The sequence below is a fragment of the Tachyglossus aculeatus genome, chromosome 15, assembly GCF_015852505.1.
Source record: "Tachyglossus aculeatus isolate mTacAcu1 chromosome 15, mTacAcu1.pri, whole genome shotgun sequence".
NCBI classification, from domain to species: Eukaryota; Metazoa; Chordata; class Mammalia; order Monotremata; family Tachyglossidae; genus Tachyglossus; species Tachyglossus aculeatus.
Window position 1 is genome coordinate 27,101,783 of NC_052080.1, and position 70,138 is coordinate 27,171,920.

Here is a 70,138-nt window from a genome sequence, read left to right on the forward strand (position 1 = left end):
CAAATGTTCTCTCTGATTTTGAGTACACAGGCCGTGAAGACCTGATGGGGAGAATTACACAGGCCATGAAGACCTGAAAGGAGATCCTTAAGTGAAAGAATTTAACAAGCCTTGAAGACCTGTCATAGAAATTCAAATGGGATGAGTGGCATGAAGCCCATCTTTCCTTTTCCCCCTCAAATATTCTTTGTCTTTGAGTATGGAGACGGGGAAGATCTGCAGTGGAAGTAAAAACAGGCCTTGAAGACCTGAAGGACAGTGGGAGAATTCAACCGGCCTTGAAGACCTGCAGTGGGAATTCACAAAGGATACATGGCATATTAGGACAGTCTCTCCTTTGCCCTTCCTAGATCCTCTCCGTTCTCCGGAGAATACAAGTCATAAAGACCTGACGGAGATGATTAAAGAGGCCATGAAGACCTGCAGGGGAGAATTAAATTGAAGAATGAAACGAGCCATGAAGACCTGAAAGAGAGAATTAAATGGGAGAATTAAACAGGCAGCATAGACCTGTAGTGATAATTCAGAGAGGATAAAAATGGCATGAAGCCAGTCTCTCCTTTTCCCCCTCAGGTGTTCTCTCTGCTTTTGACTACATAGGCCGTGAAAATCTGAAGGAGAGAATGAATTAAATGGGACCGCTGAACAGGCCGTGAAGACCCAAACAGGAAATAATTAAATGGGACAATTAAACAGGGCTTGGAGATTTGCAGTAGAGATTCCCTTGAACGCCCGGGCCACAGATGAAGAAGTGAGCAACACACGTTTCTGGAAAGAATCAATTGGGTTTGAGTACGGGGCCTTACCAAAATCTTCCTAGATAACAATGGGAATTCCTTTTCCAATAATGCTGCAACATAGAACGAGAGGTCTAAGAAATTTTGCAGCTCTCTCTTAAAGCTTATCATTTTCCTCACTCAAAATCTTATCCAGTTCCAGTAGTAAGTGGAGAAAACCGTATCATTCACAATGATTTTAATGAGGAATTCATTTGGTTTTAAGGAGATTTCAAGTAAATTTCCTGAGGATATTTATAATCAAATTCTTTTTTACCTACCCTCAAAATTTCCTACTAGGTTTTTCCTGGGTAACCTCACTTTACTTTCTTTTTAACTTTGCATGATTACCTCAAGGTTTTACTATACCACCTATCTATCCCTGACTGAAATGCCATGGTATAAAACCCAGAACCTTGAGTCTCCTCCCCTGAAAACAGGTCGGAGAAAAGTACTGTGAGGATGACATTAAAAAATTTCTCCCGTTAATGTTTGAGACATATTTCGAGGTTAAAGACAGTGGCAGCAAACACCTTTGACAAGGTAAATTTGGAAAATGTAGAAATAAAATCTTATCTCCAATATCAGAAATTAATTGAGGTACTTATTCTCAGAGACAGGCAGTGTTTCTGCTTCTTAAGTTGGAGGCGAGTGTCCTGGTCTGCTGGATCAGAGGCAGCTCTCCTCTTCATCATCATCATCAATCGTATTTATTGAGCGCTTACTATGTGCAGAGCACTGTACTAAGCGCTTGGGAAGTAAAAATTGGCAACAACCAATTTCTTCCTCCTCTTTTGGCCTGGCCGCTCAGGATATTTCCTCAGGCATGGAAGTGACACAACAGCGCAGAACAAACACCCAGAAATCCTCACACCCTTTTCCTTTTCTCCTCCCAGCAGGTTTAATTCCTTCCTAATTTCTTCACCCGAAATCAAAAATACACCAAAAATGCCCTTTAGAAAATCGCTACTCCTAATCTTAAGAATCACACTGAATTTCTCTTTCCCTACCTTTCTTCCCTGTAGTTGCTGCCAGCATGTCAGTGCCTGGTGGGCAAACCTGATTCTCCCGGTTGAGTACCTGGATCAGAGGCAGGGGCAGGAAGTAGGAATTGGCACCTTGGGCTTCCTGTCCTGAGGCGTTCCCTGAAGTCCGAAGATCCTGGTGACTTGGGCAGGCAGGACATGTTCCTGAAAAGAATCAACCAGGTTTGAGCACAAACCCTCACCAAAATCTTCCTAGATAAAAATGAGGATCCCTCCTCCAATTAAGCTCCATAGAGCTATGGGACTGTGGCATTTCTGTGCTCTTTTTTAAAGTTTATCAATTTCCTCACTTAGAGCATTACCCAGTGCCAGTAATCAGTGGAAAAAACTGAATCTAATACAGGGATTTCTAGTGAGAAGTGTATTTGGATTTAAAGGGATTTTAAGTAAATTTGCTGAGGAAATTTACAATCAGGTTCTTTTTTAACCTACCTTTAAAATGTCAGGCTTATGTTTCTCCTAGTTAACCCCAGTTTAAATTCTATGTAATTATTGGTAATTGCCTAAGTGCTGCCTGTGCCTCCTTTCTCTCCCTGCCAGAACTATAAACCTATAAAACCCAGTACCTCAAGTTTCATCCACTGAAAACAGATCGGGGAAAAGTACAGTGAGGATAATATTAACAAATTTCCTTCTTTTTATTGGGGATATAAAGTTTAAGAGAAATATCTCCGAGGTAAAAACAGTGACAACAAACAGCTTTTTCAAAGGTAAATCTGAAAAGGAATAGAAAGATAATTTCATCTCCAATATCAGAAATTAACTGAGGTACTTATTCTTTTAAGTCAGGCAGCCAAGTCCGTATCTCCTCTGCCAACATCCCGGGCTCTCTGAATCGGCTTGATCGGAGGTAGCTCTCCCTCCTCCTGTGGGCCTTCGACTGTCCACCCTGAATCCATCGGGATATTTCCTCAGGCACCCGAGTGACACAGATGTGCAGAACAAACTCCCAAAGACACCCCTGCCCTCCCCCACCCCTTTTCCTTTTTTTTTTTCACAGCAGGCTAAATTTCTTCCCAATTTCTTCAGAGAAAACCTAGAAAATTAAAGATCTTGAAAGAATTTGTCCAGAAATAGCCTTCCCTCGGCCCACAAATTCATCTACAGACTGGCTGTAGCATGAATCTATTCATCCTTCAGTAGTAGGGTTCCCTTCGCATCTAATCTTTAGAACCACACGGAATTTCCCTTTTCCCCTCTCCCCTTTTTCCCAAGCTATAGCTGCTGCTGGTGGGCAAACCTGACTTTCCTAGAGGAGACTTTGGCTGGGCAGAGGGAGCTTTGAACTGGAATTGGCACCTTGGACTTCCGGGCCTGAGGCAGCCCCTCGACTCTGATGAAACAGGTGACTTGAACAAGTTCCTGAAACAAATCAACCGGGTTAGAGCAAAATTCCTCACCAAAATCTTCCCAGACAATAACAGAGATTCCTTCTTCAGTAATGCTTCTACACCGAACTAAAGGCCTAGGAAATTTCACTGCTCTTTTTCAAAGTTTCTCCATTTCCTCACTTAGAACCTTTACTCAATGTCAGTAATCAGTGGAGAAAACTACATCTATCAGTGAATTCTAATTGGAAATTTATTCTGTTTTACAAAGATTTTAAGTCAATTTTCTCAGGGAAAGAGAAAACTACATCTATCAGTGAATTCTAATTGGAAATTTATTCTGTTTTACAAAGATTTTAAGTAAATTTTCTCGGGGAAGGAGAAAACCACATCTACCAGTGAATTCTAATTGGAAATTTATTCTGTTTTACAAAGATTTTAAGTAAATTTTCTCAGGGAAGGAGAAAACCACATCTATCAGTGAATTCTAATTGGAAATTTATTCTGTTTTACAAAGATTTTAAGTAAATTTTCTCAGGGAAGGAGAAAACCACATCTATCAGTGGATTCTAATTGGAAATTTATTCTGTTTTACAAAGATTTTAAGTAAATTTTCTCAGGGAAGGAGAAAACTACATATATCAGTGAATTCTAATCGGAAATTTATTCTGTTTCACAAAGATTTTAAGTAAATTTTCTCAGGGAAGGAGAAAACTACATCTATCAGTGAATTCTAATTGGAAATTTATTCTGTTTTTACAAAGATTTTAAGTAAATTTTCTCAGGGAAGGAGAAAACTACATGTATCAGTGAATTCTAATTGGAAATTTATTCTGTCTTTACAAAGATTTTAAGTAAATTTTCTCAGGGAAGGAGAAAACCACATCTATCAGTGAATTCTAATTGGAAATTTATTCTGTTTTACAAAGATTTTAAGTCAATTTTCTCAGGGAAGGAGAAAACTACATCTCTCAGTGAATTCTAATTGGAAATTTATTCTGTTTTACAAAGATTTTAAGTAAATTTTCTCAGGGAAGGAGAAAACTACATCTATCAGTGAATTCTAATTGGAAATTTGTTCTGTTTTACAAAGATTTTAAGTAACTTTTCTCAGGGAAGGAGAAAACCACATCTATCAGTGAATTCTAATTGGAAATTTATTCTGTTTTACAAAGATTTTAAGTAAATTTTCTCAGGGAAGGAGAAAACTACATCTATCAGTGAGTTCTAATTGGAAATTTATTCTGTTTCACAAAGATTTTAAGTAAATTTTCTCAGGGAAGGCGAAAACTACATCTATCAGTGAATTCTAATTGGAAATCTATTCTGTTTTTACAAAGATTTTAAGTAAGTTTTCTCAGGGAAGGAGAAAACTACATCTATCAGTGAATTCTAATTGGAAATTTATTCTGTTTTACAAAAATTTTAAGTAAATTTTCTCAGGGAAGGAGAAAAACTACATATATCAGTGAATTCTAATTGGAAATTTATTCTGTTTTACAAAGATTTTAAGTAAATTTTCTCAGGGAATTAACAAATCAGATTTCTTTTTAACCTACTTTTAAATTTCTCCTTGAGTTTTCTGAGTAAATTTCACTTAGTCTATTTAACTTTGCGTTGTCTCAAGCCTTAATTCAACCACCTTTTGCTCCCTGACTGAAATACAAATGTATAAAACATATAACATATGCTTTCTTCCACTGAAAACATTAGGGATTAGGGAAAGACTCTAAGGGAAAATGTCAACCAGTTTTTCATTTTTATAAATAAAGTCTAGGATAAATATCCAACGGGTAAAAACAGATTTTTTAAAGATTTATTTGTAGAGTACAACATTAGAATTTCCTCTCCCACTGCAGAAATAATTTAAGGTACTTATTTTTTTTTTTCCCTACCAGTAGTCAGCTCCTCTCTCCTCTCTCCTCTTCTAGACTGTGAGCCCACTGTTGGGGAGGGACCGTCCCTATATGTTGCCAACTTGGACTTCCCAAGCGCTTAGTACAGTGCTCTGCATCATCATCAATCATATTTATTGAGCGCTTACTATGTGCAGAACACTGTACTAAGCGCTTGTAATAGAGTAATAAATCTGTACAAACATATAGACAGGTGCCGCGGGGAGGGGAAGGAGGTAGGGCGGGGGGGATGGAGAGGGAGAGGAAGGAGGGGGCTCACAGTCCGAATCCCCATTTTACAGATGAGGTAACTGAGGCCCAGAGAAGTTGTGACTTGCCCAAGGTCACACAGCTAACAAGTGGTGGAGCCGGGATTCGAACCCATGACCTCCGACTCCCAAGCCCACGCTCTTCCCACTGTAAGCGCTCAATAAATACGATTGATGATGATGATATTTGAGCACACACCTTCACTCAAGCTGTCCTACAACACAAGTACCAATTACTTCTTCTGAATTGTTCCATAGTAATGTTGGGTCTCAATTGCATGACAAAAGTAATTTTTCCCTTGTAAATATTGAAGAAAATATGTATCAAATTAATGAAAATCTTTCCTTAGAGAATGCCCACCGCTGTTTCAGACCGACTACATCGTTTTAACTCCGGCTGAAAATATCAGGTACCCGTGGTTAGGGAGAAAGGTCGGGGGAAACTAGTTCATTCATTTTTATGTTCATTCATTAGGGAAGCAGCGTGGCTCCGTGGAAAAGAGCATGGGCTTTGGAGCCCGAAGTCATGGGTTCGAATCCCAGCTCTGCCACATGTCTGCTGGGTGACCTTGGGCGAGTCACGTAACTTCTCGGAGTCTCAGTTCCCTCATCTGTAAAATGGGGATTAAGACTGTGGGACAACGTAATCACCTTGTATCCCCCCCCCCAAGCGCTTAGAACAGTGTTTTGCACATAGTAAGCGCTTAACAAATGCCATTATTATTATTATTTTAGTTATCATCAATCGCATTTATTGAGCGCTTACTGTGTGCAGAGCACTGTACTAAGCGCTCAATAAATTCTAAATTCTAATAAATTTTAGTTCTCTTCTGGACTAAAATGCAAATAGTAGGTAAACTGAAATCTTAAAAGTTTGTTTAGGGTCAACCATCCTTCATTGGTGGCCTGGCTCGAGGGGCCCCCAGGATTCTGGTCGGGTAAATTCAACCCTTATTCTCTATGAAGAAAGGCTGAATTCTCTCCTCCTTCAGTGAAAGCCCGGAGTCCTCTTGGCTGACTTTGGGCCGGGGGAGATGTTCTGTGAGGAAGACGTAGAAATGGACATAGTAAGCGCTCAATAAATACGATTGACGATTGATGAAATGGCCCCATCCTGACTGATAGATAAAAGATGAGAAGAACAGGTCCGTTCTGAGCGCCCTTTATAGAAAATGGTGACAAAACGATTAGAAGTAACGTAGGCCGTCCTCGGCTCCCCTCAGCCTCGCCGCCACCCTCAGCCCCTCGGCTCCCCTCATCCCCTCGGTTCCCCTCACCCGCTCCGCTCCCCTCAGCCCCTCGGCTCCCCTCACCCGCTCCGCTCCCCTCAGCCCCTCGGCTCCCCTCAGCCCTTCCGCTCCCGTCCCCCGCTCCCCTCAGCTCCCCTCAGCCCTTCCGCTCCCGTCCCCCGCTCCCCTCAGCTCCCCTCAGCCCTTCCGCTCCCGTCCCCCGCTCCCCTCGGCTCCCCTCAGCCGCTCCCCTCGACCCTTCGGCTCCCCCCAACTCTTCCGCTCCGGCCCCCGCTCCCCTCAGCCCTCGGCTCCCCTCAGTCCCTCGTTTTTTCCTCAGCCCCTCTGCTCCCCTCAGCCCCCCGCTCCCCTCAGCCCCTCGGTTCCCCTCAGCCCCTCCGCTCTCCTCGGCCCCTGCGCTCCCCTCGGCCCCTCCGTTCCCCTCAGCCCCTCGGCTCCCCTCAGTCCCTCGTTTTTTCCTCAGCCCCCCTCGGCTCCCCTCAGTCCCCCGCTCCCCTCAGCCCCCCGCTCCCCTCAGCCCCTCGGTTCCCCTCAGCCCCTCCGCTCCCCTCGGCCCCTCCGCTCCCCTCGGCCCCTCCGCTCTCCTCAGCCCCTCGGCTCCCCTCAGTCCCTCGTTTTTTCCTCAGCCCCTCTGCTCCCCTCAGCCCCCCGCTCCCCTCAGTCCCCCGCTCCCCTCAGCCCCCCGCTCCCCTCAGCCCCTCGGTTCCCCTCAGCCCCTCCGCTCCCCTCGGCCCCTCCGCTCCCCTCGGCCCCTCCGCTCTCCTCAGCCCCTCCGCTCCCCCCAGCCTGTCGCCTCCCATCCTCCCCTCGACCCCCCTCAGCCCCGTGGCTCTCCTCCGCCGCTCCACTCCCCTCTGTTCCCCTCAGCCCCCCTCGGCTCCCCTCAGCCCCCCTCGGCTCCCCTCAGCCCCCCTCCGCTCCCCTCCGCCGCTCCCCTCCCCTCTGTTCCCCTCAGCCCCTCCGCTCTCCGCAGCCTCTGGTCTCCCACCGTCCCCTCGGCTCCCCTCAGCCCCTCCGCTCCCCTCAGCCCCTTGGCTCCCCTTACCCGCCCCGCTGCCCTCAGCCCCGTGGCTCCCCTCAGCCCCTCCGCTCCCCTCAGCCCCTCGACTCCCCTCAGCCCTTCCGCTCCCCTCAGCCCTTCCGCTCCACTCCCCTCTGTTCCCCTCAGCCCCTCCGCTCTTCCCAGCCTCTCGCCTCCCCTCGTCCCCTCGGCTCCCCCCTCACCCACTCCGCTCCCCTCTGTTCCCCTCATCCGCTCCACTCCCCTCTGTTCCCCTCAGCCCCTCCGCTCTCTGCAGCCTCTCGTCTCCCCTCGTCCCCTCGGCTCTCCTCAGCTCCCCTCAGCCCCTCCGCTCGCCTCAGCCCCGCGCCTCATTCATTCATTCATTCATTCATTCAATCGTATTGATTGAGCGCTTCCTGTGTGCAGAGCACTGGACTAAGCGCTTGGGAAGTCCAAGTTGGCAACATCTAGAGACGGTCCCTACCCAACCACGGGGCCTCTCCGCAGCCCCCTCGGCTCCGCGGTTCCCCTCACCCTCTCCGTTCCCCTTCGGCCGAGGCTCGGCGCCCCTCACCGCAGCCCGCTCCCTTCACTCCTCCGGTTGTCCTGAGCCAGCCCCTCCGCGGTCTTCACCGGCTCCGCTGTCCCCAGCCGGAGGCTCCGCTCCGCTGCCCTCAGCCCCGGGGCTCCCCGCGGCTCCCCCTCGGCTCCCCCTCGGCTCCCCCTCGGCTCCCCCTCGGCTCCCCCTCGGCTCCCCCTCGGCCCCTCCGCTCTCCTCCCCCGTCGGTTCTCCTCCTCGGCTCTCCTCATCCTCTCCGCTCCGCCCCTCCCCGCTCCCCTCAGTCCCACCCCGCTCCCCGGAGCCCCGCGGCTCCCCTCGGCCCCACCGCTCCCCTCACCATCTCCGCTCCCCTCCCCTGCCCCTCGGCTCCCCTCAGCCCTCCCGTTCTCCTCAGCCCTCCGCTCTCAATCAATCAATCAATCAATCAATCAATCAATCGTATTTATTGAGCGCTTACTGTGTGCAGAGCACTGTGCTAAGCTCTTGGGAAGTACAAGTTGGCAACATATAGAGACGGTCCCTACCGCTCTCCTCAGCCCCTCGACTCCCCTCAGCCCCATGGCTCCCCACAGCCCCTCGGCTCCCCTCACCCGCTCCTCTCCGCTCCGCTCCCCTCAGCCGCCTCGTTTTTCCTCAGCCCCATGGCTCCTCTCACTCGCTCTCCTCAGGTCCTCGGCTCCCCTCAGGCCCTCGTTTTTCCTCAGCCCCTCGGCTCCCCTCAGCTCCCCTCAGGCCCTCGTTTTTCCTCAGCCCCTCGGCTCCCCTCAGCTCCCCTCAGGCCCTCGTTTTTCCTCAGCCCCTCGGCTCCCCTCAGCTCCCCTCAGGCCCTCGTTTTTCCTCAGCCCCTCGACTCCCCTCACCCGCTCTCCTCAGCCCCTCCGCTCCCCTCAGCCCCTCGTTTCCCCTCAGCTCCCCTCAGCCCCTCTGGTCCCCTCAGCCCCTCTGGTCCCCTCAGCCCCTCGTTTTCCCTCACCCGCTCCCCTCAGCCCCTCGTTTTTCCTCAGCCCCCCTCCGCTCCCCTCAGCCCCTCGTTTCCCCTCAGCTCCCCTCAGCCCCTCTGGTCCCCTCAGCCCCTCGTTTTCCCTCACCCGCTCCCCTCAGCCCCTCGTTTTTCCTCAGCCCCCCTCGGCTCCCCTCAGCCCCCCTGGTCCCCTCAGCCCCTCGTTTTCCCTCAGCCCCTCGGCTCCCCTCACCCGCTCCCCTCAGCCCCTCGTTTTTCCTCAGCCCCCTTCAGCTCCCCTCAGTCCCCCTCCGCTCTCCTCAGCCCCATGGCTCCCCTCACTCGCTCCCCTCAGGCCCTCGGCTCCCCTCAGCCCCTCGGCTCCCCTCAGCTCCCCTCAGGCCCTCGTTTTTCCTCAGCCCCTCGGCTCCCCTCAGCCCCTCGGTTCCCCTCAGCTCCCCTCAGCTCCGCTCCTCTCCCCGCGGCCCCCCTCGTTTTTCCTCAGCCCCATGGCTCCCCTCACTCGCTCTCCTCAGTCCCTCGGTTCCTCTCAGCCCCTCGTTTTTCCTCAGCCCCTTGACTCCCCTCACCCGCTCTCCTCCTCAGCCCCGCTCCTCTCCCCTCAGCCCCCTCGTTTTTCTTCAGCCCCCCCCGGCTCCCCTCAGCCCCGCTCCTCTCCCCTCAGCCCCCTCATTTTTCCTCAGCCCCTCGGCTCCCCTCACCCGCTCCCCTCAGCCCCTCCGCTCCCCTCAGCCCCTCGTTTTTCCTCAGCCCCTCAGCTCCCCTCAGTCCCCCTCTGCTCCCCTCAACTCCTCCGCTCTCCTCAGCCCCTCTCGGCTTCCTTCAGTCCCCCTCAGCCCCCTCGTTTTTCCTCAGCCCCCTCGTTTTTCCTCAGCCCCATGGCTCCCCTCACTCGCCCTCCTCAGGCCCTCTGCTCCCCTCAGGCCCTCGTTTTTCCTCAGCCCCTCGTTTTTCCTCAGCCCCTCGGTTCCCCTCAATCAATCAATCAATCAATCGTATTTATTGAGCGCTTACTGTGTGCAGAGCACCGTACTAAGCGCTTGGGAAGCACAAGTTGGCATCATATAGAGACGGTCCCTACCCAACAGTGGGCTCACAGTCTGGGCTCCCCGGCTCCCCTCAGCCCCTCGTTTTTCCTCAGCCCCTCGGCTCCCCTCAGCCTGTGGGTTCTGCTCAGCCGCTGCTCTAGGCGGGGCAAATAATAATAATACTAATAATAATGATGGTATTTGTTAAGCGCTTACTACGTGCAAAGCACTGTTCTAAGCGCTGGGGAGGTTACAAGGTGATCAGGTTGTCCCACCGGGGGGGCTCGCACAATTTTAATCCCCATTTTCCAGATGAGGTCACTGAGGCCCAGAGAAGTTACGTGACTTGCCCAAAGTCACACAGCTAACAGTTGGCGGAGCAGGGATTTGAACCCATGATCTCTGACTCCAAAGCCCGGGCTCTTTCCACCGAGCCACGCTGCTTCTCTGGATAATGGGTGGATTTGGAAAGGCATTTGGGAAAGGCAAATGGATACCTTTCCTTTTTTACGGCATTTGTTTAGCGCTTACTACGTGCTAGGCCCTGTACTAAGCGATGGGGTCGATGCAAGCCACTGAAAACGCACTTGTCAAAGGCATGGTGTCGTTATTCACCGGTTTTTCCATGTTTCTGTGGAATTCTTTTAATCCTGCCTAACTGTTAGCGATTATTTTGATGTTTCCCATGTCGTTGAAGTCATTGCAACATTTTCATGTCTTCCACTGAAAGTCTGTGAGAAAATTTGTGTGGAAAAATTGATCTTTTTTTAACATAGCATAAAAATACCGTTTGGCAGGGCTTTTTTTCTGGAATAAGATAGTTATACAGTTATCCGAGAAAGGAAAATTTCAATAAATTGTCTCTACTAGTCAGTTCTACAAGGAAGGACACGTGTGTGTATGTGTTTTGGGGGCGGGACGGGGTGGGTGGATTTCTAAACTTCCAAATGACAGGTTCTCCTGGGAGAATGAATTCACAAATTTTTCTGTGAGCGCATGATCTACCCTGATGACACTTTTCCTGTTTCTTCCATTGAGGGATAACTGTCTTTGCCTTAGTACCTGAGGTTTTTATGGCTATGGCAATATTTCCAACAGACCTGCCCCAAATATAGTATAGGGAATTTTCAGTAAGAGAAATGCCGTTTTTTCTAGGAAATAACAGAAAGAAATAAAAAAAAACCCAGCTCTGCTTAATATTGAGGGAGATTCTACCGTTTTCTATTCAGATAATCTCTACAGATGCCACTCTCTGACCGGAAAATGGTAGAGTCTCCCTCAATACTACCAAGACTAGGGGACCCCCAATGTTTTGGCCAGTCAGAAAACTACTTTTCTCCTCGTGTATTTTATTTTCAAATTTGCAGGACTCTCATCAGGGTTCTCTAATTTTTTTCCCACAGTGCTTCAGAATTTTACTACATGATTCATGACTGAGTTATCCATTTTGTTCATCTCCTTGGAAAATTTTGAAGGGAAATAGAGGAATGTCTTCTTTAGTCTTTTCTTCCCAAATTCTACCTGATGTCCGCTTTTGGAGTGACTGATATGGTATTAGTATTTACAAAATTGGGAATAAATGAATCCCTAGGTAAAGACGAAGTGCAAATTCCTAATTATAATGATAATGATGATGGTATTTGTTAAGCACCTGCTATGTGCCCAGCACTGTTCTAAGCACTAGGGTAGATACAAGGTAATCAGATCGTCCCACGTGGGGCTCACAGTCTTAATCCCCATTTTACAGATGAGGTAAGCGAGGCCCAGAGAAGTGAAGTGACTTGTCCAAGGTCACACAGCAGACAAGTGGCATGTGACATGGGAATCTCGTGGATGACTGTTGTAAGTATAATTACGTGTGTTAATCCCATTGTCTATCTCACTTCTTTAAGTGGGAGTTTCAAAGGCAGAACTATTTTAAATCACCGAAAGCCTGGAGTCATCTCCAGGGATAATAGATCTGGGGGACCAGCTCTGAGGAAATTCATTTGTGATTGATCCATTTTGGCTATTGAAGGATAGAAAAAAGAACTGGTCTGTGAATGTAATAATAATAGTGTTTGAGAGCTTATTACGTGGCAAGAACTGTACTGGGGTAGATACAAGATAATCAGATCAGACGCAGCCTCTGTCCAATTATAAGACTCACAGTCTAATAATAGTGATGAAATTTAAGTGCTTACTATGTGGCAGGCTCTGTACTAAGTGTACAAGCAAATCGGATTGGACACAGTTCCTGTCCCACTTGAGGCTTACAGTCTCGAGCCCCATTTTACAGATGAGGTAACTGAGGAACAGAGAAATGGAGTGATTTGCCCAAGGTCCCACAGCAAACAAGTGATGGAGGTGGAATTAGAACTCACGACCCTCTGACTCCCAGCCCGTGCTCTAGTGGCTACACCATACTGCTTCTCTGTGGCATAGAGAGCCATACATATCTGTAATTTATTCATAATAATGTCTGTCTCCCCATCCAGACTGTAAGCTTGTTATGGGCAGGGAATGTGTCTGTTCATTCATTCAGTCATATTTATTGAGTGCTTACTGGGTGCAGAACTCTGTATTAAGCGCTTGGAAAGTACACTACAGCAGCAGAGACGATCCCTACCCAACAACGGGCTCACTATGGTTATATTGTACTCTCCCAAGCGCTTAGTACAGCACCCTGCACTCAATAAGCTTATCGCTCGCTCCCTTTGCTCTTCTTCTCCCTCCCCGCAGCACATATGTACATATGTATATATCTATATGTTGCTGACTTGTACTTCCCAAGCACTTAGTACAGTGCTCTGCACACAGTAAGCGTTCAATAAATACAATTGAATGAATGAATGAGTGAATCTATAATACTATTTATTTATATTGATGCCTGTGTACTTGTTTTGATCTGTATATACCTATAATTCTATTTATTTATATTGCTGCCTGTTTACTTGTTTTGATGTGTTTATATCTATAATTATATTTATTTATATTGATGCCTGTTTACTTGTTTTGATCTGTATATATCCATAATTCTATTTATATTGCTTTCTGTTTACTTGTTTTGATCTGTATATATCTATAATTCTTTTTATTTATATTGCTGCCTGTTTACTTGTTTTGATGTGTTTATATCTACAATTCTATTTATTTATATTGCTGCCTGTTTACTCGTTTTGATGTGTTTATATCTACAATTCTATTTATTTATATTGATGCCTGTTTACTTGTTTTGAGGTTTGTCTCTCCCCTCCTAGACTGTAAACCAGGTGCGGGCAGGGATTACAGTTGTCTCCCCCTTCTAGACTGTGAGCCCGCTGTTGGGTAGGGACCGTCTCTATATGTTGCCGACTCGTACTTCCCAAGCGCTTAGTCCAGTGCTCTGCACACAGTAAGCGCTCAATAAATACGATTGAATGAATGAATGAATAAGCTCCCAATAAATACGATTGAGTGAATGAATGAACGAAGACTGCTACAATTATAATTATTATTATTTTCCCTTCGGCCTCCTAGCATGACAGCAGCGAGCTGGGAAGGAGCCAGGCGAGTGATTCCGGACGGAGGAGGAGCCCGGGGTGGCCAGGAAACGTGTGCCAGCGGGACGATGCCCAGCTGCCCCCTTTTTCCTCAGACCCGGTGCCCGGCCGGGAACAGGATGCCACCTCCCTGCGGCTCGCGAAAGGAGGTCAACCTGGACCGGCCTCTCCGGGGCTGCGAGTTTTCCACGTGTGGGGAAGGCACATAAGCGCTTAGTACAGTGCAAGCGCTTAGTACAGTGCTCTGCACACAGTAAGCGCTCAATAAATACGATTGATTGATAGCGGCTAGATCACGGGCCTCGGAATCAGAAGGTCATGGGTTCTAACCCGGTATCTGCCACTTGTCTGCTGTGTGACCTTGCGCAAGTCACTTCACTTCCGTGTGCCTCAGTTACCATTCATTCATTCACTCAATGGTATTTATTGAGCGCTTACTGTGTGCAGTGCTGGAATAGATATGATTTAATCAGATTGGACACTCATTCATTCAATCGTATTGAGCACTTACTGTGTGCAGAGCACTGGACTAAGCGATTGGGAAGTACAAGTCGGCAACATATAGAGACGGTCCCTACCCAACAACGGGCTCCCAGTCTAGGAGGGGGAGACAGACGACAAGATCAAACATGTAGACCGGTGGCAAAATCGTCAGAACAAATAGAATTAAAGCTAGATGCACATCATTAACAAAATAAATAGTAAATAGGTACAAGTGAAATAAACGGAGTAATAAATCTGTACAAACATACATCTGTAAAATGGGGAATAAGACTGTGAGGCCTATGAGGGACAGGGACTGAATCCAACCCAATTTGCTTGTAACCACGTGATGCTTGGCACCTAATAGCCGATTAATAAATATTATTATGATTATCGGAACAATAAAGAAGGTTGATCCTGAGCTTTGACCTTGTCTGCTCGTCATTGGGTTCATAGGCAGGGGTGTGCGGAAAGCAGAGCTGGGTCACCTGGGCGGCCGCTGGCAGGGTGGGAGAGAAGGGCGGGGGCACGGGCACGGCCGGCCGGGGGCACCGTGGCGCAGGGCATCGAGGGAGGCCTGAGCGCAGGTGTGACCCCAGATTTCACTCCGCTGCCCGGATTATCTTTGTACAGAAAGGCCCTGGGCATGTCACTCCCCTCCTCAAAAATCTTCACATGAAGCAAAAACTCCTCACTCTCAGCTTCAAGGCTCTCCATCCTCTCACCCTCTCCTACCTCACCTCCCTTTTCCACGCCACCTAACCTCCTCACTGGGCCTTTTTCTCGCCTGTCCCGCCGTCGACCCCCGGCCCACGTCCTCCCTCTGGCCTGGAATGGCCTCCCTCCTCACATCTACCATGCTCTCTTCCTCCCTTCAAAGCCCTACTGAGAGGTCACCTCCTTCAGGAGCCTTCCCAGATTGAGCTCCCCCCCTTTCCCTCAGCTCCCCTCCCTTGTCTCCCCAACTCACTGCCTTCTAGACTGTGAGCTCACTGTTGGGTAGGGACCATCTCTATGTGTTGCCAACTTGTGCTTCCCAAGCGCTTAGTACACTGCGCTGCACACAGTAAGTGCTCAATAAATACGATTGATTGATTCTACCCCCTCCGCCCACCTCATAGCGTTTGTGTGCATACCCATCATTCCATTAATTATTTTATTGATGCCTTTGTTTTGCGTGGCTCAGTGGAAAGAGCACGGAGCTTGGGAGTCAGGGAGTCATGGGTTCTAATCCCGGCTCCGACACGTCTGCTGTGTGACTTTGGGCCAGTCACTTCACTTCTCTGTGCTTCAGTGACCTCATCTGTCAAATGGGGATGAAGACTATGAGCCCCATGTGGGACCCTCTAGCGCCCAGAACAGTGCGTGGTAGTAAGCGCTTAACAAATGCCATCATTATTATTAGGTCTGTCTGTCTCTCCCGTTCTAGACTGTAACCTCGCTGTCTGTATTGCTGAATTGTCCTTTCCAAGCGCTTAGTCCAGTGCTCTGCCCACAGTAAGCGCTCAATAAATACGACTGAATGAACGAATAAATTGAAGGGGGGGGGTGCTCAAGAAGGCTTGCGCTGAGGGGACGGACGGGGCATCTCGAGAGGCCTGAGGTGAGGGCGGGGCTTAGCGGGAGGCTCGCACTCAGGGGCGGGGCCTGACTGAAGTCACGTGATCAGGGGGCGGCCCCTGCCGGAAGTCACGTGGTCAGGGGCGGGGCGGGCCGCGCCCAGGGACGGGGCTTGGCTGGGGTCACGTGGTCAGGGGCGGGGCCTACCGCATGGGTCAGGGGATGGGCCCGACTGCGGCCACGTGATCGGGGCGGGGCACGAGGAAGTCACGTGGTCGAGGGCGGGGCCTGGCTAAGGTTACGTGATCAAAGGGGCGGGGCCTGACGGAATCCACGTGACCAGGGCGGGGGCCAGGTGGAAGTCACGTGGGTCAGGGGGCGGGGCCTGATGGAAATCACGCGGTTAGGGCGGGTCTGACGAAGTCACGTGGTCACGGGCGGGGCTTGACGGAAGTCATGCGTTCAGGGGAGGGGCCTGACGGAAGTCATGCGATCAGGAACGGGGCTTGACAGAGGTCACGTGGTCAGAGGCGGGGCCGGACAGCGGCCACGTGGCCAGGGGAAAGTCACGTGATCAAGGGGCGGGGGGCATCGAAAGTCACGTGCCAGGGGCGGGGCTGACGACAGTCACGTGGTCAGGGTGGGGCCTAACGGAAGTCACGTGGTCGGGGAGGATTAGCGGAAGTCACATGGTCGGGGCGAGGTTTGGTCGGAGGCGGGGTCAGGGGCGGGGCATTGAGGGAGGTGCTAGCGGGCTCAAGGGGCGGGGCTTGATGACAGTCGCGCGCTCAGGGGGCGTGGCATAGCGGGAGTCGTGTGCTCAGAGGGCGGGGTATGGAGGAAGGTGCTAGCGGGCTTAAGGGGCGAGGCTTGATGATAGTCGCGCGCTCAGGGGGCGTGGCATAGCGGGAGGCGTGTGCTCAGAGGGCGGGGTATGAAGGGCGGTGCAAGCTCAGGGGGCGGAGCATGACGGGAGGCGCGCACTTAAGGGGCGGGGCTTGGCGGGAGGCAAGCGTTCAGGGGGCGGGGCGTGGCGTGAAGAGCGCGCTCAGGGGGCGGGGCATGGCGGGAGGCACGTCCTCAAGGGGCGGGGCTTGTCCGGAGGCGCCCTCAGGGGGCGGAGCATGGCAGGCGGCGCGCGCTCAGGGGGGCGGGGCTTGTTGGGAGGTGCGCGATCAGGGGGCGGGGCGTAACGGGAAGCGCGCGCTCCGGGGGCGGGGCTTGGCCGGAGGCTCGCGCTCAAGGGGCGGGGCTGGGCGGGAGGCTCGTGCTCAATGGGCGGGGCCTGTTGGCTGGCGCGCGCTCCGGGGGCGGGGCCTGGAGGGAGGCTCGCACTCAAGGGGCGGGGCTTGGCGGGGGGCGCGCGCTCAAGGGGGCAGAGCACGGCAGGCGGCGCGCGCTCAAGGGGCGGGGCTTGGCGGGAGGCTCGCGCTCAATGGGCGGGGCCTGTTGGCTGGCGCGCGCTCCGGGGGCGGGGCATGATGGGAGGAGCGCGCCAGGGGGCGGGGCTGGGCGGGAGGCGCGCGCTCCGGGGGCGGGGCATGTTGGGAGGCTCGCGCTCAAGGGGGCGGGGCTGGGCGGGAGGCTCGCGCTCAATGGGCGGGGCCTGTTGGCTGGCGCGCGCTCCGGGGGCGGGGCTGGGCGGGAGGCGCGCGCTCCGGGGGCGGGGCTGGGCGGAAGGCGCGCGCTCAAGGGGTGGGGCTTGTTGGGAGGCTCGCGCTCAAGGGGGCGGGGCATGACGCGAAGCGCGCGCTCCGGGGGCGGGGCATGACGGGAGGCGCGCGCTCGCTCCGGGGGCGGGGCATGACGGGAGACGGGAGCGCGCGGGCCGACCGCTTGGTCCGTCGGCGCTGTGGGCGGCGGTCGCGAGCCCCCTCCCCAACGGCGTCCAGTACAGCGTCCGCGAGGAGCCCGACCCGCACCGACAGGTAAGGGAGACCTCGGCGGCGGGGGAGGGGCGGGGGGGGAGCTGCTATGTACTAAGGGCCCCCCCCCCCCGGTGCCATGTACTAAGCGCTCTCTGCCGGCCTGGAAGAGTACAACGCAATAGACACCTGTTTTGCCGCCTGGCTCCCCTCTTCTGCGCTCTAAGTCCAGCGCGGGCAGGGATCGTCTCTATTGCGGAATAATAATAATAATAGCATTTATTAAGCGCTTACTATGTGCAAAGCCCTGTTCTAAGCGCTGAGAAGGTTGCAAGGTGATCAGCTTGTCCCACGGGGGGGCTCCCAGTCTTCATCCCCATTTTACAGATGAGGGAACTGAGGCCCAGAGAAGTGACTTGCCCAAAGTCACACAGCTGACAGCGGAGCCGGGACTTGAACCCAGGACCTCTGACTCCAAAGCCCGGGCTCTTTCCACGGTGCCACCATGCCTCTCTAATTATCCTTTCCAAGCGCTCAGTACAGTGCCCTGCACGCAGTGAGCGCTCAGTAAATACGATTGAATGAATGAATAGACGCGCTCCCAGCCCTCGAGGAGTTTACGGTTTAGGTGGAGGAGATTATTATTATTATTATTATTACTACTACTAATAATAATAATGGTAATTGTTAAGCGCTTACTATGTGCCAAGCACTGTACTGAGCGCTGGGGCCGGGGGATACAAGGTAACCAGGTTGTCCCACGTGGGGCTCACAGTCTTCATCCCCATTTTCCAGATGAGGGAACCGAGGCCCAGAGAAGTGAAGTGACTTGCCCAAAGTCACCCAGCTGACAGCGGAGCCGGGACTTGAACCCATGACCTCTGACTCCAAAGCCCGGGCTCTTTCCACTGTGCCACGCTGCCTCTCTAATTATCCTTTCCAAGCGCTCAGTACAGTGTCCTGCACGCAGTGAGCGCTCAGTAAATACGATTGAATGAATGAATAGACGCGCTCCCTGCCCTCGAGGAGTTTACGGTTTAGGTGGAGGAGTTTATTAGTAGTAGTAGTAGTAGTAGTAGTAGTGAGAAGCAGCGTGGCTCAGTGGAAGGAGCCCGGGCTTTGGAGTCAGAGGTCATGGGTTCAAATTCCGGCTCCGCCAATTGTCAGCTGGGTGACTTTGGGCAAGTCACTTCACTTCTCTGGGCCTCAGTTACCTCATCTGGAAAATGGGGGTGAAGACTGTGAGCTCCCCGTGGGACAACCTGATCACCTTGCAACCTCCCCAGCGCTTAGAACAGTGCTTTGCACATAGTAAGCGCTTAATAAATGCCATCATTATTATTATTATTACTACTACTAATAATAATGGTAATGGTATTTGTTAAGCACTTACTATGTGCCAAGCACTGTACTGAGCGCTGGAGGGGGGCATACAAGGTAATTAGGTTGTCCCACGAGGGGCTCACAGTTCTTAATCTAGTACAGTGCTCTGCACATAGCGCTCAATAAATATGATTGATTGATTGATTAATCCCCGTTTGGCGGTTGAGGTAACTGAGGCACAATGCAGTGAAGTGACTTTCGTTAAATCGTATTGATTGAGTGCTTACCGTGTGTCCTCCCCCTCTCCGCAGCACCTGTATATATGTATATATGTTTGTACGGATTTATTACTCTATTTATTTTATTTGTACCTATTTATTCTATTCATTTTATTTTGTTAATATGTTTTGTTTTGTTGTCCGTCTCCCCCTTCTAGACTGTGAGCCCGCAGTTGGGTAGGGACCGTCTCTAGATGTTGCCAACGTGGACTTCCCAAGCACTTAGTACAGTGCTCTGCACACAGTAAGCGCTCAATAAATACGACTGAATGAATAAATTACTAATCATAATGGTATTTGTTAAGCACTTACTATGTGCCAAGAATTGTACCGAGCGCTGGCGGGGGATGCAAGGTAAACAGGTTGTCCCGCGCGGGGCTCACAGTCTTCATCCCCATTTTGCAGTTGAGGTAACTGAGGCACAGTTGTATTTATTGAGCGCTGTGTGCAGAGCACTGTACTAAACGCTTGGGAAGTACAAGTCGGCAACCTGTAGAGACGGACCCTCCCCACCAACGGGCTCACAGTCTAGAACTTGCCCAAGGTTGCTCCACAAGGGGCTCATGGTTCTGAATCCCCATTTTACAGCTGAGGTAACTGAGGCACGATGAGGTGAAGTGAGTGGCCCAAGGTTGCCCCACAAGGGGCTCACGGTCCTGAATCCCCATTTTACAGCTGAGGTAACTGAGGCACGATGTGAGCCCACTGTTGGGTAGGGACTGTCTCTATATGTTGCCAACTTGTCCTTCCCAAGCGCTTAGTACAGTGCTCTGCACACAGTAAGCGCTCAATAAATACGATTGATTGATTGAGGTGAAGTGAGTGGCCCAAGGTTGCCCCATACGGGGCTCACAGTTCTGAATCCCCATTTTACAGCCGAGGTAACTGAGGCACGATGAGGTGGAGTGGCCCAAGGTTGCCTCACAAGGGGCTCACAGTTCTTAATCCCCATTTTACAGATGAGGGAACCAAGGCACAGAGAATCAATCAATCAATCAATCAGTCGTATTTATTGAGCGCTTACTGTGTGCAGAGCACTGTACTAAGCGCTTGGGAAGTCCAAGTCGGCAACATCTAGAGACGGTCCCTACCCAACAGTGGGCTCACAGTCTAGAAGGGGGAGACAGAGAACAAAACCAAACATAGTAACAAAGTAAAGTAAATAGGCTATGTACAAGTAAAATAAGTAAATAGAGTAATAAATATGTACAAATATATACATATATACAGGTGCTGTGGGGAAGGGAAGGAGGAAAGGCAGACTTGCCCAGGGTCATACAGCAGTGGCGGAGTGGGATTTGAACCCACAACCTCTGACTCCCAAGCCCGGGCTCTGGCCACTAGGCCACACTGCTTCTCTCCCAGACTGGGCCCCTTCCTTCCTCTCCCCCTCGTCCCCCTCTCCATCCCCCCCATCTTACCTCCTTCCCTTCCCCACAGCACCTGTATAGATGTTTGTACATATTTATTACTCTATTTATTTATTTTACTTGTCCATATCTATTCTATTTATTTTATTTTGTTAGTCTGTTTGGTTTTGTTCTCTGTCTCCCCCTTTTAGACTGTGAGCCCACTGTTGGGTAGGGACCGTCTCTAGATGTTGCCAACTTGTACTTCCCAAGCGCTTAGTCCAGTGCTCTGCACACAGTAAGCGCTCAATAAATACGATTGATTGATTGATTGATTCTCTCCGTCTCTGGGCCTGTCGGTCCCTCTCCTTATGTTTGTCTCATTCATTCGTTCAGTTGTATTTATTGAACGCTTACTGCGTGCAAGAAGCAGTATGCCCTAGTGCATAGAGCGGGGCCTTGGGTTCTAATCCCGGCTCCGCCACGCATCTGCTGTGTGACCTTGGGTGAGCCACTGTACTTCTCCGTGCCTCAGTTCCCTCATCTGTAAACTGAGGATTGAGACTGTGAGCCCCATGTGGGACAGGGACAGTGTCCAATGTGATTTTTTTTTTAATCAATCAATCATATTTGAACCCATGACCTCTGACTCCAAAGCCCGGGCTCTTTCCACTGAGCCACGCTGCTTCTCAGTGCAAATCAATAAAATGACAAATACGTACAGAAGTGTTTGGGGGCTCGGAAGGGAAGAGGAAAGGGAGCAAGTCAGGGTGGCACAGAAGGGAGTGGGATAAGGAACCTGTACTTCCCAAGCGCTTAGTACAGTGCTCTGCACACAGTAAGCGCTCAATAAATACGATTGAATGAATGAAAAAGGAAAAGCGGGGTTTAGTCTGGGAAGGCCCCTTGGAGGAGATGGGCTTTCAATTTATCGAACGCTTATCGTGTGCGGAAACTTACTTGGGCGGAAAATCCACCAGGGCAGGGGGAGATGCATCTCTTGTGTAAGGTGACTAAACGGCTGAAATATATTAGGGCTTGGACGGGGGTCAGAGTTTTTATTATTAATAATAATAGTAATGGTATTTGTTAAGCACCTTCTTTGTGCCAGGCACTGTACGAAGCGCTGGGGTGTATGTATATATGTTTGTACATATTTATTACTCTATTTATTTATTTATTTTACTTGTACATAGCTATTCTATTTATTTTATTTTGTTAGTATGCTTGGTATGTTTGGTTTTGTTCTCTGCCTCCCCCTTTTAGACTGTGAGCCCACTGTTGGGTAGGGACTGTCTCTAGATGTTGCCAATTTGTACTTCCCAAGCGCTTAGACCAGTGCTCTGCACATAGGAAGCGCTCAATAAATACGATTGATGATGATGATGGGGTGGATATAAGCAAGTCGGGTCGAACACAGTCCCCGGCCCACGTGGGGCTTCCAGGTTCAATCCCCATTTTCCAGATGAGGTAACTGAGGCACAGAGAAGTGAAGCGACTTGCCCAAAGCCACGCATTAGATAAGTGGCGGAGCCGGGATTGGAACCCATGACCTTCTCACCCCCAGGCCCAAGCTCTATCCACTACGCTATGCTGCTTCTCAGTCGGGTCTTTAAAAGCTGGCCATGTTATACTGTACACTCCCAATAATAATAATAACGGTGGTATTTGTTAAGCGCTTACTATGTGCAAAGCACTGTTCTAAGCGCTGGGGGGATACGTGGCGATCTGGTTGTCCCACATGGGGCTCACAATCTTAATCCCCATTTTACAGATGAGGGAACTGAGGCCCAGAGAAGTGAAGTGACTTGCCCCAAGTCACACAGCTGACAAGTGGCGGAGCCGGGATTTGAACCCATGACCTCTAACTCCAAAGCCCATGCACTTTTCCAAGGCACCACGCCCAAGTGCTTAGTACAGCGGTTTGCACATTGCGCTCCATAAATACGATGGCTGAATGAGTGAACGTTCATTCATTCATGGCATTTACAAGTCACCAGTGTAAAGGGCGCCTCTCAGGGCGGCACTGTGTGCAGAGTGCCATTCTGGGGGGTGCCAACCGGGGTGGCATTGGGTGGCCAGTCAGTCAGTCGTATTTACTGAGCGCTTTCTGGTTGTAGAGCACTGTACTAATTGCTTGGGAGACTACAGTACAACAGTGTAACAAACAGTCTTTTAGACTGTGAGCCCACTGTTGGGTAGGGACCGTCTCTATATGTTGCCAACTTGTACTTCCCAAGCGCTTAGTACAGTGCTCTGCACACGGTAAGCACCCAATAAATACGATTGATGATGATGATGATGATGACATTTACTGCCCACGATGAGATCCCCCTCTCCATCCCCCCATCTTACCTCCCTCCCTTCCCCACAGCACCTGTATATATGTATATATGTTTGTACGTATTTTTTTACTCTATTTATTTATTTATTTAATTTATTTGTACATATCTATTCTATTTATTTTGTTAGTATGTTTGGTTTTGTTCTCTGTCTCCCCCTTTTAGACTGTGAGCCCACTGTTGGGTAGGGACTGTCTCTAGATGTTGCCAATTTGTACTTCCCAAGCGCTTAGTACAGTGCTCTGCACATAGTAAGCGCTCAATAAATATGATTGATGATGATGAGGTTAATAATTGTGGCATTTGTTGAGCACTTACTCCGTGCCAGGCACCGTACTAAGCACTTGGGTTCTACGGTCTCCATTTTACCGGTGATTTCGTCCGAAGGAGCAGTGGGCCTTTCCAGCCAAGTAGGGAAGAGGGGTGGAAGGGTGGGATAACCATCTCACTATGGGTTGGCTCTCAAGCGTCTGCCTCCCCCGTGTCGTCATCATCATCATCAATCGTATTTATTGAGCGCTTACTATGTGCAGAGCACTGGACTAAGTGCTTGGGAAGTACAAATTGGCAACATCTAGAGACGGTCCCTACCCAACAGTGGGCTCACAGTCTAAAAGGGGGGGACAGAGAACAAAACCAAACGTGCTAACAAAATAAAATAAATAGAATAGAAATGTACAAATAAATAGAATAGATATGTAAATAAATAGAATAGATATGTAAATAAATAGAATAGATAGGCTGCGCATCCGGCCCTGAGCTGTGAGGGGATGGGAAGGCCCGTTTCCCACCTCCCAGCCCTGCCAGCACCCAGAAACAAAGTGTCTTGGCTGATTTAGGGGAAGCAAGAGCCTCTGAGAGTTTGCAAACTCTCAAGATGAATAGAGTATCCAAACTGAGGAGTCAAAAGGGGTCCCGGGCTCCGCCGCACTCATCTGCTGCAGTGACCTTGGACAAGTCACTTCTCTGCGCCCGTTACCTCATCTGCAAAATGGGAATTAAGGCAGGGAGCCCCACGTGTCCATCCCGATTAGCTTGTATCTACCTCACCGCTTAAAACAGTGCCTGGCCCCTAGTAAGCACCGAACAAATGCCATTTAAAAAAAAAACGGTGGGATGGTCAAATGGGCACAGAACTCTTAGGTTGCCAATGATCAGCCAGTGGTATTTAATCAGCACCATGTGAGCCCCTTTTAGACTGTAGCCCACTGTTGGGTAGGGACTGTCTCTATATGTTGCCAACTTGTACTTCCCGAGCGCTTAGTACAGTGCTCTGCACACAGTAAGCACTCAATAAATACAATTGATGATATGTTGCCAACTTGTACTTCCCAAGCGCTTAGTACAGTGCTCTGCACACAGTAAGCGCTCAATAAATACGATTGATGATGAGAGTGCAATATCAATTGTGCCTACAATCGTGGTCGGCGGGATCCCCGCTATTGGTGACAGAATTTAAAATAGAGACAGAGGAAGTAGCAGAGAATTAGGATATGGGACACGAGTGCGGTTGGGGTGGGGAGTGATGATCAGAGTGCTTAGGGGGTAATAATAATAATTATGATGGCATTTATTAAGCGCTTACTATGTGCAAAGCACTGTTCTAAGCGCTGGGGAGGTTACAAGGTGATCAGGTTGTCCCACGGGGGGCTCCCAGTCTTCATCCCCCATTTTTCAGATGAGGGAACTGAGGCACAGAGAAGGGACTTGCCCAAAGTCACACAGCTGAGAATCGGCGGAGCTGAGATTTGAACCCATGACCTCTGCCTCCATAGCCGGGGCTCCTTCCACTGAGCCACGCGGCTTCTGAAAGCCAACGGCAAGGGGTTTCTGGTTGACGCGGAGATCACCACCAGGTTTCTGAGGAGTGGGGAAAAGGTGCGCGGGACAACCCGTTTAGAAAAATCATCACTCAGTCGTATTTACTGAGCGCTTACTATGTGCAGAGCACTGTACTAAGCGCTTGAAAAATGGCCCAGGAAGCAGAGTTAAGCAAAGTCTGGAAAGAGGAGAAGCTGGAGGCAGGGAGATGAGTAAGGAGGCTGACGTCAAGGCCGGCGTCGCAGCAACTGGAGCGGGAGGAGTGGAGTCTGAAGGTGTCACGAAGGTAAAATGGGCAGGATTTGGCGACAGGCCGGATACGTGGGCCGAATGCGAGATGAGCTGAGGAAAAGGCCAACTAGATTTTTGGCCTGTGGGACACGGAGAGCGGTCACGTCTGAAGTGATGGGCAAGGCAGAGGCAGAGGTTTTGAATGGGAAGATGAGCAGTTCCGCTTTGGACGTGGTGAGTTTGAAGTAAGCGCGGGACATCCAGTAGACAGGTCCTGAAGGCAGGAGGAAATATAAGACCGAAGAGGAGAGAGAGATCGGGACCGGAGATGTCGACTTGGCGATGGCAATTTCGGGAATTCTGTTTTGGACACGGCTCCTCCGCTGGATTGTCCGCTCCTAGGGGGCAGGCCGCATTGGGATGATACGCTATTGCCCTCTCCCTGGCTCTTAACAGCGGGCTCCGCGCACAGACGCTCAGCCTCCGCGGCCGGCTGACCCATCTGAACGCCCGATTGGCCGTCGGATCTCTTGGCCGCAGGTGGAGAGAAAGGGACCCGGGGGTTTTCATCAGCCCGGGTTCGGAGGAGGAAAAGGTGCAAGACCCCCGTCGGGGAGAGGAGGAGCGGATCGCCGGAGAGCCAATCGCGCCCCGGAGCCGCCGTCCGGCTTCCCCCCGCCGCCGGGCCCGCTTCCGAAAGGAGAGTAACGGCAACGAGAGCGTCACTTATAATAATTTTAATTTATCTTGCATCGTATGGAACTCTAGGAACGGTTTTAAAAAAAAGCACCTCCCTTCCCCTGTGTTTCTGTGGCCGGCGGTAAAATACATCCGTGAACACGTGCCCAGCTTGGAGACCTGCGGCTCGTGGGGCGCCCACCCGCCCGAAGCCAGAGAGTGGTAGTAAGTGGTCGGCGGTGGTTGGCGGCGGCGGCGGCGGGCCCCGCGCCTCGCTCCGGTCCGCCGGGGCCTGGGCTCCCGCGGCAGCCCCCCTCCCCCCGCCCCTCCAGGCTGGTCGCCCGCACGCCCAGCTCGGGCTGGGCTAGTTGGCCTTGGCTCGGAGCTGTGCCCTCTTGCCCGTGACGGCCTGGAAACCGGTTTTGATGCTGGCGACGGAGCAGCGGGAGTGGCAGGTCTCGCACTGCAGGAAGTAGAGGCGCGTGTCCTTCTGCAGGATGGTGTCCGGGGAGCGGCACGTGTGGCAGGTCACGTACTCCTCTGTGGGCAAGTAAGAGCCGGTCACGGCCCGCCTGCCCCGGGGGGCGGCGAGTGGGGACAGAGGGGCCCACTCGGGAGAGCAAGCCCGGTCCAGGCGTCCGAAGCGCCGCGGATGCCCTGGACTCCCCTTCCCTAGCGTCCCCGGTGAGGCTGCTTCGCCCCCCGCTCGAGGGGAGAGCGGCCTCACGGCCATCTGACCCGTGAAGACAACAGCCAAGTCTTCTCCGCCTACCAAGCTCAAGTACGGCCCTAGCCGCCACCTTCCCTGTTGGGTAGGGACCGTTCCTATCTGTGGCCAACTTGTACTTCCCAAGCGCTTAGTACAGTGCTCTGCTCACAGTAAGCGCTCAATAAATACGATTGATTGATTACCCCGAATCTCTTGAAAAGAGCGTTCTTTTCTGGTGGAGGTACTGACGCGGGACAAGTCACGGGGCCTTGGTAGAAGGTGGGCCAGAGCCCCGGAGAAAGGCGAGCAGAGACCTGTTAAGCTTTGGCAGCCGGCCTTCTGCTGTCTTAAGGGCCCACCTGGTGGACCCCGGATCAGCGCGTGAGCACTGTACCTGACGCCCCTTGGGCTGCAGGTGGACGCCGCGTGTAGAGAGAGGGTGCAGCGTGACATGGGAAAGAACAGACGCGTGTGCGTGCACGCATACGCGAGGCTTCCTTATGGCGGGGACGGGTGAGGCGTGAGCCGGCCAGGTGCGCCGCCCCCGATACTCACTGATGTATCTCCTCAAGACGTTTTCTATCTGTTTCTGCTGGAATCTTCCCTTGATGACGAGTTGGTTATTTCCGTCTATGGAGCCGCTGTTGGGGAAGAGAAATTGCTCTCGCGTGAAGGGGGTTTTCCTGGGAGGGAAGCCCAGGTCCCGCTCTAGCCCACCCCGCGGGCTCCTTCGACAACCGATTCCGGACATCCGAGGCCACCGGGAGATGCAACGCCAATCGGAACTGGGAAGGGTCGACACTTGGCCGCACCCTGGGAGCTCATCGGCTTCCGCGTCCCCCCCAGTTCACTTTGGGGGTCCCCGACTGTCTATGCCCCTGCCCCACCCCTTTCCCGAGACGCCCCTCAAGCGGCCTTTCCCGGATACCCAGGCTAAAGGGTCTGCAGGGATGGGGCTTCCCCAAGTGAACTAAGATCCCTTTCCCCTCCGGCTTCCAGGGCTCTTTCCCGGCAGTGCCGAAAGAACGGCCTGCTAATCGTCCATCTCCCCGATACCCTGACATCCTGGGGAATTGGGTTTTATCCAACCGCACCGCCAGCCCAATAATCTGCGGGCAAACTGAGGCAGCGCAGCTTAGGACAGGGCACTCGGGGCTGGAAGCCGCAACAGACAAGTCTGAGTCCCGATCCTGCCCTGGACAAGTCCCTTGATGCCTGTGGGCCTCAGTTTCCTCACCTATAAAGTGGGGCTAGGGACTGTGTCTGATCTGAGTCTCTTAAACCTACTCAGAGCACCCCGGAAGCCCTTCATCGACACCACTATTAGACAGTGTTTGATGTGGGCCTCAGTTTCCTCATCTGTAAAGTGGGGCTGGGGACTGTGTCTGATCTGATTCTCTTAAACCTGCCTAGGGCACCCTGGAAGCCCTTCATCACAGCACTATTAGTGTTTGATGTGCTTACCTTGTACCCAATTCAGCCAGTAAAAATGCCAGGAGATGTTTAGGTTGACGATGCAATCTAGAAGCAGAGGACAACGTTAACCTTTATTCTTCTCGCAAGCCTCTTCCCAGCCCGGCTCCCGTCTTCCCCGCCCCTTGGCCGGGCACCCGTCTGTCTAAATGTTTGGGGCGCTGTGCCCAGGAGGTGTGGGGGGAAACGAAGAACGAAAGCTGGCATGGCTAGGTCCGGGTGAGAAGTAAAAACAAGGAGGAAGGCGTGAGCTCCCAGTCATAACTTGGTATAACCCACTTAGTACACTGGGAGGAATCTTGCTGGGAAAACTGAAAAAGGGTTAACGCGGTCTGTTACCCTCCGGCTGCCCCCCGGGATTTTTCTGGATCCAATACCCTCACGGCCGCGGTTTAGACCGGACCGTCCGGCAGCTGACCGCTCCCGCCGTGACCAGCGGCGGGGTTCGCACAGGACCTCGGGGGAATTTTCCACGCGAGAAACAGCCAGGCCCCAAACTCACAGCTTGCAGATATCTGTGAAGTTGACAAAAGATGTTTTCTTCGTTCCTACTCTAACCACCTGAGGCGGTTTCATGACGAATTTCCTCTTCTCCCCAGCGACCATGTCCGGGTTCTTCTCCCGCATGATGGTGAACACTCGGTTGAGCAGCTGGAGAGACGGCAGAGGGAGCGGATCATCATCCATCGTATCTATTGGGCGCTTGCTATGTGCAGAGCACTGTACTAAGCGCTTGGGGAGTACAAATTGGCAACATATAGAGGATGTTGAGCACGCACGCCCACAGGTGAGCCGCGGCGGGGACAGGCTGCGACGCTAGTGCGCAGGGAACGAGGGCGAGGACGGACCAGAAAGCGCTCGGGGGGCCCCCCACGCTTGCTCAATGGCCGACCAGCCCTGCTCCCGAGAGCTTTACCCCCTCCTATTCAACCACTCTTCCCTCCTGGCCGCAAGGACGTGTACTAATTCTTGCGTTAGACTGTAAGCACCTCGCGGGGTGGATGTTGGGCCTTGGTGGTCCTCTTCCAGGGAGGCATCGCGGTACAGAACTTAGTCCAGCCCTGCCCCTCATCTCCTGGATGACTTGGAGCAGATCCCTTAACCTCCCCGGAGCTGCCGACCGGAGCAGCAGCACGGCGTGGCTAGAGCCTGGGCCTCAGGAGGTCGTGGGTTCTAATCCCTGCTCCGCCACTTGTCTGCTGTCACTTTTCTGGGCCTCAGTGACCGCCTCCGTAAAACGAGGATTGAGACAGTGAGCCCCACGTGGGACGGGGACTGGGTCCAATCTGATTAGCTTGTATTCACCCTAATGCTCAGTATAGTGCCCGGCACCTAGTAAGCGCTTAAATACCATTACTATTATTATTATTGTTATTGAATGGGGGGGGAAGGAATGATTATAAACCCCCATGTGGGGCTGTCCAGGCCCAGAATCCAGTACTTAACACTGACTATACCTCCTGCGATATCAAGTCTTTCCACGTACACGTTCTGGGAGAAGGGGGTCAGCTCAAGTCAGTCGGCAGATTCCCCCACCCAGGCATTCTCTCCTTTTTTCACCCATCATCATCAATCATATTTATTGAGCGCTTACTATGTGCAGAGCACGGTACTAAGCGCTTGGGAAGTACAAATTGGCAACATATAGAGACAGTCCCTACCCAACAGTGGGCTCACAGTCTAAAAGGCCCCTCCGCCCCACCGTGACAATGAACTCCTGCCCGTGAAACCCCTTAAAACGTCCCACCTGCCCCCTTTGAACGCGTGACCGCAAATTCTGATGCTTGGTCTCCCCCAACCACAGGAGCCCGGTGGCCAAAGGAAAAGATGGTCCCCAGTTTAAGGAAAAGAATCGGGGGCCCACCAGACGCCCTGCCCATCCCTCGCGGACAACGAGGAAGGACTCATCCAGGTGCATCTCCGGGGCCGACTCCGCTGGAGTCATGGGCCCCTTCCAGCCAGGCTGATGTGAGGATGCAGAACACGCCCACCTTACCTCATCATACGTGTAATCTCGTTCTGAGCCGGCCCAGGCGGGACCCATCTGATTGCTAAATGAGATGCCATCATCCTTTTTGTTGTCTTCATCCTCCAGAGCTGCAGGTAAGGAACAACCTTTAGGAGGGGGGGACCGACCCCATCGAAGACCACAGAGCGGTTCCCCGCAGGCGTCCGCCCTCCTTCCCTGCAAGCTACGTGGGGCGGTCCGAGCCGGGGGTAGAAGCCCCGGGGGGTCCGGTCTCCAGAACCGGGGTTGCCAGTTGCGGTGCCACTTCCCAATGTGGGAAAATGTCACCAGCAGACGGTGAAAGTGGGATTCTACAATAGACCCAGATCCCGAGGCGGGGCGCCTGGAGAGAGGCCTGCAGATTTGGGGGGTTGGGTCAGGAGGAGCTGACCATTCCAGGGCCAACGTGGCCGGGTGTGGTGCAACCACAAGGCCTCTCTTCCTGCCTCTGATGCCACTCTGGGAAACAACAGAATTGAGGGGGGCAAAGGCCCCAAACTCTCAGTCTAGCGGATGGATTTCCGGGACCTTCTCCCAAGCACAGCCCCGTGCACATAGCGTAGAAGGACCAAGTGGGCTTGGCTTCATTCACCGAACGTCACCGGAGTAGGCTAAGGACCACCAGATACCAGAGAAAGGCAGGCAGAGAGGGGAAGCTCAGGGATTCTGGCGTTTCCGGCTGCCGCTTCTCTCCGCCGCGCGTCCCACTCCCACCTCCACCCCCCGGGCACTTCTGAGGTTTTGGAGGAAAAGACGGCGGCGGGGCAGGTTCGGAAGGAGGTAGAGAGGCCCAGGTTACCTTCGTCCTTCTCAAGAATCTCATCCTCATCGGGGAATTTCACATTCTTCTTCTTCTTCTTCTTGTTGCCCAGCATGATATCAAGGTCGTCTTCGGGTTCCGCCGGCTCTGGCACATCGCTTTCGATTTTCAGCTCCTGAGGAACCGGAAACAGACGGGTGTAGGTCCGGACCGTAAAGGGGTCTGCTTCGGAGGGAACGGCTGTAAAGCTCCGGACGGAATCACACAGATCCAGATTCCCAGGTGGGCAGCCGTGGCCGACCCGACCCGGCTTCACCCCAAACTCTCTGGAAGACGGGGGTGAATGGACCACCTTTAACTTGAGTTACAAGCATCTTTCCATTTCCCTTTCCCCCCCAAATCACCCCGGTGGACTTCTGCGGGGCACACGGGAAAGACCAGGCCCGCTCCCGGCCGAGTTGATTCCAAGCCAGACCCGCCGGCTTTCCTGCCAGTGGTGACCGGAGCCCATCCACCGGAAAGCTGCACGAGTCTCACCGGCAGCCAAGCAGCTGGGCCTGGGGCTGCCAGAGACACAGTCTGAGAGGGCTCATCTGCCCCCTCTTCCCACGGCACCACACACACTTGGAGAGGACCAAGGGAAGAGCTTCAACACGGGACCTCTGTTCTTCCACGAAGTCGACCTAAGAAGCTTTTCCTCTTTTACCCAAGCCCCAGATCTGGCCCTAGTTGAGAAGCAAGGTGCCCCGGTGGATAGATCCGGAGCCAGGATTCTGCGGTCCGGCCCTTCGTATGCCTGCTCTGTGACCTGGGGCAAGCCGTCACATCCCCGCTCTGGGCTTCAGTTTCCTGCCGTGAGCCCCAGTGGGGCAGGGACCGTGTCCGCTCCGATTCTCCTGGCTCTGAACAGCAGCGGGTGGTCACGACTGGGACCAAGAGAACGCAGCTAAGCAAGAGCTAGTGCACTCAGAGCATGGGGGGACCTACAGAGGGTGATAGCCAATGCTTCTAGATGCTAAAGAATACTCCTGAAATCCAGTAAGCCACATCCCTCCTCCCCTGTGAAACACTCCGAAGCCACAAGAGCAGGAGAAATCTCTTGCAATGGGACCCTGGCCCGGGAAGAGCAGGGTGAGCTCCGGTATTTCAATGCCCGACTCTTCAAACACCTGGGATGCTGCGCCCGCCAGAGAGAACAACCCAACCGAGGACAGCGTCCCAGAACGCAGGTGGTCGAAACCAGGGGACAGCCCCCTCCAGCACACACACCCATCACAACCGGCACAAAACCAGCCCATCAGGAGAGAAGCAGGCCCCCGGAAAACCACCGCCACCACAACGCTAACCTTTATGCCTTCTTCCGCCTCGTCAATATCAAAGATCTTTTTTGTTTTTTTCTTCTTCTTCTTTTGATTGAAGAAGTTCAAGTCATCCAAATCGTCAGACGCATCTGAAAAGGCAGGACCAGTGATTAGCAGCCTCGCCGCTCCGCCGGCCAAAGCCCCCGGTTGACGCGCGGCTGGGACCGCAGGACGCCCCCGGAAAACACTGACTTCCTACCAAGTGGCCTTGCAAACATCTTAGCCGGGAAGAGCCTGGACATTCTGGACAGCAAATCCAGAGTCCAAAGGCAGGAATTCCAAGCCCCTCCCAGAAAAATGCGTACAAGGCTGTTGAGAGAAGCTCCGTGGACCGAAGTCAGCAGCCAGAGGAACGAGGAGGGAGAGAGACGCTGGGGAGGTCGGCGAACCACAAAACTCCAAGCCCCTTGAAGGGGAAGGTTCATGGCTACTAACTCCACTGTACTCCCCCTCAGGGCTTTGCACACATCAGGGGCCCAGGAGCAACTACCGACAGGCTCGTCAATCGACGAGTCGGAAGCTCCGCGTCTGGAACATTGGGAGAGGGCTGCCGGCCCCTTTGCGGATCAGCCTCGAGGCCACGCGGGGTGGAGAAAGACCTCAATCCCCATGGAGATTCCCAGCCCCGAGACCCAGTTGAGAGAGACCCCCCGGGCCCTCGGCTTGGCTGCCTGGTCACAAAGCGGGGGGCCGGGTCACCTTTCTTCCGACCGTCCTCGTCGTCGGCCTCCAACTCTCGGTCCTCCGCCGGCTCCGGCTCCACCTCCTTCGTCTCGGCCGGCTGGGTCTCCTCCGCCTGGACGTCGCCCCCTTCTTCGTCCAGCATAAAGGGCTTCTTCTTCTTCTTCTTCTTCTTGCTCATCATCGGGTCGAAAATCATCTGTTGGAACGGACAGCAAAGCAGAGGGTCTGGTTTTCGGGAAGAGCGTCGCAGACCTCTCAACACACGCTCCAAGTAAGCCCAATAGACTCCTCTCCCAGTCCCGGCCCGAAATACGCAACTACTCCCTGGGAAACCTCGGCCGGTAAAAGAAAGCACTCAGGGATGCAGCCTGGGGACCTGAGCTCGTCTCCTTGGACAGTGAGGCCCTAACCATTCCGCAGTGGGAATGGCTTGAGGGTAGCCTCCGGCCTTGGAATACTGGACTGGCTTCTTCTGCGTTTTCCTAGACTGTAAACTCGTCGTAACATATGCAAACGGTATGTTTTTTATATTGCTGTGCTGTCCAAGCACTTAGTACGGTGCCCGGCCCGCACTTAGCTTTCAATAATAATAATAATAATAATAATAATAATAGTGACGGTGTTTAGGTGCTTACTACGTGCCAAGCACTGTTCTAAGCGCTGGGGGAGATACAAGGTGATCAGGTTACCCCATGGGGGGCTCAGTCTTAATCCCCATTTTACAGATGAGGCAACCCAGAGAAGAAGTGACTTGCCTAAAGTCACACAGCTACGTGGCAGAGGCGGGATTATAATAATGATGGCATTTATTAGGCGCTTACTACGTGCAAAGCACTGTTCTAAGCACTGGGGAAGCTACAAGGCGATCAGGTTGTCCCATGGGGGGCTCAGTCTTTAATCCCCATTTTACAGATGAGGCAACCCAGAGAAGTGAAGTGTCTTGCCCAAAGTCACACAGCTGACAAGTGGCAGAGGCGGGATTATAATAATTATGGCATTTATTAAGCGCTTACTACGTGCAAAGCACTATTGTAAGCACTGAGGAAGCTACAAGGCGATCAGGTTGTCCCATGGGGGGCTCAGCCTTAATCCCCATTTTACAGATGAGGCAACCCAGAGAAGTGAAGTGACTTGCCCAAAGTCACACAGCTACGTGGCAGAGGCGGGATTATAATAATGATGGCATTTATTAAGCGCTTACTACGTGCAAAGCACTGTTCTAAGCACTGGGGAAGCTACAAGGCGATCAGGTTGTCCCATGGGGGGCTCAGCCTTAATCCCCATTTTCCAGATGAGGCAACCCAGAGAAGTGAAGTGACTTGCCTAAAGTCACACAGCTAAGTGGCAGAGGCGGGATTATAATAATGATGGCATTTATTAAGCGCTTACTACGTGCAAAGCACTGTTCTAAGCACTGGGGAAGCTACAAGGTGATCAGGTTGTCCCATGGGGGGCTCAGCCTTAATCCCCATTTTCCAGATGAGGCAACCCAGAGAAGTGAAGTGACTTGCCCAAAGTCACACAGCTACGTGGCATTATAATAATGATGGCATTTATTAAGCGCTTACTACGTGCAAAGCACTGTTCTAAGCACTGGGGAAGCTACAGGGTGATCAGGTTGTCCCATGGGGGGCTCACAGTCTTAATCCCCATTTTCCAGATGAGGGAACTGAGGCCCAGAGAAGTGAAGTGACTTGCCCAAAGTCACACAGCTGACAATTGGCGGAGCGGGGATTTGAACCCATGACTTCTGACTCCAAAGCCCGGGCTCTTTCCACTGAGCTACGCTGCTTCTCAATCAGTTCGACTGATCGACACCCCCCCCCCCCCGCATTGTGTAACACAGTGTGTTGCGCCCATCAGGCGCTCGGTCAGCCCCAGGAGGCCGTGTGTTGCTGCCGAGCAAAAAGCCGCGGGTCAAGGGATGGGGAAGCGGGAATTTGGGTCGGGGGGCCACGGCCGACGGGCCCTTTCCGGCCTTCCTTCCTTCCCCCGCCTCTTGGCCCGGTTCATTCATTCACTCACTCAATTGTACTTATTGAGCGCTTACTATGTGCAGAGCACCGGACCGAGCGCTTGAAAAGTACAAATCGGCAACATACAGAGAGGCAGCGTGGCTCAGTAATAATAATAACAATAATGGTGGCATTTATTAAGCGCTTACTATGTGCAAAGCACTGTTCTAAGCGCCGGGGAGGTTGCAAGGTGATCAGGTTGGCCCACGGTCTTCATCCCCGTTTGACAAATGAGGTAACTGAGGCCCGCAGAAGTGACTTGCCCAAAGTCACACAGCTGACAGTTGGCGGAGTCCGAATTTGAACCCATGACCTCTGGCTCCAAAGCCCGTGCTCTATCCGTTGAGCCACGCTGCTTCTCCGTGTTAAGAGCCCGGGCTTGGGAGTCAGAGGTCATGCATTCTAACCCCGGCTCCGCCACGAGTCTGCTGTGTTACCCTGGGCAAGTCACTTCCCTCCTCCAAGCCTCAGTTCCCTCGTCCGCAAAATGGGGGTGAAGACTGAGTCCCGCGTGGGGCAACCCGATCACCTCGTCTCCCCGCCAGGCGCTTAGAACAGTGCATGGCACGTAGTAAGCGCTTACCAAATACCATTATTAGTGTTAATATTAGAGACGGGCCCGTTCCCCCTTCTATCATCAATCATATTTATTGAGCACTTACTATGTGCAGAGCACTGTACTAAGCGCTTGGGAAGTACAAATTGGCAAAACTTCTAGACTGTGAGCCCGCTGTTGGGTCGGGACCGTCTCTATATGTTGCCAACTTGCCAAATGCCTTCATTATTATTATTATTAATAAACACGATTGAATGAATGAATCTGGAAAATGGGGATGAAGACTGTGAGCCCCTGGGGGGTCAACCTGATTACCTGGTATCTACCCCTGCGCTTACAACAGTGCTTTGCACACAGTAAGCGCTTAACAAATACCAACATTATTATTATTATTATTATTATTAATAAATATGATTGAGTGAATGAATCTATAAAATGGGGATGAAAACTGTGAGCCCCACTATTATTATTATTATTAATACGATTGAGTGAATGAATGAATCTGTAAAATGGGGATGAAAACTGTGAGCCCCACTATTATTATTATTATTAATACGATTGAGTGAATGAATGAATCTGTAAAATGGGGCTGAAAACTGTGAGCCCCACGTGGGACAACCTGATCACCTTGTATCCCCCGCCCCCCCAGCGCTTAGAACAGTGGCAGCGTGGCTCAGTGGAAAAGAGCCCGGGCTTTGGAGTCAGAGGTTGTGGGTTCAAATTCTGGCTCCGCCACTTGTCAGCTGGGTGACTCTGGGCAAATCCCTTAACTTCTATGGGCCTCAGCTCCCTCATCTGTAAAATGGGGATTTAGACCGTGAGCCCCACTTGGGACAACCTGCTCACCTTGTAATCAGGGTCACCCGCTCCTCCTACTGACCCTTCTGAGAGCTCACCTCCTCCAGGAGGCCTTCCCACACTCAGCCCCTTCCTTCCTCTCCCTCTCATCCCCCCCTCCATCCCCCCCATCTTACCTCCTTCCCTTCCCCACAGCACCTGTATATATGTATATATGCCTGTACATATTTATTACTCTATTTATTTATTTTACTTGTAGATATCTATTCTATTTATTTTATTTTGTTAATTTGTTTGGTTTTGTTCTCTGTCTCCCCCTTTTAGACTGTGAGCCCACTGTTGGGTAGGGACTGTCTCTAGATGTTGCCAACTTGGACTTCCCCAGCGCTTAGTACAAGTGCTCTGCACACAGTAAGCGCTCAATAAATACGATTGATTGTAACCTCCCCAGCGCTCAGAACAGTGCTTTGCACCTAGTAAGCACTTAATAAATGCTATCACTATTATTATTCTATTATTCACACCTAGGAAGCGCTAAACAAATATTATATCATTCCTAAATTCGATTGGAGCGCTTAGTACAGTGCTGTGCACACAGTAAGCGCTCAATCATCATCATCAATCGTATTTATTGAGCGCTTCCTGTGTGCAGAGCACTGTACTAAGCGCTTGGGAAGTCCAAGTTGGCAACATCTAGAGACAGTCCCTACCCAACAGCGGGCTCACAGTCTAAAAAGGGGAGACAGAGAACAAAACCAAACATACTAACAAAATAAAATGGAGTAGATATGTACAAGTAAGCTAGAGTAATAAACATGTACAAACATATATACAGGTGCTGTGGGGAAGGGAAGGAGGTAAGATGGGGGGTGGGGAGGGGGACGAGGGGGAGAGGAAGGAAGGGGCTCAGTTTGGGCTCAATAAATACGATTGATTGATTGTAACCTCCCCAGCGCTCAGAACAGTGCTTTGCACCTAGTAAGCGCTTAATAAGCGCTGCCACTATTATTATTCTATTATTCGCACCTAGGAAGCGCTAAACAAATAGTATATCATTCCCAAATTCGATTGGAGCGCGTGGTACAGCGCTTAATAAACGCTGCCACTATTATTATTCTATTATTCGCACCTAGGAAGCGCTAAACAAATAGGATATCATTCCTAAATTCGATTGGAGCGCTTAGTACGGCGCTTAATAAACGCTGCCACTATCATTATTCTATTATTCACACCTAGGAAGCGCTAAACAAATAGAATATCATTCCTAAATTCGATTGGAGCGCTTAGTACAGCGCTTAATAAATGCTGCCACTATTATTATTCTATTATTCGCACCTAGGAAGCGCTAGACAAATAGGATATCATTCCTAAATTCGATTGGAGCACTTAGTACAGCGCTTAATAAATGCCGCCACTACCATTATTCTATCATTCGCACCTAGGAAGCGCTAAACAAATAGTATATCATTCCTAAATTCGATTGGGGCGCTTAGTACAGCGCTTAATAAACGCTGCCACTATCATTATTCTATCATTCGCACCTAGGAAGCGCTAAACAAATAGTATATCATTCCTAAATTCGATTGGAGCGCTTAGTACAGCGCTTAATAAACGCTGCCACTATCATTATTATTCGCACCTAGGAAGCTCTAAGCAAATAGTATATCATTCCTAAAGTCGATTGGAGCGCTTAGTACAGCGCTAAGCAAATAGTATATCATTCCTAAAGTCGATTGGAGCGCTTAGTACAGCGCTTAATAAATGCTGCCACTATTATATTATTCGCACCTAGGAAGCGCTGAACAAATAGGATATCCTTCCTAAATTCGATTGGAGCGCTTAGTACAGCGCTTAATAAACGCTGCCACTATTATTATTCTATTATTCGCACCTAGGAAGCGCTAAACAAATAGTCTTTAAGACTGTGAGCCCACTGTTGGGTAGGGACTGTCTCTATGTGTTGCCAATTTGTACTTCCCAAGCGCTTAGTACAGTGCTCTGCACATAGTATGCGCTCAAATACGATTGATGATTGATAGGATATCATTCCTAAAGTCGATTGGAGCGCTTAGTACAGCGCTTAATAAACGCTGCCACTATCATTATTCTATTATTCGCACCTAGGAAGCGCTAAACAAATAGTATATCATTCCTAAATTCGATTGGAGCGCTTAGTACAGCGCTTAATAAACGCTGCCACTATCATTATTCTATTATTCGCACCTAGGAAGCGCTAAACAAATAGTATATCATTCCTAAATTCGATTGGAGCGCTTAGTACAGCGCTTAATAAACGCTGCCACTATTATCATTCTATTATTCGCACCTAGGAAGCGCTAAACAAATAGGATATCATTCCTAAATTCGATTGGAGCGCTTAATAAATGCTGCCACTATCATTATTCTATTATTCGCACCTAGGAAGCGCGAAACAAATAGGATATCATTCCTAAATCCGATTGGAGCGCTTAGTACAGCGCTTAATAAACGCTGCCACTATCATTATTCTAGTGTTCGCACCTAGGAAGTGCTAAACAAATAGTATATCATTCCTAAATTCGATTGGAGCGCTTAGTACAGCGCTTAATAAACGCTGCCACTATTATTATTCGCACCTAGGAAGTGCTAAACAAATAGGATATCATTCCTAAATTCGATTGGAGCGCTTAGTACAGCGCTTAATAAATGCTGCCACTCTTATTATTCTATTATTCGCACCTAGGAAGCGCTAAACAAGTAGTATATCATTCCTAAATTCGATTGGAGCGCTTAGTACAGCGCTTAATAAACGCTGTCACTATCATTATTCTATTATTCGCACCTAGGAAGCGCTAAGCAAATAGTATATCATTCCTAAAGTCGATCGGAGCGCTTAGTACGGTGCTGGGCCCGCGGTAGGCGCTCAATAAATGCGACGATCGGGCGAGGGAATGAGCGCAGGCCCCCTCATCGATTCATTCATTCATTCATTCGTTCATTCATTCATTCGGCCGGCCGCCCCTCCCCCCGCCGTGCGGGGCGCACGAGGCCAATCCCGTCGGCCCCCGGGGCAGATAAAAGGCGGCCCCCCTCAGCGGGGCCGCCTCAGTGGCGGGAGAGGAGGCGGCGGCAGCGGACGGGAGCGCTCGCCCTCCCTCCCTCCGGCGGGGCTGCGGCCGCTCCCGGGCCCAACCTCACACGGTTACCGGCCAGGCCGCCACCACGACCGCGGCCCCTCACCTCGTCCCCGGACATGGCGGCGTTGGTGGGTGGCGTGGGGCCCCCGCGGGCCGGCGATCGGTGCGGAAGGGCGGGACGGACTCAAGCCCCGGTGCCGGCGGCGGCGGCGCCGTCGTAGGATCCACCTGCTGCCCCGGTCGCCGCCCCAGCCTCTTGCATCAGCGAGCCCTCCTCCCTCGCCGCCGCCGCTCTCTCGCTCTCTCTCGGCCGCGCCTGCGCCCTGCCCCGCCTCCAAGCCTCGCGAGGTCGCCCGGCTCCTCCTCCAAGCCTCGCGAGATCGCCCGGCCCCGCCCCTCCAAGCCTCGCGAGACCGCCGCGCCCGGCGGGATTTGTAGTCCGAAGGAGCGGCCGGATCCAAGTGGGATGGGCGGCGGGGGGGGCGGTGGAAGGTTCCATTGGGAAATGGCGGCCCCCGCCTCAGCCCCTCAGGGCCTCACTCCCCGTAAGGTAATTTGTGACATCCCGTCATTTGTACAGATTTACGATTTCATTTATTTCATCTTGTTAATGTGTTTTGTCGTCCGTCTCCCCCTTCGCACATAGTAGCAAGTGCCTGCATTATTATTGGTTGCTAATATATATATGGATTATTCTATCTGTTTTATTTTGTTAGTGTGTTTTCTTGTCCGTCTCCCCCTTCGCACATAGTAGCAAGTGCCTGCATTATTGTTGGTTGCTAATATATATGTATTATTCTATCTGTTTTATTTTGTTAGTGTGTTTTCTTGTCCGTCTCCCCCTTCGCACATAGTAGCAAGGGCCTTCATTATTATTGGTTGCTAATATATAGGTATTATTCTATCTGTTTTATTTTGTTAGTGTGTTTTGTTGTCCGTCTGCCCCTTCGCACATAGTAGCAAGTGCCTGCATTATTATTGGTTGCTAATATATATGGATTATTCTGTTTTATTTTGTTAGTGTGTTTGGTTGTCCGTCTCCCCCTTCGCACATAGTAGCAAGTGCCTGCATTATTATTGGTTGCTAATATATATGGATTATTCTATCTGTTAGTATGTTTTGTTGTCCGTCTCCCCCCTTCGCACATAGTAGCAAGTGCCTGCATTATTATTGGTTGCTAATATATATGTATTATTCTATCTGTTTTATTTTGTTTGTGTGTTTTGTTGTCCGTCTCCCCCTTCGCACATAGTAGCAAGTGCCTTCATTATTATTGGTTGCTAATATATATGTATTATTCTATCTGTTTTATTTTGTTAATGTGTTTTCTTGTCCGTCTCCCCCCTCGCACATAGTACCAAGTGCCTTCATTATGATTGGTTGCTAATATATATGTATTATTCTATCATCTGTTTTATTTTGTTAGTGTGTTTTGCTGTCCGTCTCCCCCTTCGCACATAGTAGCAAGTGCCTGCATTATTATTGGTTGCTAACATATATGTATTATTCTATCTGTTTTATTTTGTTAGTGTGTTTGGTTGTCCGTCTCCCCCTTCGCACATAGTAGCAAGTGCCTGCATTATTATTGGTTGCTAATATATATGGATTATTCTATCTGTTTGTTAGTATGTTTTGTTGTCCGTCTCCCCCCTTCGCACATAGTAGCAAGTGCCTGCATTATTATTGGTTGCTAATATATATGGATTATTCTATCTGTTTTATTTTGTTTGTGTGTTTTGTTGTCCGTCTCCCCCTTCGCACATAGTAGCAAGTGCCTGCATTATGATTGGTTGCTAATATATATATGGATTATTCTATCTGTTTTATTTTGTTAGTTTGTTTTTGTTATTTATTTATTTTGCTTGTACATTTCTATCCTATTTATTTTATTCTGTTGGTATGTTGGGTTCTGTTCTCTGTCCCCCCCTTTTAGACTGTGAGCCCACTGTTGGGTAGGGACCGTCTCTATGTGTTGCCAATTTGGACTTCCCAAGCGCTTAGTACAGTGCTCTGCACATAGTAAGCGCTCAATAAATACGATTGATTGATTTTGTTAGTATGTTTGGTTGTCCGTCTCTCCCCTCGCACATAGTAGCAAGTGCCTTCATTATTATTGGTTGCTAATATATATGGATTATTCTATCTGTTTTATTTTGTTAGTATGTTTTGCTGTCCGTCTCCCCCTTCGCACATAGTAGCAAGTGCCTACATTATTATTGGTTGCTAATATATATGTATTATTCTGTCTGTTTTATTTTGTTAGTATGTTTTCTTGTCCGTCTCCCCCTTCGCACATAGTAGCAAGTGCCTGCATTATTATTGGTTGCTAATATAGATGGATTATTCTATCTGTTTTATTTTGTTAGTTTGTTTTTGTTATTTATTTATTTTGCTTGTACATTTCTATCCTATTTATTTTATTCTGTTGGTATGTTGGGTTCTGTTCTCTGTCTCCCCCTTTTAGACTGTGAGCCCACTGTTGGGTAGGGACCGTCTCTATGTGTTGCCAATTTGGACTTCCCAAGCGCTTAGTACAGTGCTCTGCACATAGTAAGCGCTCAATAAATACGATTGATTGATTGATTGATTTTGTTAGTATGTTTGGTTGTCCGTCTCTCCCCTCGCACATAGTAGCAAGTGCCTTCATTATTATTGGTTGCTAATATATATGGATTATTCTATCTGTTTTATTTTGTTAGTATGTTTTGCTGTCCGTCTCCCCCTTCGCACATAGTAGCAAGTGCCTTCATTATTATTGGTTGCTAATATATATGGATTATTCTATCTGTTTTATTTTGTTAGTGTGTTTTCTTGTCCGTCTCCCCCCTCGCACATAGTACCAAGTGCCTTCATTATGATTGGTTGCTAATATATATATGTATTATTCTATCTGTTTTATTTTGTTAGTTTGTTTTTGTTATTTATTTATTTTACTTGTACATTTCTATCCTATTTATTTTATTCTGTTGGTATGTTTGGTTCTGTTCTCTGTCCCCCACTTTTAGACTGTGAGCCCACTGTTGGGTAGGGACTGTCTCTATGTGTTGCCAATTTGGACTTCCCAAGCGCTTAGTACAGTGCTCTGCACATAGTAAGCGCTCAATAAATACGATTGATTGATTGATTTTGTTAGTATGTTTGGTTGTCCGTCTCTCCCCTCGCACATAGTAGCTAGTGCCTGCATTATGATTGGTTGCTAATATATATGGATTATTCTATCTGTTTTATTTTGTTAGTGTGTTTTCTTGTCCGTCTCCCCCCTCGCACATAGTAGCAAGTGCCTTCATTATGATTGGTTGCTAATATATATGGATTATTCTATCTGTTTTATTTTGTTAGTTTGTTTTTGTTATTTATTTATTTTACTTGTACATTTCTATCCTATTTATTTTATTCTGTTGGTATGTTGGGTTCTGTTCTCTGTCCCCCCCTTTTAGACTGTGAGCCCACTGTTGGGTAGGGACTGTCTCTATGTGTTGCCAATTTGGACTTCCCAAGCGCTTAGTACGGTGCTCTGCACATAGTAAGCGCTCAATAAATACGATTGATTGATTGATTTTGTTAGTATGTTTGGTTGTCCGTCTCTCCCCTCGCACATAGTAGCAAGTGCCTTCATTATTATTGGTTGCTAATATATATGGATTATTCTATCTGTTTTATTTTGTTAGTATGTTTTGCTGTCCGTCTCCCCCTTCGCACATAGTAGCAAGTGCCTACATTATTATTGGTTGCTAATATATATGTATTATTCTGTCTGTTTTATTAGTATGTTTTCTTGTCCGTCTCCCCCTTCGCACATAGTAGCAAGTGCCTGCATTATTATTGGTTGCTAATATAGATGGATTATTCTATCTGTTTTATTTTGTTAGTTTGTTTTTGTTATTTATTTATTTTGCTTGTACATTTCTATCCTATTTATTTTATTCTGTTGGTATGTTTGGTTGTGTTCTCTGTCTCCCCCTTTTAGACTGTGAGCCCACTGTTGGGTAGGCACTGTCTCTATGTGTTGCCAATTTGTGCTTCCCAAGCGCTTAGTACAGTGCTCTGCACATAGTAAGCGCTCAATAAATACGATTGATTGATTGATTTTGTTAGTATGTTTGGTTGTCCGTCTCTCCCCTCGCACATAGTAGCAAGTGCCTTCATTATTATTGGTTGCTAATATATATGGATTATTCTATCTGTTTTATTTTGTTAGTATGTTTTGCTGTCCGTCTCCCCCTTCGCACATAGTAGCAAGTGCCTGCATTGTTATTGGTTGCTAATATATATGTATTATTCTATCTGTTTTATTTTGTTAGTTTGTTTTCTTGTCCGTCTCCCCCTTCGCACATAGTAGCAAGTGCCTGCATTATTATTGGTTGCTAATATATATGTATTATTCTGTTTTATTTTGTTAGTATGTTTTGTTGTCCGTCTCCCCCTTCGCACATAGTAGCAAGTGCCTTCATTATTATTGGTTGCTAATATATATGGATTATTCTATCTGTTTTATTTTGTTAGTATGTTTGGTTGTCCGTCTCCCCCTTCGCACATAGTAGCAAGTGCCTGCATTGTTTTTGGTTGCTAATATATATGTATTATTCTATCTGTTTTATTTAGTTAGTGTTTTTGGTTGTCCGTCTCCCCCTTCGCACATAGTAGCAAGTGCCTTCATTGTTATTGGTTGCTAATATATATGTATTATTCTATCTCTTATTTTGTTAGTATGTTGGTTTTGTCTCCCCCTTTTAATAATAATAATAATAATGGTGGCATTTGTTAAGCGCTTACTACATGCAAAGCACTGTTCTAAGCGCTGGGGAGGATACAAGGTGATCAGGTTGGCCCACGGGGGGCTCACAGTGTTTATCCCCATTTTACAGATGAGGTAGGGACTGTATATGTTGCCAATTTGTGCTTCCCAAGCGCTTAGTACAGTGCTCTCCACACAGTAAGTGCTCAATAAATACGATTGATGATGATGATGATGTGTATATATATACATATATATTAGCCTGTACACCTGTATATATGTTTGTACATATATATGTTTGTACATATTTGTACATATATGTTTGTACATATTTGTTACTCTATTTTGCTTGTACATATCTATTCTATTTATTTTATTTTGTTAGTATGTTTGGTTTTGTTCTCCGTCTCCCCCTTTTAGACTGTGAGCCCACTGTTGGGTAGGGACTGTCTCTAGATGTTGCCAATTTGAACTTCCCAAGCGCTTAGTCCAGTGCTCTGCACACAGTAAGCGCTCAATAAATACGATTGATGATGATGATGATGATGACGATTAGCTTCTGTCTACCCGGTTAAGCACTTTAAATATCCCAGTTATCGTCATTATCATTATTATCGTTGTTAATGGTGCTCATTAGGGGGCTCTGCTGGGGCGTGCTTTACCGTGGGATCTGCGATTTAGTGGCTCCCGCACCTGTATAAGCACCTGTATATATGTTTATACGTATTTATTACTCTATTTATTTATTTATTTATTTTACTTGTTCCTATGTATTCTATTTATTTTATTTTGTTAGTGTGAACTGTTTCAATCTCTAGCTTGCCCCTGCCATTAAGGCTATTCGATTTATAATAATAATAATAATGATGGCATTTATTAAGCGCTTACTACGCGAGCTCGGAGGAGGGTGGGGGCCGGCTTCCCGCTGTGAACCTGCTTCTCCTCTCTGCCTAGGATGCCTCCTCCCTGCTCGTGAAAGGGGAGGCAGCCCTCGGGGAAACACAAACTCGCGTTTATGAGCTGATGCCGTGTGTTGGAATTCCTAGATGAAAGGTGCGGTAAAAACGCCAATAAGTGCGGGGCGGCTGTTATTAGCAGAGCCAGGAAGCCGGCGTCCCGGAAAAGCCGGAGATTTTTAACCCCTCTCTTGGCTTCACCTGGGAAATTGACTTCAACACCCAGCCATTACTCACCGGGTGGCAGCTCGCGGGCCCGTGGCCCCCGGTCATCATCATTCGTATTTATTGAGCGCTTACTGTGTGCAGAGCACTGTACTAAGCGCTTTGGAAGTCCAAGTTGGCAACATAGAGAGACAGTCCCTACCCAACAGTGGGCTCACAGTCTAAAAGGACTGGTCCCCCACCCTTCTAACCCAAAAAGGCGACAGTGCCCCTTCATCTGGCAGAAAGCCCAAGAGAAAGTGTCTATATGTTGCCAATTTGTACTTCCCAAGCGCTTAGTCCAGTGCTCTGCACAGAGTAAGCGCTCAATAAATACGATTGATGATGATGATGATGATGATGATGAGAAAGACGTCGCACGTCGGCTCCACTCAGATGCCAACCGCTCTGGCCATTTGAGCTTGCCCTACTTAGGTAAGAGGTGGGGAGAGGAAGGTATTGGTTTATGTTTCAAAGAGAAGAGTGGCGTGAATAGGAAACTTGGGTCCCCTCTGAGCTTACTGTGGCCAGGGAATGTGTCTACCGACTCTGTTCTGTTGGACTCTTCCAAGCACCGGGTACAGTGCTCTGCTCACAGTGTGAGCTCAATAAATGTGATTGATTTGATGGATTGTGCCGGGGGTGGGGAATGATGGCAGGAACCTGAACATCATTAAGAGGATGGCAAGGCTCATCAGTTGGTCATTAAGGTGGGTCTGTGAGGTGAGTGAGCATTGATGATGATGGGATTTATTAAGCGCTTACTATGTGCAAAGCACTGTTCTAAGCACTGAGGGGTGATCAGGTTGTCCCACGAGGGGCTCACAGTCAACCCCCATTTTACAGATGAGGGAACTGAGGCCCAGAGAAGTTAAGTGACTCGCCCAAGGTCACACAGCTGACAATCGGCAGAGCGGGGATTTGAACCCACGACCACTGACTCCAAAGCCCGGGCTCTCTCCACTGAGCCACGCTGCTTCTCTGCTTCTCTTCGCTGCATTGGCCAGGTGTTTGGGAGAAAGAAGCATCTTTCCTCGTTTTGGTGGGATTCAGTTGGCAAGATCAGCCCGAGGCGCGGTGATCTGGCGGGGAAGGCGGAGAGTCGTGGGCGCCCTAACTCCAGGCCTCCAAAAATAGAAAATTGACAGAAAATCAGTTTCTAGCCTGTGAGCCCACCTGTATATATGTATATATGTTTGTACATATTTTTTTTACTCTATTTATTTATTTATTTAATTTATTTGTACATATCTATTCTATTTATTTTATCTTGTTAGTATGTTTGGTTTTGTTCTCTGTCTCCCCCTTTTAGACTGTGAGCCCACTGTTGGGTAGGGACTGTCTCTATAGGTTGCCAATTTGTACTTCCCAAGTGCTTAGTACAGTGCTCTGCACATAGTAAGCGCTCAATAAATACGATTGATGATGATAATAAAGACGATCGATCGATTCTTGCCTCAGTTTTTCCGATTAGAACTGCTAAACCCATTTCCCAGGAGAAAAACTGAAACCCAAAGAGGGAGGGCAAAGGCTCTTTGAACAAGGCAGGGGCCAGACAGGAACACTGAGGTTGGGACCATTAGCCTGGTCCCCTGTCTGCCCCCCGCCTCACCCTCCTCCCACCTCGAACTCCGGTCCTCCTGACCTGTCCCCTGCGGAGATTGTTTCGGGAATCGCCGCTGTAGGACCCCATAGCCCCGCTCTTCCTTGGACTTTGCCAGGTTGAACCGCACAGCGCTCTCGGATTTGATTAGCAGTGATTCAGCATTCATTCACTCATTCAATCGTATTTATGGAGCGCTTACTGTGTGCAGAGCACCGTACTAAGCCCTTGGAAAGTACAAGTTGGCAACCTAACATTTCCTACCCAACAGCGGGCTCACAGTCTAGAAGGGGGAGACAGACGACAAAACAAAACAAGTGGACGGGTGTGAAGAGGTCAGAACAAACAGAATTAAAGCTAGATCATCATCATCATCAATCGTATTTATTGAGCGCTTACTGTGTGCAGAGCACCGGACTAAGCCCTCGGGGAGTACAAGTTGGCAACCTAACATTTCCTACCCAACAGCGGGCTCACAGTCTAGAAGGGGGAGACAGACGACAAAACAAAATAAGTGGACGGGTGTGAAGACGTCAGAACAAACAGAATTAAAGCCAGATGCACGTCGTTAACAAAATAAAGTGAATACTAAATACGTACAAGTCATCATCATCATCAATCGTATTTATTGAGCGCTTACTGTGTGCAGAGCACTGTACTAAGCGCTTGGGAAGTACAAATTGGCAACATATAGAGACAGTCCCTACCCAACAGTGGGCTCACAGTCTAAAAGGGGAAGACGGAGAACAAAACCAAACATACTAACAAAATAAAATAAATAGAATAGATATGGACAAGTAAAATAAATAAATAGAGTAATAAATATGTACAAACATATATACATATATACAAGATGGGGGGGGATGGAGAGGGGGATGAGGAAGGAAGGGCATAAAAAAGCAAATATAACTTACAAAAATAAATGAGAAAACTCACACACACCCTAGAAGTTTGGAGGAAGGCGGCAGATGAAAGTTAAAATGAAAAAAAATCACTTTTCCTAGGGGAAACAAACATTCTTATCTCCTTCCTCCCACAAAAGGGTAAAGGGAAGGGACTAGGTGGGGGATTCGAGTGTCCCACCAGGAGCAGGAAGACACCCAAGAGCATGTAGAGGAAGAGTTCCCAGTGCCTCCTGAATTCTTCAAGCCCCATTGTCCGTCGTCGTCCCCTCATTCCTTCCCCTATTTGTCCCCCCATCTTTACTGCGGCCTTCCCACCTAAGCCCCCAAGTAAAATAAATAGAGTAATAAATCTGTACAAATATACATACAGGTGCTGTGGGGCAGGGAAGGAGGTAAGGCGGGGGGAATGGGGAGGAGGAGAGGAAAAAGGGGGCTCAGTCTGGGCCCCCTTATCAGCCATTTTTCAAAAATCCATTTCTTGACAATCTTACAGCAGTGTCACGGGACTGCGTCAAAGACGACCATGAGCCGGCCCCAAGCATCCCACAGCAACCGGCCCGTTGAGTTCCATTCCAGGACGGCGGCGGAGTCGTCTTTACCGGAGCTGGTGGACGCCCACAGCCGCGGCACTAATCGACCGCGTGTGCCGCCTTGACGTGAGCGGCAGGCAGGCCCGAGCCAGCCCGACGGGGCCGGATCCCCATGAGCGATGCGGCAGAGGAGAGGGGCGCCGGCGCGGACGCTGGCCTCGGTTGCAGGGGTGGGTTAAGGCGGGGATCCGGTCTCGCCCGAGGCGGCGTTCTCCCCCACGGAAGGCACGGGGGGAATGGAAGGAGAAACCGGCAAACAGTGGGGCCATCCTGTTTCAGATATAACACTGGGCTTTGGAAAGGCCCAGCTGGCGCAGGCCGAAAGGTGAGTTTGTCCCCTGGGTCCCCGGGCCGCATTTTGACGGCCGAGTGGATTTGGAGCCTTTGCGGGTGGGGATCGGGATGGGATGGGGTGGGATGGGCCGCGGGAGGAGCCCCTTCCTTCCTCTCCCCCTCTCCATCCCCCCCATCTTACCTCCTTCCGGGCCCGGCCGTGGGGCTCCCCACCCCCTGGTCCCTCTCCCCTTACCCGGCCCCGTCTCCCCGGCAGGCACTTCGAGCAGATGAAGGACGACGCCATCGTGTGCAACGTCGGCCACTTCGACGTGGAGCTCAACGTCAAGTGGCTGAACGACAACGCGGCCGAGAAAGTCAACATTAAGCCTCAGGTGCGCGGGCCGCGACTGGGAAGAGCGCTTGGACGAGGGAGCATCATATTGATTCCTCCCTCTCCCCCTCATCCCCCTCTCCATCCCCCCCATCTTACCTCCTTCCCTTCCCCACAGCACCTGTATAGAGGTATATATGTTTGTACATATTTATTACTCTATTTATTTTTTACTTGTACATATCTATTCTATTTATTTTATTTTGTTAGTACGTTTGGTTTTGTTCTCTGTCTCCCCCTTTTAGACTGTGAGCCCACTGCTGGGTAGGGACTGTCTCTATATGTTGCCGATTTGTACTTCCCAAGCGCTTAGTACAGTGCTCTGCACATAGTAAGCGCTCAATAAATATGATTGATGATGATACAACTTTCTCCTCACACCATCAAGCGTCCCCATGCTGCTCCCAGACTGAGCCCCTTCCTTCCTCTCCCCCTTGTCCCCCTCTCCATCCCCCCATTTTACCTCCTTCCCTTCCCCACAGCACCTGTATATATGTTTGTACATATTTATTACTCTATTTATTTATCTATTTTACTTGTACCTATCTATTCTATTTATTTTATTTTGCTAGTATGTTTGGTTTTGTCCCCTGTCTCCCCCTTCTAGCCTGTGAGCCCACTGCTGGGTAGGTACCGTCTCTATATGTTGCCAGCTTGTACTTCCCAAGCGCTTAGTACAGTGCTCTGCACACAGTAAGCGCTCAATAAATATGATTGATTGATTGATTAATACCAGAGTAAATATAACCTATGAGAGTTCATTAATGACTACAAAACTTGGAAAATTCAAATGTTTTCTTGATAACAAAGAAGGGCAGAGAGGTAGTGATTGCCAGGCATAAACCCCCAAGTCTTGTGGATGATACCACCCCTTAATCTCTGACTGCCATCAGAGAAGCAGCGTGAATCAATCAATCAATCAATCGTATTTGTTGAGCGCTTACTGTGTGCAGAGCACTGGACTAAACGCTTGGGAAGTCCAAGTTGGCAACATATAGAGACGGTCCCTACCTAACAGTGGGCTCAATCAATCAATCAATCATATTTATTGAGCACTTACTGTGTGCAGAGCACTGGACTAAGCGCTTGGGAAGTCCAAGTTGGCAACATATAGAGACGGTCCCTACCCAACAGTGGGCTCAATCAATCATATTTATTAAGCATGGGATCAATCAACTGTATTTATTGAGCGCTTACTGTGTGCAGAGCACTGGACTAAGCGCTTGGGAAGTACAAGTTGGCAACATATCAATCAATCAATCATATTTATTGAGCACTTACTGCGTGCAGAGCACTGTACTAAGCGCTTAACATAGAGACAGTCCTTACCCAACAGTGCGCTCACAGTCTAGAGACAGTCCTTACCCAACAGTGGGCTCACAATCTAGAAGAGTGGGCTCACAGTCGAAGTGGCAAGAGGCCGGGCTTTGGAGTCAGAGGTCATGGGTTCAAATCCCGGCTCCGCCACCTGTCAGCTGCGTGACTTTGGGCGAGTCACTTCACTTCTCTGGGCCTCAGTTCCCTCAGCTGTAAAATGGGGATTAAGACCGCGAGCCCCCCGTGGGACAACCTTGTATCCTTCCCAGCGCTTAAAACAGTGCTTTGCACATAGTAAGCGCTTAACAAATGCCATCATAATCATTATTATTATGATTATTCCCGGCCCAAGGGGAGAACTGAGCTCAACCGCGGCAGGAGGACAGTGTCCAAACTTGTGCAGCCCTCACCTGCCCTGGCTCTTGATAAAAATAATAATGATGGTATTTGTTAAGCGCTTACTATGTGCAAAGCACTGTTCCAAATCTCCCTCCGCAGTGGGTACTGTTCCTCAGTTTTACCAGTAGGAAAAGGGGGGTGCGGGGAGGGTCAGAAGGGTAATTCATATCCTCTCCCTCTTCCTCCCCACAGATACACATACCCGGAATCTCCTGGGCCCACTCTCCGGCAGAGCTGTTCTAGTGTCTCCGATTAAGAAAGCAAATCCTCGGGGAAAATGAAGCTGGAGCCTTCTTTGCCACGTTCTTACCTTGTTTCTCTGGGAAAAGTCTCTCTCTTTCTCTGTCTCTGTGTCTCTCTCACAAACCACACACACACACACAGAGTTAAAGTCCGCAAAGAAATATTCAAGTAGCCCACTACATGGAAAGGTTCTTAAAAGGGCTCCAGGTGAGAGGTGGAAAGAGCACAGGGCTGGAATCAATCAGTGGTGTTTATTCATTCATTAATAATAATGTCCGTATTTGTTAAGCGCTTACTATGTGCAAAGCACTGCTGTAAGCGCTGGGGAGGTTACAAGGTGATCAGGTTGTCCCACGGGGGGCTCCCAATTTTAATCCCCATTTTACAGATGAGGCAACTGAGGCACAGAGAAGTGACTTGCCCAAAGTCACACAGCTGACAGTTGGCAGAGCTGGGATTTGAACCCATGACCTCTGACTCCAAAGCCCGGGCTCTTTCCACTGAGCCACAGCAGCTTCTCCATTCTCTTCTTCATTCATTCGTATTTATTGAGCGCTTACTGTGTGCAGAGCACTGTACTAAGTGCTTGGAAGAGTACAGTACAACAGAGTTGGGAGACATGTGCCCGGCCCACGGTGAGCTTTTAGTCAAGGGAGGGGGACAGGCATTAATAAATAAATTATAACAATTTACCTAAGTGTGGTGGGGCTGAGGGTGGGGTGAATGAAAGGTACAAGTCAATCAATCAATCGTATTTATTGAGCACTTATTAAGCATTTATTAAGCGCTTACTTTGTGCAAAGCACTGTTCTAAGCGCTGGGGAGGTTACAAGGTGATCAGGTTGACCCATGGAGGGCTCACAGTCTTCATCCCCATTTTAATAATAATAATAATAATAATGGCATTTGTTAAGGGGAGGTTACAAGGTGATCAGGTTGTCCCATGGAGGGCTCACAGTCTTCATCCCCATTTTAATAATAATAATAATAATAATATAATAATGGCATTTGGTAAACGCTTACTATGTGCAAAGCACTGTTCTAAGCGCTGGGGAGGTTACAAGGTGATCAGGTTGTCCCACGGAGGGCTCACAGTCTTCATCCCCATTTTAATAATAATAATAATAATGGCATTTATTAAGCGCTTGCTATGCGCAAAGCACTGTTCTAAGCACTGGGGAGGTTACAAGGTGATCAGGTTGTCCCATGGAGGGCTCACAGTCTTCATCCCCATTTTAATAATAATAATAATAATAATAGCATCTGTTAAGCGCTTACTATGTGCAAAGCACTGTTCTAAGCGCTGGGGAGGTTACAAGGTGATCAGGTTGTCCCATGGAGGGCTCACAGTCTTCATCCCCATTTTAATAATAATAACAATGGCATTTGTTAAGCACTCACTATGTGCAAAGCACTGTTCTAAGCGCTGGGGAGGTTACAAGGTGATTAGGTTGTCCCACGGAGGGCTCACAGTCTTCATCCCCATTTTACAGATGAGGTAACTGAGGCCCAGAGAAGTGAAGTGACTTGCCCAAAGTCACACAGCTGACAAGTGGCGGAGCTGGGATTTGAACCCATGACCTCTGACTCCCAAGCCCGGGCTCTTTCCACTGAGCCACGCTGCTTCTAGCCTGTGAGCCCGCTGTTGGTGAGGGACCGCCTCTATATGTTGCCAACTTGTACTTCCCAAGCGCTTAGTACAGTGTTCTGCACACAGCAAGCGCTCAACAAATACGATTGAATGAATTTGAAACCTCTGACTCCAAAGCCCGGGGTCTTTCCACTGGGCCACGCTGCTGCACTTGTCTGCTGTGTGACCTTGGGCAAGTCGCTTGACTTCTCTGGGCCTCAGTTCCCTCATCTGTCAAATGGGCTCGGCTAATGCTGGTCACCTGGGCGCGCACCTGGCCTCCATCCAGGCGCACCTGATTCCAGAGGTTTGAAATGAAGAAGAGGAGGAAGAAGAAGAAGTGGAAGTGCGGTCGGTTACAGGTAGAAGCTGCTTCATTCATTCAGTGGGATTTATAGGGCGCTTACTGTGTGCACAGCACTGTACTAAGCGCTTGGGAAGGACAATTTGGGCACAGATAAGAGACAACCACTGCCTAGGCCCTGCAGGTTGTGGGAGGAGGCCAGGGGAGCCTCTAGGATCCTGCCCTTTCCCAACTAACGCTTCCCGGACCTCTCCAGACCTGGTGAGTGGCCCATCCGCTCCTACACCCGGAATTATAATAATAATATATAATATATATAGTATATATGTAATAATATAGACTTTTAGACTGTGAGCCCACTGTTGGGTAGGGACTGTCTCTAGATGTTGCCAATTTGTACTTCCCAAGCGCTTAGTACAGTGCTCTGCACATAGTAAGCTCTCAATAAATACGACTGATGATGATGATATAATAATAATGGTATTTGTTAAACTCTTAATCTGTGTCAGGCACTGTTTTTAAGCCCTGGGGTAGAGGCAAGATATTTGGGTTGTCCTACCTAGGGCTCACAGTCTTAACCTCCGTTTTACAGGTGAGGGAACTGAGGCCTGGAGAATAATAATAATAATCTTCTCTCATTCAATCGTATTTATTGAGCGCTTAGTGGGTACAGAGCACTGGATTTAGCGGTTGGGAAGTACAAATTGGCAACAGAGACGGTCCCCTCCCAACAACGGGCTCACAGTCTAGAATAATCATAATAATGATGGCATTTATTAAGCGCTTACTATGTGCAAATCACTGTTCTAATCGCTGGGGAGGTTACAAGGCGATCAGGTTGTCCCACGGGGGGCTCACAGTCTCCATCCCCATTTTACAGATGAGGTAACCGAGGCACAGAGAAGTGAAGTGACCTGACCAAAGTCACACAGCTTAGAATTGGCGGAGGCGGGCTTTGAACCCACGACCTCTGACTTCAAAGCCCGGGCTCTTTTCCACTGAGCCACGCTGCTTCCCTAAGAGTGCCCAGGGCTTAGAACAGTGCTCTGCACATAGTAAGCGCTTAACAAATGCCATCATCATTATTATTATTAGAAGGGGAGGCAGACAACAAAACAAAACTAGTAAACAGGTAATAATGGCATTTAAGCGCTTACTCTGTGCCAAGCACTGTTCTAAACGCCAGGGTAGAGACAAGGTAATCAGGTTTTGCCACGTGGGGCTCAGTTTTAATCCCCATTTTACAGATGAGGGAACTGAGGCACAGAGAATAATAATAATGTGGTATTTGTTAAGCGCTTACTCTGTGCCAAGCACTGTTCTAAACGCTGGAGTAGATACAAGGTAATTAGGTTGTTCCACTTGGAGCTGTTTTAATCCCCATTTTACAGATGAGGGAACTGAGGCCCGGAGAACAATATGGTGTTAAGCGCTTACTCTGTGCCAAACACTGTTCTAAGCACCGGGGTAGAGACAAGGTAATCAGGTTGTCCCACGTGGGGCTCAGTTTTAATCCCCATTTTACAGATGAGGGAACTGAGGCACGGAGGATAATAATAATGTGGTATTCGTTAAGCGCTTAGTCTGTGCCAAGCACTGTTCTAAACGCTGGAGTAGATACAAGGTAATTAGGTTGTTCCACTTGGAGCTGTTTTAATCCCCATTTTACAGATGAGGGAACTGAGGCCCGGAGAACAATATGGTGTTAGGCGCTTACTCTGTGCCAAACACTGTTCTAAGCACCGGGGTAGAGACAAGGTAATCAGGTTGTCCCACGTGGGGCTCAGTTTTAATCCCCATTTTACAGATGAGGGAACTGAGGCACAGAGGATAATAATAATGTGGTATTCGTTAAGCGCTTAGTCTGTGCCAAGCACTGTTCTAAACGCTGGAGTAGATACAAGGTAATTAGGTTGTTCCACTTGGAGCTGTTTTAATCCCCATTTTACAGATGAGGGAACTGAGGCCCGGAGAACAATATGGTGTTAGGCGCTTACTCTGTGCCAAACACTGTTCTAAGCACCGGGGGTAGAGACAAGGTAATCAGGTTGTCCCACGTGGGGCTCAGTTTTAATCCCCATTTTACAGATGAGGGAACTGAGGCACAGAGGATAATAATAATGTGGTATTCGTTAAGCGCTTAGTCTGTGCCAAGCACTGTTCTAAACGCTGGAGTAGATACAAGGTAATTAGGTTGTTCCACTTGGAGCTGTTTTAATCCCCATTTTACAGATGAGGGAACTGAGGCCCGGAGAATAATATGGTGTTAAGCGCTTACTCTGTGCCAAACACTGTTCTAAGCGCCGGGGTAGAGACAAGGTAATCATGTTGTCCCACGTGGGGCTCAGTTTTAATCCCCATTTTACAGATGAGGGAACTGAGGCACGGAGAACAATATGGTGTTAAGCACTTACTCTGTGCCAAGCACTGTTCTAAGCGCTGGGGTAGAGACAAGGTAATCAGGTTGTCCCACGCTCAGTCTCAATCCCCATTTTTCAGATGAGGGAACTGAGGCACGGAGAACAATATGGTATTAGTTAAGCGCTTACTCTGCGCCAAGCACTGTTCTAAGTGCTGGAGTAAATACAAGGTAATCAGGTTCTTCGACGTGGGGCAGTTTTAATCCCCATTTTACAGATGAGGGAACTGAGGCACGGAGAACAATCTGGTATTAGTTAAACGCTTACTCTGTGCCAAGCACTGTTCTAAGCACTGGGGTAGAGACAAGGTAATCAGGTTGTTCCACGTGGGGCACAGTTTTAATCCCCATTTTACAGATGAGGGAACTGAGGCACGGAGAACAATATGGTATTAGTTAAGTGCTTACTCTGTGCCAAGCACTGTTCTAAGCGCTGGAGTAAATACAAGGTAATCAGGTTGTCCCACGCTCAGTCTCAATCCCCATTTTTCAGATGAGGGAATTGAGGCACAGAGAAGTTAAGCGGCTGGGATTAGTATCCACGTCCTCCAACTGGCAATCAATCGTATTTATTGAGCGCTTACTGTGTGCAGAGCACTGTACTAAGCGCTTGGGAAGTCCAAGTTGGCAACATATAAGAGACGGTCCCTACCCAACAGTGGGCTCCCAGTCTAGAAGGCCGGGGTCTTGCCACTGTGCCACACTGCTCCTCGTCTGGCCCTCCCTGAGGGAGCCGACGTCGGCGGCGTGACGGGCTTCCTCCTCCGGGCCGGCCCCCGGGGTTGCAATCCAGCTCGGCCTTCCCGGCGGCGCTGCTGGCCCTTATAATAATCACAATGATCACATTTATTAAGCGCTTATTATGTGCCGAGCACTGTTCTAAGCGCCGGGGAGGTTACAAGGTGATTAGAGAAGCAGCGTGGCTCAGTGGAAAGAGCTTTGGAGTCAGAGGTCACGGGTTCAAATCCCGGCTCCACCACTTGTCAGCTGGGTGATTTTGGGCAGGTCACTTCACTTCTCTGGGCCTCGGTTACCTCGTCTGGAAAATGGGGATTAAGACTGTGAGCCCCACGTGGGACAACCTGATCACCTTGTATTCACCCCCAGCGCCTAGAATAGTGCTTTGCACATAGTAAGCGCTTAATAAATGCCATTATTATTATTATTATCAGGTTGTCCCCCAGGGGGCTCACAGTCTTCATCCCCATTTTCCAGATGAGCGAACTGAGGCCCGGAGAAGTGAAGTGACTTGCCCAAAGTCACCCAGCTGACAATTGGCGGAGCAGAGATTTGAACCCATGACCCCCGACTCCGAAGCCCGGGCTCTTTCCATTGAGCCACGCTGCTTCTCTGTTCTCTCTTGAAGGCCCACCTCCTCCTGGAGGCCTCCCCAGACTAAGCCCCCCTTTTCCTCAGCTTCCCCTTCCCCACAGCACTTCTATGTATCAATCAATCAATCGTATTTATTGAGCGCTTACTGTGTGCAGAGCACTGGACTAAGTGCTTGGGAAGTCCAAGTTGGCACCATAGACAGTCCCTACCCAACAGTGGGGTCAGCTGTGTGACTTTGGGCAAGTCACTTCACTTCTCTGGGCCTCAGTTCCCTCATCTGTAAAATGGGGATTAAGACTGGGAGCCCCCCGTGGGGCAACCTGATCACCTTGTAACCTCCCCAGCGCTTAGAACAGTGCTTTGCACATAGTAAGTGCTTAATAAATGCCATTATAAAAGGGGGAGGCAGAGAACAAAACCAAACATACTAACAAAATAAAATAAATAGAATAGATATGTACAGGTAAAATAAATAGAGTAATAAATATGTACAAACATATATACATATACACATGTATATATATATGCATATATATGATATGTATATGTACATATCAGTAATTCTTTTTTACATTAATGCGTTTTGTTTTGATGTGTATGTAGATCTTTAATTCTATTCATATTGATGCCTTTTTACTTGATTTGATGCGTCTCCCCCAATCTAGACTGAGCCTGTTGTGGGCAGGGATTATCTTTATTGCTGAATCGGACTTTCCAAGTGTTTAGTAATAATAATAATAATAATAATGATGGCATTTATTAAGCGCTTCCTATGTGCAAAGCACTGTTCTAAGCGCTGGGGAGGTTCCAAGGTGATCAGGTTGTCCCCCGGGGGGGCTCAGTCTTAATCCCCAGTTTCCAGATGAGGGAACCGAGAAGTGAAGCGACTTGCCCAAAGTCACACAGCTTTGACTGAATTGAATTTTTTTTTTATAATGGCATTTATTAAGCGCTTACTACGTGCGAAGCAGAACTGGCGGAGTAGGGATTTGAACCCATGACTTCCGACGCTTTCCACTGTGCCCCGCCGCTTCTCATCAGTAGTACAGTGCTCCGCATGCGGTAAGCATTCAATGAACACCATTGAGTGAATGTATACCACGCACTGTACTGAGCGCCGGAGTGGATACAAGTTAATCAGGTTGGACAGAGTCCGCGTCCCCCATGGGGCTCCTGTCTTAATCCCCATTTTACAGATAATAATGTTGGCTGTGTCCCCCATGGGGCTCCTGTCTTAATCCCCATCTTACAGATAATAATGTCGGTATTTGTTAAGCGCTTACTATGTGCCAAGCACTGTTCTAAGCGCTGGGGTGGATACAAGGTAATCAGGCTGTCCCCCATGGGGCTCCTGTCTTAATCCCCATTTTACAGATAATAATAATGTTGGCCGTGTCCCACATGGGGCTCCTGTCTTAATCCCCATTTTACAGATAATAATGTTGGTATTTGTTAAGCGCTTACTATGTGCCAAGCACTGTTCTAAGCGCTGGGGTGGATACAAGGTAATCAGGCTGTCCCCCATGGGGCTCCTGTCTTAATCCCCATTTTACAGATAATAATAATAATGTTGGCTGTGTCCCCCATGGGGCTCCTGTTTTAATCCCCATTTTACAGATAATAATGTTGGTATTTGTTAAGCGCTTACTATGTGCCAAGCACTGTTCTAAGCGCTGGGGTGGATACAAGGTGATCAGGCTGTCCCACATGGGGCTCCTGTCTTAATCCCCATTTTACAGATAATAATGTTGGTATTTGTTAAGCGCTTACTATGTGCCAAGCACTGTTCTAAGCGCTGGGGTGGATACAAGGTAATCAGGCTGTCCCCCATGGGGCTCCTGTCTTAATCCCCATTTTACAGATAATAATAATAATGTTGGCTGTGTCCCCCATGGGGCTCCTGTTTTAATCCCCATTTTACAGATGATAATGTTGGTATTTGTTAAGCGCTTACTATGTGCCAAGCACTGTTCTAAGCGCTGGGGTGGATACAAGGTGATCAGGCTGTCCCACATGGGGCTCCTGTCTTAATCCCCATTTTACAGATAATAATGTTGGTATTTGTTAAGCGCTTACTATGTGCCAAGCACTGTTCTAAGCGCTGGGGTGGATACAGGGTGATCAGGCTGTCCCACATGGGCTCACAGTCTTAATCCCCATTTTCCAGATGAGGGAACTGAGGCACAGAGAGGTTGAGTGACTTCCCCAAGGTCACATGGCTGACGAGTGACAGAGGCAGGGGGAAGTGAAATGAGGAGAGAAGCAGCGTGGCTGAGTGGAAAGAGCGCGGGCTTGGCAGTCACAGGTCATGGGTTCGAATCCCTCCGCCCCCACCTGTCTGCTGTGTGACCTTGGGCAAGTCGCTTCACTGCTGTGTACCTCAGCTCCGTCATCTGTAAAATGGGGATTAAGACTGTGAGCCCCACGTGGGACCTCATCTCCTTGTATTCCCCCCAGTGCTTTGCACATAGGAAGCGCTTAACAAATACCAACATTATTATTATTATTAGCCCAAGACCCCACAGTAGACTAGCAGGGCAGGGATTTGAACCCAGGGCCTCCTGACTCAGGCCCAGGCCTCTAACCCCTAGGCTCCCCTCCAGCTCCTCCTGGCCCACGGGTGATGACCGTCTCAGTAAACGCCCGAGAGCGGCGGGCTTGGAGAAATCCCGGACTACTGCTTTATCGCCCGTCCACTTATTCTCCCCTCCCGAAATAAAAAAGGGGGACAACGGGGCAGAACGCCTTCCCTCCCGCCCAGAAGTCAGTCTTAGATGGGTCCCCGCTTTTCAGGAGCCGCTGCCGAGGGAGGAAAAGGAGGGAAACTGAGAGCTCCAAGGCAGGGTCAGGGTGGCCCCTGGACTGGAATGGCCGCAGCCCCCGATAGCTCCTGGGATGCGGACCAAGTGTTATATCCCGTGCCCTCCCTTGGCACCCAGCGGGACCGTGGTTTCCCGTCCCCTCCCGTGTTACTTTGTTTACCCCCCTGCCCTGTCGTTACTGCAGACAAGGGCGGTTAAGGAGCATCCCGGCCGGCCCTAGAGCGAACCCCGCTCCCTGAAGGATGGAGGATGGGGTGGGGAGAGCAACGCAGATTTAGATTTATTCTCTGAGGGGGCTTCGGGGAGGGAGAGCAAGGGGGCTGGGGCCGGGCTCCTCAGTAGCGGTAGTGGTCCGGTTTGAAGGGGCCTTCCCGGGGCAGGCCCAGGTACTTGGCCTGCTTGTCGGTCAGCTCCGTCAGCTTCACGCCCAGCTTGCTCAGGTGGGCCGCGGCCACGGCTTCGTCCAGCTGTGGGAGGGAGAGCGTGTCTGGGGGGGGGCCGGCCGAGACCCCCGCAACCCCCCGAGTCGGGGCCGGGAGGTGTGGAGCAGTCCCGCAGCGGGAGGGATTCGCCTTCCCGTCGGACACACCCCCGACCCAGACGGGCCCGGGTTCCCCCGGCTGAGGGGCGGCCCGGCCCTCCCCGTTCCTGAGCCCTCCGGGCTCCCCTGCCCTCAACAGTTTGTAGGGGAAAACGAGGAGCAGATGCGGGAGATGCCGCTTTTCCTTGATAGAGAATTCCCTGCCTGCGACAAGAGCCAGAACCACACAACAAACGGGGACGGGCGGCTTAGGAGAGCCAGGAGGGAGGAGAGCCGAGCCTGGGGGCGGCCAGGCGGTCGCTAGGTCTCATTCATTCATTCATTCAATCGCATTTATTGAGCGCTTACTGTGTGCTTACAGAAACGCTCTGGGCATGTTACTCCCCTCCTCAAAAATCTCCAGCGGCTACCAATCAATCTGTGCATCAGGCAGAAACTCCTCACCCTGGGCTTCAAGGCTGTCCATCACCTCGCCCCCTCCTACCTCACCTCCCTTCTCTCCTTCTCCAACCCAGCCCACACTCTCCGCTCCTCTGCTGCTAATCTCCTCACCATACCTCATTCTCGCCTGTCCCGCCGTCGACCCCCGGCCCACGTCATCCCCCGGGCCTGGAATGCCCCCAATCCCTGCTGAGAGCTCACCTCCTCCAGGAGGCCTTCCCAGACTGAGCCCCTTCCTTCCTCTCCCCCTCGTCCCCCTCTTCATCCCCCCATCTTACCTCCTTCCCTTCCCCACAGCACCTGTATATATGGATATATGTTTGTACATATTTTTTACTCTATTTATTTATTTATTTATTTTATTTGTACATATCTATTCTATTTACTTTATTTTGTTAGTATGTTTGGTTTTGTTCTCTGTCTCCCCCTTTTAGACTGTGAGCCCACTGTTGGGTAGGGACTGTCTCTGTATGTTGCCAATTTGTACTTCCCAAGCGCTTAGTACAGTGTTCTGCACATAGTAAGCGCTCAATAAATATGATTGATGATGATGATGATGATGCCCATCCGCCAAGCTAGCTCTCTTCCTCCCTTCAAAGCCCTACTGGGAGCTCACCTCCTCCAGGAGGCCTTCCCACACTCAGCCCCTTCCTTCCTCTCCCCCTCGTCCCCCTCTCCATCCCCCCCATCTTACCTCCTTCCCTTCCCCACAGCACCTGTATATATGTTTGTACATATTTATTACTCTATTTATTTTACTTGTAGATATCTATTCTATTTATTTTATTTCGTTAGTATGTTTGGTTTTGTTCTGTCTCCCCCTTTTAGACTGTGAGCCCACTGTCGGGTAGGGACTGTCTCTCTATGTTGCCAATTTGTCCTTCCCAAGCGCTTAGTCCAGTGCTCTGCACACAGCAAGCGCTCAATAAATACGATTGATGACGATGATGCAGAGCACTGTACTAAGTCTCCCCGTCTGGCTCTTCCCTTCCCGCGGTTTCGCCCGTCCCGGGCACCCGCACTTGGGAGCCGGGAAGTCCGGGGACATGGGGGAGCAAGGAGGGTCTTGGCCAGGATTCTGCTTCCGGGCCACACCGCGATGTCACGAGCCCAGGAGGAAGGACCGTCCCCAGAGCCACTAGCCAAAAGAAGCGGGCTCAGCCCGCAACCCCCAGCTCGGCACCCCGCGTCCGGCGAGGGTCCTGGCGGGCGGTGGAGGGTGGAAAGGCGATGTCCCCCCCCCCCCCCCCCCAATACGGGGAGGGCTGCTCACCTTCTTGGGCAGGAAGTGCACGCCCACGGGGTACTTGTCCGTGTGGGTCCACAGCTCGATCTGGGCCAGGACCTGGTTGGTGAAGGAGTTGCTCATGACGAAGCTGGGGTGGCCCATGGCGCAGCCGAGGTTGACCAGCCGGCCCTCGGCCAGCAGGATGATGTGGCGCCCGTTCTTCAGCTGGTAGCGGTCCACCTGCCGGGGGGGCCAGGGCCGGGACGCCGATTGACGGGGGGCAGGGCCGGGAGGCCGGAGCCAGGGCCCGCCAAGCTGACCCACGGGCCCACGGCTGGCCCCTCGTCCCTCCCTGCTGGCCTGGGGGTCAGGGGTGGGTCGGTGGGGGGTCTCGGGCTGATCTGTGTGTATACATATGTATATATGAATGTATGTATATGCGTATATATGAGTATATGTATGTGTGTGTGTGTGTGTGTGTATGTGTATGTATTTATGTGTATGTGTGTATATTTATATATGTGTATGTATATATAGTAATGATGGCATTTATTAAGGGCTTACTATGTGCAGAGCACTGTTCTAAGGGCTGGGGAGGTTACAAGGTGATCAGGTTGGCCCCCGTGGGGCTCAGAGGCTTCATCCCCATTTTACGGATGAGGTCACTGAGGCCCGGAGAAGTGAGGTGACTCGCCCAAAGTCACACGGCTGACAGTCGGCGGAGCCGGGATTTGAACCCATGACCTCTGACTCCAAAGCCCGGGCTCTTTCCCATTGAGCCACGCTGTGTATATGTGTGTGTGTGTGTAGATATATGTATATATATGTATGTGTGTGTGTGTATATGTATGTATTTATGTGTATGTGTGTATATGTATATATGTGTATGTATATATAGTAATGATGGCATTTATTAAGCGCTTACTATGTGCAGAGCACTGTTCTAAGGGCTGGGGAGGTTACAAGGTAATCAGGTTGGCCCCCGTGGGGCTCAGAGGCTTCATCCCCATTTTACGGATGAGGGAACTGAGGCCCGGAGAAGTGAGGTGACTTGGCCAAAGTCACACGGCTGACAGTTGGCGGAGCCGGGATTTGAACCCATGACCTCTGACTCCAAAGCCCGGGCTCTTTCCCATTGAGCCACGCTGTGTATATGTGTGTGTATATGTGTGTGTGTGTAGATATATGTATATATATGTATGTGTGTGTGTGTATATGTATGTATTTATGTGTATGTGTGTATATGTATATATGTGTATGTATATATAGTAATGATGGCATTTATTAAGCGCTTACTATGTGCAGAGCACTGTTCTAAGGGCTGGGGAGGTTACAAGGTAATCAGGTTGTCCCCCGTGGGGCTCAGAGTCTTCATCCCCATTTTACAGATGAGGGAACTGAGGCCCGGAGAAGTGAAGTGACTTGCCCAAAGTCACACGGCTGACAGTTGGCGGAGCCGGGATTTGAACCCATGATCTCTGACTCCAAAGCCCGGGCTTTCCCATTGAGCCATGCTGTGTATATGTGTGTGTATATGTGTGTGTATATGTGTGTGTGTGTGTAGATATATGTATATATATGTATGTGTGTGTGTGTATATATATGTATGTATTTATGTGTATGTGTGTATATGTATATATGTGTATGTATATATAGTAATGATGGCATTTATTAAGGGCTTACTATGTGCAGAGCACTGTTCTAAGGGCTGGGGAGGTTACAAGGTAATCAGGTTGGCCCCCGTGGGGCTCAGAGGCTTCATCCCCATTTTACGGATGAGGGAACTGAGGCCCGGAGAAGTGAAGTGACTTGCCCAAAGTCACACGGCTGACAGTCGGCGGAGCCGGGGTTTGAACCCATGACCTCTGACTCCAAAGCCCGGGCTCTTTCCCATTGAGCCACGCTGTGTATATGTGTGTGTGTGTGTAGATATATGTATATATATGTATGTGTGTGTGTGTATATGTATGTATTTATGTGTATGTGTGTATATGTATATATGTGTATGTATATATAGTAATGATGGCATTTATTAAGCGCTTACTATGTGCAGAGCACTGTTCTAAGGGCTGGGGAGGTTACAAGGTAATCAGGTTGGCCCCCGTGGGGCTCAGAGGCTTCATCCCCATTTTACGGATGAGGGAACTGAGGCCCGGAGAAGTGAGGTGACTTGGCCAAAGTCACACGGCTGACAGTTGGCGGAGCCGGGATTTGAACCCATGACCTCTGACTCCAAAGCCCGGGCTTTCCCATTGAGCCACGCTGTGTATATGTGTGTGTATATGTGTGTGTATATGTGTGTGTGTGTGTGTGTAGATATATGTATATATATGTATGTGTGTGTGTGTATATATATGTATGTATTTATGTGTATGTGTGTATATGTATATATGTGTATGTATATATAGTAATGATGGCATTTATTAAGCGCTTACTATGTGCAGAGCACTGTTCTAAGGGCTGGGGAGGTTACAAGGTAATCAGGTTGTCCCCCGTGGGGCTCAGAGTCTTCATCCCCATTTTACGGATGAGGGAACTGAGGCCCGGAGAAGTGAGGTGACTTGCCCAAAGTCACACAGCTGACAATTGGCGGAGCGGGGATTTGAACCCATGACCTCTGACTCCAAAGCCCGGGCTCTTTCCCATTGAGCCATGCTGTGTATATGTGTGTGTAGATATGTGTATATGTATGTATGTGTGTGTATATGTATGTATGTGTGTGTATATGTATGTATGTGTGTGTATATGTATGTATGTGTGTGTATATGTATGTATGTGTGTGTATATGTATATATGTGTGTGTATATGTGTGCAAATACGCATGTATATGTATATATCCATGTATATGTGCACATATGTATATATGCATGTATATGTGTATGTACATGTATATATATGCATGTATATGTATATATGTGTGTATGTATATGTTTGTACATATTTATTACTCTATTTTACTTGTACATACCTATTCATTTTATTTTGTTACTATGTTTGGTTTTGTTCTCTGTCTCCCCCTTCTAGACTGTGAGCCCACTGTTGGGTAGGGACCGTCTCTATATGCTGCCAACTTGTACTTCCCAAGCGCTTAGTACAGTGCTCTGCACACAGCAAGCGCTCAATAAATACAATTGATTGATTGATTTTACTTGTACATATCTGTTCTATTTTGTTAATATGTTTGGTTTTGTTCTCTGTCTCCCCCTTCTAGACTGTGAGCCCACTGTTGGGTAGGGACTGTCTCTATGTGTTGCCAACTTGGACTTCCCAAGCGCTTAGTACAGTGCTCTGCACACAGTAAGCACTCAATACGATTGATTGATCGATCTGTCCCCTTCACCTCTTGTGCTCCCGCGGTGAGGGAGGGAGCAGAAGAGGAGGGCCGGGCGCAGGCATATAATAATGATGACATTTATTAAGCGCTTACTATGTGCAGAGCACTGCTCTAAGCGCCGGGGAGGTTACAAGGCGATCAGGTTGTCCCACGGGGGGCTCACAGTCTTAATCCCCATTTTACAGATGAGGTAACTGAGGCCCAGAGAAGTGACGTGACTTGCCCAAAGTCACACAGCTGACAGTTGGCGGAGCTGGGATTTGAACCCATGACCCCTGACTCCAAAGCCCGGGCTCTTTCCACTGAGCCACGTTGCTTCTCTATCTATTTCCACTGTTGGTATCAGACCACCCCGCTGCCACCGTGTATTGCCCAAACTGCTGTTTGCCATCTTGGCCTAAGGTGAGAAAGCTGGAGTAAGCGCTTAGTACAGTGCTCTGCACACAGTAAGCGCTCAATCATCATCATCATCCATCGTATTTATTGAGCGCTTACTGTGTGCAGAGCACTGAACTAAGTGCTTGGGAAGTACAAATTGGCAAAATATAGAGATGGTCCCTACCCAGCAGTGGGCTCACAGTCTAAAAGGGGGAGACAGAGAACAAAACCAAACGTACTAACAAAATAAAATAAATAGATATGTACAAGTAAAAAATAGAGTAATAAATATGTACAAACATATATACCTCTATACAGGTGCTGTGGGGAAGGGAAGGAGGTAAGATGGGGGGGATGGAGAGGGGGACGAGGGGGAGAGGAAGGAATCAATATGATGCTCCCTCGTCCAAGCGCTCCTCCCGGTCACGGCCCGCGCACCTGAGGCTTAATGTTGACTTTCTCGGCCGCGTTGTCGTTCAGCCACTTGACGTCGAGCTCCACGTCGAAGTGGCCGATGTTGCACACGATGGCGTCGTCCTTCATCTGCTCGAAGTGCCTGCCGGGGAGACGGGGCCGGGTAAGGGGCGAGGGACCAGGGGGTGGGGAGCCCCACGGCCGGGCCCGGTCCGCACCTGCCCAGGATGATGTCGGTGCAGCCGGTGGTGGTGACAAAGATGCCCCCTTCTTTGCAGGCCTCGTCCATCGTGGTGACCTCGTAACCTAGGGCACAAAAGGACCGTCCCAGCCTCGGCGGGGTGGGCGGCCTCCCCGCCCCGGCCCGCCCCGGCCCCTCACCCTCCATGGTGGCCTGGAGGGCGTTGATGGGGTCGATCTCGGTGATGATGACCCGGGCCCCGAAGCCGCGCAGGGCCTGGGCGCAGCCCTTGCCCACGTCGCCGTAGCCGGCCACCACGGCCACCTTGCCGGCGATCATCACGTCGGTGGCGCGCTTGATGCCGTCGATGAGGCTCTCGCGGCAGCCGTAGAGGTTGTCGAATTTGCTCTGGGAGGGGAGAGGGCCCAGGGTGAGGCCCGAGCCCGGGGGTCTGACCACCTCCCCCCGGGCCCGCGGGGACGGGGGAGGCGGCTACCTTGGTCACGGAGTCGTTGACGTTGATGGCCGGCACCTTCAGGACGCCGTTGGCTTTCATCTTGTACAGGTTGTGGACGCCGGTGGTGGTCTCCTCGGAGATACCTCTGATGCCTGCGGGAGATGGGGCGGTCGCCGAGCACGCGGGAGCCAGGCCCGCCGTGGGGCTGAGGTTCAGCCGCCGCCATGCCCGCTGGCACCTGTTGCTTCCCCTGAGCAGGGACGGATGGTTCAGGGCCTTCCCCCAATGGGGTATAATAATAATTAGGTTGGTATTTGTCAAGTGCTTACTATGTGCAAAGCACTGCTTTAAGCGCTGGGGTAGATACAAGGTCATCAGGTTGTCCCACGAGGGGCTCACAGTCTTCCTCCCCATTTTCCAGACTGAGGCCCAGAGAAGTGAAGCGACTTGCCCCAAGTCACCCAGCTGACAAGTGGCGGAGCCGGGATTAGAACCCACGGCCCCTGGCTCCAAAGCCCGGGCTCTTTCCCCTGAGCCACGCCGCTTTCCGACATTCCTCAGACACCCTAACCCCCAGTCCTACTACCCCTTTCCCTTAGGGAGTAAATCCCAAGAAATCGGAGTGGAAATTGGCCGCATCTCCTTCTCGGTATTTAGTGGGGGGCAGTGGGCTGTGCTTGGGACCGGAGGGAGAGTATGGGAGCCTACAACAAAAGCTGACTACGTGACATCCTGCCCTCAAGGAGCTTAGAATCGACTGGGGAGACAGCCAGACGAATCACACATCTACAGCGGGGGCAAGTGCATATCCAGAGGGGGCTGATTGTTTGCAAAAAAAGGAGAAATGTGATGGGTGAAGAGGAATGTTGGCCAGATATGGGGGCAGGGGAGGCGGGGTCAATCGGGGCAGGGCCCCCATTGTCCAGATGAGGTAACTGAGGCCCAGAGAGGTCAAGTGACTTGCCCAAAGTCACCCAGCTGACAAGGGGCGGAAGGGGGATTTGAACCCACGACCTCTGACTCGAAAGCCCGGGCTCTTTCCGCCGGGCCACGCTGCCTCTCCAAAGCGGCCCCGTGGGCGCGCCCCGGCCCTCCCCTCTGCGGTGGGCCTGCCGGCCCCTCACCCTTGAGGAGCTGGGGGTACTTGGTGTGGACGAGGTTAGTGAGGTCTCCGCCGTCGTCCAGGATCATGTTGAGGGGGCGACCGTCCTGGAAGTACAGGGTCTGTTCGATGCACCACAGGTACTCCTCGTCCGTCTCCCCCTTCCAGGCGTACACTGCAGCGGCCGGCCGGGAAGATCCCGTCAGTCCCCGGCCAAGGGGCGAGTGGGAAGATCCCCCCGACCCCCAAGGACAAGATGCCATTCAGGCCGGACAGACCCCTGGCTGGGATCTTCCCGTCGAGAAGACGGGGCGGAGGTAGGTTTGTGTGTGTGTGTGTTGGGGGGGGGGGGGTCCCCTCAAACGGCCGCCCCCTCCGAGGGCGTATTCCTCCGGCCCCACCACACCCACCGGGAATGCCGGCCTTGGCCATGGCGGCTGCGGCGTGGTCCTGCGTGGAGAAGATATTGCAGCTGGACCACTGCACCTGCAACAGCCGGAACACGCGGGTCAGCCCCGAGCCGGGGTCGTGACGCACGCACGCACGCGCGGGTGCGTTCGCGTAGATGGGCGCGGGGGTAGGGGCGGCCTGACCTCGGCGCCCAGGGCCACCAGGGTCTCCATGAGGACGGCCGTCTGCACGGTCATGTGGAGGCAGCCGGCGATGCGGGCCCCCTTGAGCGGTCTGGAGGCCCCGTACATCTCGCGCATCTTCATCAGGCCCGGCATCTCGTTCTCGGCCACGTCCAGCGCCTTGCGGCCCCATTCGGCCAACCCGATGTCAGCTGCGGGGAGACGGGGGCCGTTGGGAGCTGACCCCGCCTGCCCCCCGGCCCTCGGGAGAGGGCTCAGGCTCATCCCTGCCGCCCCCGCGGCGCCGGGACTCGGCTCGCCGACCTCACCGGCTCTGGGCCGAGCCGGCGCCCGGCTCGTCGGCCCACGGCCGACTCCCCATTTCCTCCACGGGGTCCCCGCTGGGCTCGGGGCACCCCGTGGCGGCAAAGGCCGGACCCCTGCGTCGTGTCCGTCCGGCTGGGCTTCTTCAAAGCTGGCGGAACGGCCCTCCGGTGCTCTGCCCGGGCCCCATCTCTGCTTGTTGGGTGGGTTATCTCAATGCACCTCCGCCTCCCCAGACCCCCCTAATGGCTCCCCTCCCTCGCCAACCCCTAACAGGTGCCTTCCAGTGGCCAAAGGCCGAGTCCCGAGGAGCCCAGAACCTGGCGCCTCACCCCCGCGCCCCAGGAAGACCCTCCCCGTTGCCCCATTTGCCGGAGGAGCAGGGCCGAAGAGCGGGGGCTTGACGGTCCGAGTGGCTCGGGTTAGCCCAGAAAACGCGGGCCAAGCTCTCGGCCAACTGGATGCTCTGATGCTTACTGAGAACCTACCCCTTTGCTGAGCACTTAGCCCATACTGAGCGCCGGGGAGCACTTACTCCTGCTCAGTGCCATGAGTGTTTACTTGTTCCGGGTGCCCTGAGCACCTTTACTCATCCCGGGCACTGGGGAGGGTCCCACCCAGGTGGGCAGATCCGACCGGGCCCTCCATCTCGGCACAGTGGGCACGGAGGGAACGCAGAGCAGATGATCCAAGGAGAACCCAATGAGGTCGGGGCGAGTACTCCGACTTCGGCTCCCGAAGCCCCCGCCGTTCCCCGGTGCTGCGGACCGGCTACCTGCCCGGCGCTTCCTCACCCTTCGGGGGTCTTTACGGTGCCGCTCTCTGCGAGCGACCCGTCCTCCTGTCTGCCCTCTCTGTGCCGCTTCCGGATGGCCACGCTCCCGAACCACGCCTGACTAACCTTTCATGAAGGTGCCGCCGCGCGGGGGAATCCCGCAAACGGTGAGTACCCCCCTCCCGCCTCGGAGGGCCCGGCAGGAGAAGAGGGGTTGGAATCGCGGCAGAACACTGGGAATTGGGAGTGGGGGCTGGAATCTGTTGGGATGTGAGGGGCGGGGGAATCACCTGTCACAACCATTAAAGGCTGGGAATTGGAGAAACCCCTGAGCCCAGAGGAGAGAGCACAAGCTTGGAAGGCAGGAGGACTTGGGTTCTAATCCCTCCTCTGCCGCTTGGCTGCTAGGTGACCTTGGCCAAACTTACTGCCATATTGTACTTTCCAAATATGCGCCCGATAAATACGACTGAATGAACTTGACCCCTCCGGGCCTCAGTTTCCTCAAATACCTCACCTCCCCCCTTCTTAGACTCTATAGAGCACGGGCACCGCATCTGCCCTGATTACCTTGTATCGATCCCAGTGCTTATTACAGAGTGTTGACTTAAATGCTACGATCATTAATGGGGGGAGAAATCCCCTGGTGACGGCCGTTACACCCTGGGGGGTGTTTGAAATCCGTTTCGAGGGATTTCAAGGGAAGATTGGGCAGTTATGACCCTCAAGGCGCCTGGCACGGCTCCCATAATTGCAGGTTAGCGCCGCTTCATTATTAACGTGTTCTAATGCCCGGATGGGGATCGGGATCCTTGACGGTTTCCACAGTGCGTAGCACACGGTGAGTCCGGCCCTGGGTGGCCCCTCGGATGTGTCCCCGCCAAATTGGGCCCCGTGCCGCCGGTTCCCTCATCTGTAAAATGGGGATTAATATCCCACATAGGACAACCTAATTCCCTTATATCTCCCCCAGCGCTTAGAACAGTGCTTGGCACACAGGAGGCCCTTAATAACCATTATTATCATTATTATTATTAAGTTCCCAGGCTCTGCCCCTCGCCCTCCCACCAACACATACATGCATTCATGCACACATACAAATTCACACGTATACACACACAAACACGCCCCCGGGTCCCGCAGCACCGCTTCACAGGACAGACGCCCGCGCTCTGTACGAGAAGCAGCGTGGCTCAGGGGGAAGAGCACGGGTTT

General features: G+C 50.6%; 3 protein-coding genes and 1 long non-coding RNA gene across 5 annotated transcripts in view; 1 reads left to right on the forward strand and 3 right to left on the reverse strand.

Moving 5' to 3' along the window:
• Positions 1-717: 717 nt before the first annotated feature.
• LOC119937749 lies at positions 718-3,380 on the reverse strand. Its single transcript, XR_005454197.1, has 3 exons — positions 3,063-3,380; positions 1,787-1,966; positions 718-768 (listed from the first exon to the last, which is right to left on the reverse strand). It is a non-coding gene; the product is annotated as an uncharacterized LOC119937749 (long non-coding RNA).
• Positions 3,381-25,612: 22,232 nt separating this feature from the next.
• Positions 25,613-39,357, reverse strand: EIF2S2 (eukaryotic translation initiation factor 2 subunit beta). Its single transcript, XM_038757287.1, has 9 exons — positions 39,153-39,357; positions 32,580-32,760; positions 31,866-31,969; positions 30,559-30,694; positions 29,748-29,848; positions 28,254-28,402; positions 27,743-27,799; positions 26,834-26,919; positions 25,613-26,109 (listed from the first exon to the last, which is right to left on the reverse strand). Exons 1-9 carry the CDS (start codon positions 39,165-39,167, stop codon positions 25,934-25,936), a joined length of 1,005 nt encoding a protein of 334 aa, XP_038613215.1. The 5' UTR covers positions 39,168-39,357; the 3' UTR covers positions 25,613-25,933.
• Positions 39,358-39,509: 152 nt separating this feature from the next.
• On the forward strand, positions 39,510-50,936 carry LOC119937703 (adenosylhomocysteinase-like). The gene is made up of 4 exons (XM_038757288.1): positions 39,510-39,599; positions 47,947-48,368; positions 48,594-48,711; positions 50,619-50,936. The coding sequence occupies exons 2-4, from the start codon at positions 48,280-48,282 to the stop codon at positions 50,667-50,669; spliced, it is 258 nt and encodes an 85-aa protein (XP_038613216.1). The 5' UTR covers positions 39,510-39,599; positions 47,947-48,279; the 3' UTR covers positions 50,670-50,936.
• An 8,495-nt stretch (positions 50,937-59,431) lies between these two features.
• Positions 59,432-70,138, reverse strand: part of AHCY (adenosylhomocysteinase) — a 12,794-nt gene continuing 2,087 nt past the window's right edge. The window contains exons 2-10 of one of the 2 annotated variants that reach the window (XM_038757403.1): positions 67,846-68,036; positions 67,663-67,738; positions 67,275-67,427; positions 66,190-66,302; positions 65,894-66,101; positions 65,731-65,818; positions 65,537-65,654; positions 61,432-61,503; positions 59,432-59,643 (exon numbers count right to left, since the gene is read on the reverse strand). In XM_038757403.1, coding sequence (XP_038613331.1) covers positions 59,512-59,643; positions 61,432-61,503; positions 65,537-65,654; positions 65,731-65,818; positions 65,894-66,101; positions 66,190-66,302; positions 67,275-67,427; positions 67,663-67,738; positions 67,846-68,036 — 1,151 coding nt within the window. In that variant the 3' untranslated portion in view covers positions 59,432-59,511. Of the gene's footprint in view, positions 59,644-61,431; positions 61,627-65,536; positions 65,655-65,730; positions 65,819-65,893; positions 66,102-66,189; positions 66,303-67,274; positions 67,428-67,662; positions 67,739-67,845; positions 68,037-70,138 lie in introns of both variants that reach the window. The other variant, XM_038757402.1, reaches the window with a different exon arrangement.

Bases quoted from the DNA above. Each gene is read 5' to 3' on its own strand.
- EIF2S2 (XM_038757287.1), bottom strand. The intron at 30,695-31,865 runs GTTAGCGTTGTG...CCGGTTCCTCAG, and splicing joins AGGCGGAAGAAGGCATAAAG to GAGCTGAAAATCGAAAGCGA. The intron at 26,920-27,742 runs GTAAGCACATCA...CTTCCCCAACAG, and splicing joins CTGGCTGAATTGGGTACAAG to CGGCTCCATAGACGGAAATA.
- LOC119937703 (XM_038757288.1), top strand. From the start codon at position 48,280: ATGGAAGGAGAAACCGGCAAACAGTGGGGCCATCCTGTTTCAGATATA. The intron at 48,369-48,593 runs GTGAGTTTGTCC...TCTCCCCGGCAG, and splicing joins CAGCTGGCGCAGGCCGAAAG to GCACTTCGAGCAGATGAAGG. The intron at 48,712-50,618 runs GTGCGCGGGCCG...TCCTCCCCACAG, and splicing joins AAGTCAACATTAAGCCTCAG to ATACACATACCCGGAATCTC.